Consider the following 72,089-nt stretch of genomic DNA (forward strand, 5'->3'; position numbering starts at 1 on the left):
TTCAGCCATTTCTGTGTTAGACAAAACATAGAGTCAGCGAAATTCAAGAAGGATGTGCCTGAATAATTCAATGATACCTATCACGGATGAATCCAGGCCCGAGAGACGAAGACGCTCCGGTTATAAAAGAGACTTTCAAGACCTGTCTTCTGGGCTCAACGTCCATAGGTCTTTGATCCGAGCTAAAGCGTTGGTTGCTAGCTTCGATTTTTTCTAGGAAATATCTGTAGAATACGGTCAGTCAGACTCAAGAGGATTTTATTAAGACAAAATGAAGGAAAAGGCATGCCGAGTCACCTGCTTTAGAGAACACCCGGGAACGAGAGATTCAAACAGCCCAGGCTCGGCAGTTTTTAAGCGACCGCATGCCCAGAACCACCTCTCTCTCTAGTGCTTGTTAGAGGTAGGAGGGTTGGTTATCAAAGAGCCACCTTTGTTTCGCCAAGTGCTTAAGAAATACCAGCCGGGCTGCGAAGTATTCGGCCGAGCTTGGTATAGATAGATGAACTCATCCACGGTCAGTGGGGGCTGCTCTGTCTCAGCTCACAACACTGCACATCTAAACAAGTTCCTCCACCCATTCGGGACTATCTGCTCAGGAGCAATTCTGAGCTGGGAAAGAAAATTCCGAACAATGGATTGTAAGGGCGGACGCAAGCCACATTGCATGACAACTTAAAAAATTGCGACCATCCCAGGGGGGATGGTCGGGCAATTTATTCGGAAGCGGGAGTTGAAGAATCACTGAGTCAGGGACATGATACCCTATTCGGATCCTCTTCAAATCCACCTCAGTCAAAACTGAGGGAGCCGGCCCCTTCTATTCTTCTCTGACCTCCTCACTCTTGGCAGCCTCTCCTTCTTCAGCTGCCGACTCAGCAAACTGAGCCGATCTCCATAAGGGAACCGACTCAGTGGTTCCCCCAAACTCGGTCCTCACCGTTCCCCTGAAAAGAGCCGACTCAGAGGTTCCTAATTCTTCTTCCTCTTTTTCTAGGTCATCCCCAGGGAAAAAAGGGGTAGGCCTGCCCAGGGCGTGTCTCAAGATAGAGGGACCCTCTGGAGCAGGGCACTTCGCTGGAGTCCCACTAGACATCCTAGCGGTGAGCTGGAAAGCCTCATTGGCGCTCATCGCCATCTTCGCAAGTAAGGAAGGCGATTCCAAAACATTCCAAAAATGCTCCGTTTCGCCCTCATCACCGGAAATCCCCTCCCGGGGACTTGAAGGATGATTGTCACTGAACGACGAAAAGAAAAGAGAGGAAGATAAGACTCACCAAAAAGATGAAAAGCACACAGTTGAGGAGGGAGGAAGAAAGTGAGGACGGAGAATGGCAGAACGTAAGTGCAGTAAAGAAGGAAGAAGAGAGAACGGAAGAAGGAGATTAACTGGGCAGACAAAAGTACGAAAGTCGATCCTGCTCCTCCTTTTATAGCCGAGGCACGTGGCAGTAGCATTTAAGGAGGAGTCAAATTGATGCCTATTTCGACTCTCCCGTTCGACGCGTGGCGCACGCCGACTGACGCAAGTAACGCCTTCGCCACGTGTCTGACGCTTATAAGCGGACGAAACGACTTGACGACTGTCCGCTCGTGCGACCTCGAGTAACGATCCATCGCATGTCAAGAACGACACAAGAAGCAATAAATGCCCCATCATAATCTCGGTCTGCAATGCGTTACTCCTTAGTGCCGATATAACTGACACAAGGAGTAGGGGGCTTACTGTTGGGGAAAAATATGACAAGTCCGGAGACCCGGTTATGGAATGGACCAACTCTACTGAAACCGTCCGAAGGATCCAAGCGAATAGTTCGGATCGAGCAAGATAAAGCCAAAGGAGAGACTTATTCGGATTTGTAGGAAATGATTCCCGACCGAAGTTGAGAGTCGAGAGCCTTAGGCAAGTATATGACACATCAAGTTGATTCGGTTAACGAGGCAGCAATGTCTAAAGAGACCTATTAAAGGTCCCAAATTAGAAAGCCACCTGACCGATTATGAAAACGACCTATGTACGGTTGGTTGTAGTATCGACAATCGGATAGAAGAAAAACATCGGTCCTGAACCGACTCAGTTTCGTCCGACAGTAAGCAAAAAGTCTCCTATGTAAGCCTGCCAAGATTACGAATCTATTGAGGCCGAGCCAAGCAAAGGAGAGACGGTGTAATCTTAAACACCGTCCCGAGAATCTTGTAAAAGGATTCCCGATCTCGAAAATCTCAGGATCGGGAAGTATCCGTAAACAAAATACCATTTAAATCAAATCTCCAAAATATCGGGAAAGAATCCCCATACGGCTGGATCCTCCTTCTCCTATAAATAGGAGAGACTCCAAGGATGAAAGGTCCGCAAAAATTCTCTCCCAAACACCCTCAATACTATAAGACCCAGATTCCTAGCCTGACTTTAGCATCAGAGGGTCCCCTGTTCTAGCCAGGGTCTCCTTTGTCTTCTTCCTGTGCAGGTACTCGAAGGTCTAAAGAGGGACGACCAGATTTTTGCATCAACAAAAGTAATATTAGAATATTAGGAACACCTTGAGTACATATCCCACAATGATTCTCTCAATTGAAGATTAAAGCTTTACTATTTTTGAAGTTTGAAAACTTTACATATTTTACAGCCTACAACTTTAGTGTGTGTGTTGAGTCAGCTTCGAATGGGCACTCTGATGTGGTTGTTGCTGCTGCTAGATGGCCTTTGATTGATAACATCTTTAGTAGTGATTGGATGTGGGAAAATGAGTAGAAGCTGAGGATAAGAAGCAGTCCATTGATGAGAATGCTCCTTTGCCGCGGGAGGGATCTGAGTGCCAGCCCGTCTGAATTCCAAGGCTAATGTCTGCCCATGGGGTTATTCCAAGTAGGATGTGCATGGTTAGGATAATTGTATTTGTATTTGTTATTGATGTGGGTAGACTAGTTCTGTATAGTCCCTGTTTATATGATAGGTGTGGCCTTCTGCTTTGCATCGGGACTGCCCAGACAATTTCTCCCGGAAAAAAATAAAATAAAACAAATGAAGAGGAAATGTTTCAGCAATTTTGAAAGCAGTTTCAGTGATCCCAGGTCCAAACTAACCAGCAATGTGTAGTTGTAGCAGCTCCAGCGATGGATGAGTTTTGTTGGCTTTCACCCCTGTAAGCAGGCTAAAGTTGTGACGTAGTCTACACTCTTCCTGCAGCAGCAACCTCCTTGTCGGGTCCTTACTCTTACTCCGGTGGTAGACTCTTGAGGAGTTTCAACTCTTGGTCAAGGGTTCGACTACCCATAGGTGGTGAAATTCCACTAGCGTGAGTGTGTTGGGTGTGTGTAAAAATAAATAAAATAAATAAAATAAAATAAGAAAAAAAAACCTCCTTGTCGCTTAGCTGATTTTTTCCCTATATTCTCTATTGGTGCTTGTTGTTTAGCACTTTTTCCTGGGGTCAGCCTGGGCTGTGATCTATTTGCAGCGTAGGTCTGGAAGGGAGTTGAAGTTCATCCCAAGTGTGGTGTGTTCAATCCAGAAGCATGTGTGTTCTAGCACCTTCAGCTAAGCGTTCATAGGGACACTACAAGAAATGTGGGAATTCCCGTCCCATTTTTACCGGCAGCCCGTGATGTGGGAAACCACAACCGGTGAAATAAACGCTCCTGCCCTCTCTCTCTCTCTCACGATAAAAAGTTGTTTTCCCCCTTTTTTAACTTCTTACATCAAAAGCCCTCCTTTTCCAAACCCTAGCCCTCTTCTTCTCCAAACCCCTGATCATTGCTATCTCCAAACTCTAACCCTCCTCTTCTCTAAACTTTCGCAGTCGCCTGCCGCACCACCATCACAAGCAGAGTACCATGTCTGTTCTACTTTCTACTCCAAACCCTAACCCATCAACCGATATGGATTCTTGATGTAAATCTCGCTATTCCGAGCTCTCTGGTTTGATTTCAGCTGAATCAAGCTCCAGTGGTTGAGCGAAAGCTCTGTCGTTCGATTACGAGAAGAGTTACAGGGGATTTTGGGAGAAATCTATAGATTTTGAGCTCCTTTTGCATTGGTTTTGGCCGAAATGGAGAATCCAGAGGTTTGAAATTGGGATTTGTGAGAGAAACTTAGAGATTCAAGGAGTTTCTGTGTAGCGAAGCTCTCTACGGCTTTAATGGCGGACCTGCAGCATCCTTATGCAGTTCTTTGAAGGAAATGCTTGCAGATTTCAGATCTCTCGTTGCTTCTTTTAAAGGTATGTTCCTCTGTTCTTCATTTGTCTTGTTACGGGTGTATTTTGTAGGAATGCTAGTGAAGATATCTAGATTTGGGGCATTTTTCTGTGTTATTTTGAGCTTTCAGAATCGGAATTCGAACTTCAGCTGTAGTAGCTACCGCTTGAAGTGTTCTGAAAACCGGTAGTTTTTGTGCATTTTCTGAGTGTTTTATGTTGTGATTAGAACTTCAGGTATTGAAGATTTTGCTTGAAATGCTTCAAAAACCGACAGACTACTCCTCTTTTTTCTTGTTTTTTGCTTTTCCATTGTCGGTGTCGAAACCATCGGATTTTATGCATTTTCGCGTGAAATGCTCTGGAAACCATCGGATTTTATACATTTTCTTTCAATGTTGGTATTTAAACTTCATATGTGGTACGTTTCACTTGAAATGCTCTGAAAACCCACAGATTTTATATTTTCTGTGAGTTTTCAATGTCGGTAGTTGAACTTCAGGTGTTCGAGATTTGACTCGACATGATCTGATAACCAACAGATTTCATTCGGTTTCCAAGCTTTCGACATTGGAATTACCCAAGAAACAAGCAGATTCAGTGCATTTTCTGAGTTTTCAATGTCAGAAGTAGAACTGCAGATGTGGAAGAGGCTGCTGGAAATGCTCTGAGAACCAGCAGGTTTGATGAATTTTCTCAGCCCTCCAATGTCGTAATTAGAACTTGGGATGTCTTAGATTTCACTTGAATTGCTCAAAAAATCCACCAGATTTGCTGCATTTTCTGAGCTCTCGAGATGTAAGTCTTTGTCTTGAAATGCTCTAGAAACTAGTAGATTTGATGTGTTTTCTGAACTTTTGATGCTAGAATTAGAATGTTGGATATAGAAGATTATTTAGAGATGCATTAATAAACAAGCAGATTTGATGTCTTATATATATTTCAAATTTTGTTTACTTGAGGGACATGGCCCTTAATATTTGCAAATGGAGGACTTTGCAAAGTGCGAAGAATGCCTTGGGACTTCCTTTTCGTTTTGGGTGGAATGAGGATCCATGTGTTCCCCAACAACATCCGTGGAGCGGAGTGGACTGCCAATTTAACAAAAACAGTGGCACCTGAGTCATTGATGGGCTGTAATCTTCCTACCCTTTCTATGAATTTAGTAGCTCAGAAAAAAACACTATATATATATATATATGTCATTATAGTTATAATTTTGCTATGGTAGTATCCTTTTGTGTATATTCGTATAATGATATGCCCTACTTTTTTTATCTAGCACATGATATTATGTGTTGAAAAATTTTGTTACCTCTTAATTGCTAAATTGGAATTTCCAAGTGAAATATTGATGATTTACATGACATAGATTGATCAAGTGGCCTAGTTTGATTTTTGACAATTATATTTGATATCTTAGTGAGTATTATTTACTTGATATCAATATCTCTTGGGCCTATATGAGCTCTGTTGGATTCTATTTTTTGGGTTGGCATGGGTCAGAGCTTGCAAAGGAAATGAAAGGCATATGGTGGGCATTTGGGAAGAAAGAAATGGGAAATGTTTCAAAAATTCGACTCACTCTTTGGGTGGGTGATGATGAGAGCAAGGGGCATAAATTTTTTTATTGGGCTTCATGCTCTTTTTTTTTTTGGTATAGTTTTTTGCGTATTGGTGCCTTCTATTTATAAAATTTTGCTATCGTCTCTCTATCTCTCTCAGAAAAAAACGAACAAAAAAAGAGAGAAAATACTTGATATCTTTGCCACCTGATAGGATTTTGTTGAGCTATATGTCATCCTGTCATGCGAACAGACATATTTTTAAGGATATTATGACATAAATGAAGTATGGAAGATTTTAGAGTACAATAAAATGTATTAATATGTGGGTCTTCAGATCATTGCCTGATCTTTCTGTCTGTGGAGGAAGACAACTGGGGCCCGAAACCTTTCAGGTTCAACTCTTCTTGGCTCCAGACTGATGGTCTCCGGCAAAAGATAATCGACTGGTGGTCAAGCTTCCAGGTGGAGGGTTTTGCAAGGCATAAGGTTCTTTGCAAACTCAGACTTCTCAAAATCAAACTAAAGGAATGACGTTAGCAGGAAGTTCAGAAGAGAGAGGCCGAAGTCGAAGCCCTTCTATCAGAACTCTAGTGTATTGAGTTGGAGTTTGAAGCTAATCCGATGTCATCTGACTCTCTTTCAAGGCGCATTAGCATTATCCAGGCCCTTTCAAACAAAGTTCTTGAAGAACAACCCTCTTGGAGGATCAAATCCAAAGTCAGATGGATTGCAGAGGGCGACAAAAATACTAAATTCTTCCATAATATGGCCAACAAGCATGCCCGATCCAAGGCCATTCTCATCATATTCGATAACGGAAACAGAATTGAGGACAAAAAGGCGATCGAAGACCTCGCATTAACCATTTCAAAGACCTTCTGTCATCTGAAAACTGGACCAGACTGCGCCTCGACAACATCTCCTTCAGCAAATTGGAGGTAGCTGATGCTGAGTTTCTGGATTCCCAATTCTCTGAAGATGAGGTCAAGGATGCAGTTGACGCTCTGGGAGGGGACAAGTACTAGTCCCTAGGGCCAGATGGATTTCCAATCAGCTTTTATCAGACCTTTTAGGAGTCTGTTCGTCAAGACGTCCTTCTCTTCGTCCAGGAATTTCACAGTAGAGGTAGATTATCGAAAGGGCTCGGAGCTTCATTCATTTCCCTTATTTCAAAGGTGGTCGGGGCCAGCTCTTTCTCTGAATTCAGACCTATAAGCCTGATAGGGAGCCCCTACAAAATCCTCGCTAAAATTTTATCCTCTCGGCTATCGAAAGTTATAGGGAATCTCATCTCACCTAATCAGAATGCCTTCATCAATGGAAGACAGATCACAAACGGAGCTCTTATCGCAAATGAAGTCCTCCATTCTTGCCACAGGTTTAAGTCGAAAGGTATTTTTTGCAAGTTGGATGTGGCCAAGGCATATGATCACGTTGATTGAGATTTTCTTCTCTATATGCTTACTCGTATGGGTTTTGGGGCCAAGTGGAGAAGGTGGATTGCTACTTGCGTTGGTCGGCTCACTTCTCCATTATTCTCAATAGATCTCCTAGAGGCTTTTTTAAAAGCTCGAGAGGGCTGCGGCAGGGGGATCCCCTGTCACCTCTTCTCTTTCTTATCGTCGGCGATGCATTTTCTAAAATGCTAATCGAAGGGTAGGATCAAGGATCCCTTCATAGTATTGCGATGCTTGGGCTGTCTGATCCCCTAACTCATATCCAGTTCGCTGACGACACCCTTATCTTCTCTGACTCCTCAGCAGAATGCATCGAGAATCTCCACACTACCCTGTGCTATTTTGAAGCGGTCTCTGGCCTCAGGATTAATATGAGTAAATCGAAGATGCTTGGAATTAATGTTCCTTCTCAGACTCTCCAGTCTTTTGCATCCATGCTTGGATGCCATATAGATATGTTTCCAACTTCTTTTGTTGGTCTCCCCCTCTCTGTGGGACCCCCACTGAAATCTATGTGGGATAAGGTCATCAGCAAGTTCCAAAAGTATCTGGCCACGTGGAAATGCTGATACTTATCTATGGGAGGTCGCCTTACTCTTATTAAAGCAGCCTTCCCTTGTACTTCATGTCGCTGTTCAGATGCCCAGGCCCGGTTTTAAAGTCCATCGACAAAGTTAGAAGAGATTTCCTATGGTTCGGTAAGGAAAACCAGAGGAAAATTCATCTGCGAAGGTGGTGCCAATGTTAAAAATTTGAAAGTCATGAACATGGCGCTGCTAGGTAAATGGTCTTGGAGACTAGGTTCTGAAAAGGAGGCCCTCTGGGCCTTGATTATCAAAGGCAAGTATGGCTCTTCCCAAGGTGGATGGTGTCCTAAAGATTCTTCGTACTATAAGGCCTCTAATATCTGGAAAGGTATTCTTATAGCTAAGAATCCAGTGATCGAGAATAGCAGCTATGTTTTGGGCAACGACTCTTCTATTCGGTTCTGGGAAGACCTATGGGTAGGGGAAGAACCTCTTAAATTTCAATTTCCTCAATTCTATTGCCTTTCTCCCGATAAAGATATCCTCATCAATAGATGCTTCTCTCTCATGCCTGCTCAAATTGTTTGGGATATCAGATGTTCCAGAAATCTCAATGACAGCGAATTCAGGGAGTTCACGGCTCTTCACGACTGCATATCTAAGACAATGCCTCATAGCAGCCAGCCCAACAGCCTCATTTGGAAGTTAGAGAAATCAGGATCCTTTTCCATCAAATCTCTTTACTCCTATATCTATCCTGCGTCGTCCTCTTCGCATGACGTTACCCCGTTCATCTGGAAGTACCCAGTTCCTCCTAAGTTCATTTGTTTCGGCTGGCTGGCGGGTCACAATAGAATCCTTACTATTGACAACCTGTCTAAGAGAGGCATGCAGATTGTTAACATGTGTCTCTGTAGCATGTGCGAGGCAGAGTTCGTGAATCACTTGCTGGTCCATTGTTCTTTCATTTCTCAAATCTGGGCAGATTTTTGTCAGAGTTTTTCAGTCAGTTGGTTCGTTCCAAATTTGGCTGCCAATCTTCTGTCTTCTTGGAATGGTCTCAAGCTTGGGAAAGACAAATCTATCATCTGGTGCATGGCTATTCTAGCTATCTGGTGGGCCGTTTGGGAAGAAAGAAATGAAAGATGTTTCAATGATAATTCTTCTTCTGTTAAGGCAGTGGGATCCAGGGCTAAAAAGATGGTGATCGAATGGGCTACAAATGTCAAGGATTTGTATAATTTTAATTTTAGTTTTTTAGGCTGGTAGGGGCTTTCTGCTATTTCAGTAGATTTGCTTCTCTCTTTTCTCTCCTGTTTCCTTTTTTCTTTTTTTCCTTTTCTTTGTATCCCTTTTCCTTTTAGTTTATTGAATTTCAGTTTGTTGCCTTTAAAAAAAAGAACAGGTTTTTTTTTTTTTTTTTTTTTTTTGTAGGTTGAGTCACTCTATATATGGGAATATTTAGTAGTTGTCTTCTCCAAAGTCATAACACGTTTTGTATGGTATTAGAGTATGTAGAATTCTATATATGGTATTATAGTATGCAGAAATCTAGGTAATACTGATTGACATGCCCATGCAGTATCCATATCATTCCTTGGTAACAGTGCCCTAGAATGCGGACGTCTCACCATTGTTAACACTACTTTTGATGTTTTATTAAGGATTGACATAGTATCAAACCTTCCACCCATTTCCCCGATAGATAACAGATTCTTTCCCTACCTCCTCTTACAAAATTTCTCTATCTATGACAAGAAGTAAATACTGATTGACTTTTCATGTAAGCAAGTAATGTGACAAGCTTTTGTCAGACTCTCCACTGTTCTGTATTTCTCTTTCTAAATTGTGACTAAGATTTTATTAGAACCAAAAATCAGAAAAATAACAGTCACATGAAGGGCTGGAGAAGAGTGACAATCTCATCACTACACCATGTACAAGGGAATAAGCAGCACATAGAACATATCGGAGAAGCAACACAAAATACAACCAAACGACTACTAGGAAGTTCTCCAGTGTTCTCTACTCATTTGTTGTTACAATTCAGATAATTTTCTGGTTTCTAATGAACAGTTACTTCTTGAATGTTTTAACTGTGCCTTTATGATGGACCCTTGATGGAAAATCTGTAATAAATTCTGTTATTTACTATAATTTTTATTGTGCATGTGCAGAGGTCTAGACAATCAAGGTTTGAAGGGTTTCTCGCCAACTGACATATCCAGGCTACGTCATCTGCTGAGCATGTATATTCTTCAAAATTCACCCATTTCTTTTTATCTGGAGCCTTGAATAAGAATGTTTATCTTTATCTCTCTTAAGTTTTACAATATCCAAGTAATATAATCTTAATAAAATAGTTGCATAATCCTATGCATTCATCTGCTTACTCCTACCTCAATATATGATGGAATGCTCGGTGTTTTTTTGCCCATTGCATTAAAAAAAAAAAAAAAAAAAAATCTCTACCTGGTTACTAAATTTTTTGTCCCTTGCCTATTTGTATAGAAACTTGAGTGGAAACAGCATCCATGGACCTATTCCATCCTCAATTGGAACAATTGCTGGGTTGGAAACTTTGTAAGTCTGACATTCACATTTGCTATTCCGACTGTGAACCTGTTTATTGCTTATTTTTTCCCTCCCCCCCCCCCCCCCCCCTAATGTAAACTGATGGTTCCTCTCTCTCGGAACTAGTCTGCATGGTTTTTCTCGTTCATGTCCTCTGAAATAATATAGAAATATATTTGGCATCTTACACTTAATCACATTTGTTTGTGGGAAGTTGTTTGGTTGGAAATTTGATCACTAAGAATGAAAATATATCAGTGGTAGTTTAAATAATTCGCTACCTATCAGTAGGCTGCATTAAAAAATTTAGTTCTGAGCTTGAATTGGTAGTTGTGTCCTGCTGCAAACTGTGGTTCAATTGTGGTGCATTAATGGCTTTTGAACTTCCATCCGCCAAGTTCTCCTGCCAATGTTTTTGGATGATACCGGAAAGTGGATTATTAGAGAGGAATCAAATCCCCAGTGATTTGCTCCACAACTTTTTCTTATGAATCCGTAAAATTGTGACAACAGCTCATATCCTGGTATCAAAAGCTACCCCAACCTGTAATTCTATATTGTTCTTCTTCCATTGTCTTTTTTTTTTTTATATCTTTCAGGCCTAATCTAGAAAAATATCCTTTTTAGATCAGAAGCAGAACCCCCTTATTTTTCAGAAGATCAATGCTTTGAGTGCTAAAACCAAGGTGAATTCTATCATAAGCATGGTTCTCAAGAATCATTTTCATTTAGACTATCCTAAGCATCCCACCCCTGGCTTGGAAGACAGGAAAGTATTAGAGAGGACATAATGTGGATGGATAGGATCATTCTACTTGTAAAATATTTGCATGCTGGCCTATGAGGTGTGGCTGGAACTAATGAATGGTCTACATCCATTGATTAGTTTGTCCATGCATCAACATGCATTTCTTAGAGCCATGAGAGCCACTGATCTTCTCTCATAATACATGTTCAATCTTTATTTTTTAATTACTTGAAGGCATTCCTCCAAAGCTTATTTGGTTTCTCAAGAGCCATTTTGCAAAGCAAAAGCCAACTGCATTTGGGAAGCAGTTAATATCTGGGCTCGTGAGTCACGAAGGCAAAAAACATTGTTACGCAGGCTTCTTGATGAAACTGATTCCGACATACAGTTGAAAGTTTTAAAAAACTGATTTTCTTCCTAGGGGATCTGGTTGGAGTTCTAAATTTTATATTTATATTTATTTTGAATTTTTTCTATGGTGGATCTTGTGGTTTCCTTGTAGGGATTGCCAGATCGATCGTTGGTTCTACAGTTGCACATGATGGATGAAGGACAGCCAGTGTATGCCGAGTTTCTACAGTAATACAAGTGTAACTTCAATGGTAACAAGTTGACAAGGAGGGCTTGCATCTTTAAATTGAAAAACAATCCTTCATTTTGACAACCAGAGTACTTTTTGCTGCACTGAATTGGTTTTCCGTTTGTGATGAGTGTTAAAGATGGTGCATCGTTTGTATATTTTAATTTATCCACTTATTCATCTATAGATAATGAGTTTATATATGAATTTATATATGAAGACAGGGTTTTTCAATATGCTTCATCTAGCTCGGTAGGTGCATTGGAAATACTTTTAACACCCTCTTCATGAATTTGATTCCTTTTTATTTTTATTTTTTCTTTTCTTTTGCTTTTTCATGTTTAGCCATCAATTCTAGACTTCCAACTCCTTGACTTCCTCAATTTCTTATGAATGTCATGTGACCATTTATAATGAGGCTCCATCATTTGAAATATCTAAATGCAGTACAGTTAATTCCATTAGTTGATACGTTCAGTTACATATTTTTTCAGACACACATGTTACCGTTGACATAGGAAATAGAAGATGGTGAGGCTTATTAGTTGTTTGTCGTAAGTTCCAGGCGAAGTTCTTGGTATTCTTGGTCATTGTACCATGGGCTTTAGATTTTATGGTTCATGACTACATTCTCATGCCATTTCTAGACAGGTAACCTTTTCCTATCATGCTGCCTGTATCTCATGATTTCTCGTGCTGTTCAGTGTCAGAATTCAAAATGCATGTTTTTCTTTTCGTTGTCAAACCTCTTCATTTCTAAGTACAGTTTAAAATGAGAAGATATTGCTTCTTTTTCAATTTTAGATAGTCATCATCATCTAAGCTTTACCCCACTAATTGGGGATCAGCTACGTGAATCCTGTTGCACCATTCTTTTCAAAATTTAGCTAGTTAATCTTGTAATTATTCCCAATAGCTTACAGATTCGTATGCAGATCCAAAGATTCTTTTATTATTATTTTTTTGGTTCTTTTGACAGCCTTGATATTAAATACAAAATATTCTCGACCCTTTCAATTGTCAATGCTACCCACTCAACAGCCATTGAACACTTCAAACAATTGAGAGTCAGGAAACAACTACAATATTTTTTATTTTTTATTTTTTATTTTTTTGAAGGGGAACAACTTTCCATCTAGAGCTTATTCAAACAATCTGCTTCATTTATTTCTTGCTTTTGCTCTATATGGGAATCGTGGTGTCTTTGGAGTTTATTAACTGGGATAATTGAACTACACTCTATTTTCAGGTTTACCCATCCTGTTTGGTGGACATTGAAACGGACTACTCGGCTTTAAGCAAGCGGTATCCAAAATTATCAATATCCCCGGAATTCACCAAGGTATGATGACTTTTCTTATTTCAGTTGCTTGCTTACTTGTCTTGAATCTAGGCTGAAGTGTGTACTCAGTATGTATTGTAATGGATCTTCTCAATTTTCCGTAGATTGTTCTGCACCGGCCTAAGGGAAACCTGAATCTGTCATTATACACTCCTATCAGGTATCTTCTCTTTTTAAGTTGCCCTGTTACAGTGCAATGTAGTTTGTCATCTGCCTTCTTTCTATTGGCTGCGTAGTTAGTTCTGCTTATGTGTTGGGGGAGAGTTCAGAAATGGGGCTTTTTTTTATGGGATTAAGATAAGATTTTTATGCTTCTGGATTTCTTTATGGCAGAAACTGTTCAGAATAAACAGTTTATTGTTTCTGCTTGTGTGGAATAGATTTAAGCATGACCTCATTGAAGTAGATGCTAGAGAGGAGCCAAAAGAGCCTTCTGCAGAGCCATTGGTTGAGGACCAGGAAATCCCAAATGCAAAAGCACTGTATGGAACTCAAAGGTGAATCTTTGAGAGACTTGTTGTGTGCTATAAATGTGCAGGGACCAAACATACTGCTAGTTGATACTCTTCCTAGTGAAGTCGACAAGAACTTGCTGGAATGTGCAGAGACCAAACATACTGCTAGATGATACTCTTCCTAGTGAAGTCGACAAGAATTTGCTGGAATGTGCAAGGACCAAATGTACCGCTAGATGATACTCCGGAGTAGTTGGAATGTGCCAGCAATGGTGTGGCGTAGCAATTCCCATGCAAGGAAGCTCCAGTGATTCGAAGAATCTTCTCTCAATCATTCAGTTCATGGAGCAGCTCTGGCATTGAGATGAGTCCCTGATGTAGAGCAGGTCACAGACACTTTCATGGCAAAGATGGACCAATGAAGGCCCGATCGGAGGTGGAAGTGATTAGGACCGTTGGAACCTTAAAAACAGTATTATCTCGCAAACTGGAATGAATTTTCAACATGTCATGTGATTTTGGGATAGGAGAAGCTACTTTAGCCAATCAACCCTGCCAGGTTGCCCACGCCGGATTTGCAAGATTCCATCAAATCAACAGTCAAAAGTCCATTTTATTTTTCGTTTTTACTATAAATAATAAGTATTAACTTTTGATCATTTGAGTTGTAAGAGTCGTGCCCAATATGAAAAGGGCTTAGAAAAATTAGGAGAATAATATGGTTAAGCCAAATTGGCACTTACTATTTTTCGCCGAAAACCATGAAGTCAAGTTTACTAAAACTAGGAATGGTGACCGTCTGTAAATAATAAGTTTATTATTTATTGTAAGTCACTTTTTTAGGGAGTTTGACTTTAAAACTTTGTCTTAGGATTGAGCTTTATTTAAAGGACTGTAATTTTGTTTTTATTCATCAATCAATTTATTTTGAATTTATTAGAAACTATTTCTATTTTTTATCCCTCGTGAATTTGAGGAATCTCTGTGAGGAGTCTAGAGAGCTCCGTGAATTTAGATTAACTATTCCACGATGAAGAGGGTGCAATGCTTATTAAACTAACTTAAGTGAAAACGTAACTTAATTATTTAACATTAGTTAAAAATAACTTATTAGGTGGTATCCAAATGTGCCATTACTGTTCAAATGTGTAAAACTAAAAGGCCAATTGAATGCAAGTAGGGCTGTACATGAGCAGAGTTAGCTCAGTTAGCTCGCTCAACTCGACTCTAAAAAGCTCCAATTCGACTTGGTTCAAAACTAAGTTCGAGCTGATTTTTTGAGCTCAAAAAAATTTCGAACCGAGTTCGAGCTTGCCTGAGCTCGACTCGATTCGGATCGAACCCAACTCGAATCGAACTCGGATCGAACCAGTTTGGTGACTCGGTTACTTTGATATTGTTGTTGCTCACCAAGTGTCTGAAGAAATGACTCAATGAAGTATGGCTGGTGGCAAGGAAGGTATGTATATGAAACAAATACCCTTTTTTTTCTTGAATTTTATGTTGCTTACAAGATGTTTGATGAAATACATTAGCGGTTTTACACACAGCGAGATTTTGAAGGTGCAGTCCATGTGTTTGTGAAAATGCTCCACAGGCGAACTTGGCTTGATCTTAGTTCAAACTTGGCTCAGACTCGCCCAGCTGCTGACTGAACCAAGCCGAGCTGGCCTGTCAGGCTCAAGGACCGAGCCTAGCCGAGTTCAAGTTGGGGTCAGCAAGTGGCCGAGCCGAGTCGAGTTATGCCAAGCTCGACTCGGTTCGACTCGTGTACACCTTTCTTTTTTTTCTTTTTTTTTTTTCCTGAAATCTCTCTTGTTTTTTCAAAAGAGGGGGTCATGCCCTTATATCATTGAATATGAACAGAAGATGAAGACCAGACTCTCAGGTGGGCTCCACAAAAAACATCAGGCCTCACCTATCATAATGCCTAAAAAGGGAATGCCAAAAGGAAAATAAGGCTATAGACACCCTGAAGAAAAGAATCAACCAGACTCGTGTACACCTCTAAATGCAAGTATCGTGTACTGTCTAACACATGTTCCACTACTCACACAAACTGTTGTAGTATGTCATTCCTTTTTTGTCAAACATATAAAACAAAATAGTGGAATATGTGAGGAGTTTAATCTTATTGGTAATAGGTGAATCATTTGTGGCACATGTGCATGTAACAATATGACATGTGTTAGGCATTGTCTTCGTATGGGGCACTCCAACATTCTAGTAGAATCTGACTTGCATCTTGTTGTGAACTTCCTCTTGGGTTACTCTGTTCCAGGTTGGAAATGGAAGTGTTGGATCAACAGAATCAAGAACATCATCATGGCCAGAAATGTAAAGTTTGTTCATATCTCTAGAGAATGAAACAGGTCGGTGGATGCCTTGGCCAAATTGGGGAGTGAAAGTCAAAGGGCGCTCTGTTTTTAGACCACGCCGACCTCCCGCTGATAGCCAGGGGCCTCCTTTTCCTTGACAGGTTGACTTGGCATAGTTAGGAGGGGGACCTAGATTCTGGGGTCTCTCTGTGCTAGTTCTCTTTTTCTTTTCTTTTCCTTGCAATAGACTTTCCTCTCCTCTTTGTCTGGGAGAGCCTGAATCCAGGATGCTGCGAGTTATCTTTTCCTTACGATAGACTTTCCTCTCCTTTTTGTCTGGGAGAGCCCGAATCCAGGATGCTGCGAGTTATCTTTTCCTTACGATAGACTTTCCTCTCCTTTTTGTCTGGGAGAGCCCGAATCCAGGATGCTGCGAGTTATCTTTGTAAATCCTTTTGTTATTTGGAATGAAAACATCCTTTAATATATATAGCATGACCCATCAAAGTTTTAGATCAAAGTAAAACTTGGTCTTGGGGGGTTTTACGAGGTGCTGCTTCACATGAACGGTTCAGATTTTGAATTCACATCACGTATGATGGGTTCTCAAAAAAGTCAGGTGAGCGTTTCCGTGTGTGTGTGTGTGTGTGTGTGTGTATTAATGATCACACAAGCAAAATATTTGTCACATGTGATTTATGTGTGCAGAATATTTTGTTGACAAGTAAGCCTGTGGTTTGGTGATCTGTACAATTTAATAGTGGTAATAATTTGATTTTGGACCACTTATAATTTTACTTCTAGCCATTCATTTGGAAGCCATCAATTGGATGGTTGAGATTGCTCGGTGTGAAATGAGATGGTTGGTATAGCTTTAGTAAACTACCCCCAAATTCTGACGTGCAAAATAGTAACTAACGAGGCAGATTGCATTGAAATTGGAATATTGCATAATGAGTTACACATTAGGCTTTAATCATACCGTGAATATATGTGGTTTATTCATGCTGATGACGTCCATCCATTTTTCCAGATTAATTTAGGCGTTGAGCCAAAATTAAAGCATATCCAAATTAAGCTCAAGTGAACCACACAAGAAGTTGTGAGAATAATTAGTTGTACTGTTAAAACCTTTTTACGGCCCACGGTGATATTGATTTGTCATCAAAGGGAAAACACAAATATCAGCTTGATCCAAAACTTCCGTGGCGCTTTGGATATACTTTATTTTTTAGCTTAAGTATTAAAATTATCTGTAAAATAGATGGATGGAATGATAAAATATATAAATCAATGTGGCCCCACAAAGCTTACTCATGGGTTAAGGATACTCAATTACCAAGTATGCAATCTGCTTTCGATTGCCTGTGGGAAGCCAGGTGCAGTCGATTGGTGATGTTAGTGAGAGATCCACTTTGTCCATTTCTTTTGTCAGATCATGTTAGAATACTCGTTCAAAAATAAGGGAAATCCAAAACTTAAGTAGCCACAGGTATGAAAAGGGAAATGTCGACCATTGAAACCTTCCTAGAGTCTACTTAATTCTATATTTATATGCCATCCAAACTGTTCAAGAGGTCATTCAAATAATAATAAAAAAAACATATACATTAGCCTCATCTGAAACTTCTGCGGCCCGGGAATGCTTCATGGGTGGATGTTCAATCATACTTTTTCATTTCGTTTGGCCTACTTGAGTTTTGGATCTGCAACATCAGGGTGGGGGCCACCTAGGTTTGGACAGGAATTGAATTGCAGGTAATCCGCATGGAATTGAGTCTAAATCTAGTGAAGCCGGATGTGGAGGACATTTCCCATGGACAAAATTTTCCATGTCAGGTAAGGTTGTCCCCACGGAGCCCCTCCTCCGTCAGGACATGGAGATCGTGCTCTGTAGGCCCCAAAATGATGAATGTGTTATAACCATGCTATCCATTTATCTTGGATAATTATTTTAGAGCATGAGCCCAAAAATGAGGTAGATCTATATCTTAGGTGGACCACACCATAGAAAAAAACAATAGTGATTGAACGCTCACCATTTAAAACTTCCAAAGGTCCGATGTATTATTTATTTGCCATCAAATCTGTTGATTAAGTAACAAAGTCTTAAATAAATGGAAAACACAAATATCAGCTTGATCCAAAACTTCTATGGGCTCCCAGAAGTCATATGGTGGGGCATTCAATCACCACTGTTTCCTATGTTGTTGTCCACCTAACATTTTGATCTACCTCATTTTTAGCCTTATGCCCTAAAATGAGCTGGCAAAATGGATGAACAGTGCAGATTAAATATATACATCATGGAGGGACCCACCGAGCACCTTCCAGCAAGAATCGCTATGTCAATAGGCAATCTGCCTATAGTCCGTCCCCCGTCCTAGCTGGGTCAGGAGACAATCTGTGTCCATTTTCCATGGAGGGAGATTATTCAAAGTCTCGTGGACCCCACAAAGTCCAATCAGTTCTGTCAGGGCACGAAGCTTTCATTTTCCATGGATGTAGATTATTCAAAGTTTCGTACAGTGGGCCCCACAAAGCCCACTCCGTCCTGGTAACCAGGATGCTACCCGTATCCATTTTCCATGGATGCAGATTATTCAAAGTCTCCTATGATGGGCCCACAAAGCCCACTTGGTCGGGCGGATCATGTGAGACCCCAGCCTCCTCAAAGATGGTGTGGCCCTTACCGTGGGCCCAACCTTGATGTATATATTCGGTATCCACACCGTCCATCCTTTTTTCCATATCATTTTAGTGTATAATCGCAAAAAAGAAGCAGAACCAATTATGAGGTGCACCATACCATAAGAAATAGTGGTGATCGACTATTAATGGGCCTCAAAAGTTTTGGATAAAGATGATATATTTTATTTTATTTTTTTAACCTTCATCAAGGCTTATTAGACCTTATCAGTGGATTGGATGGCAAATAAATACTACAGAAACATTAATGGCAGGTTGTTCGATCATCACTGTTTCCTAGAGCATGGTTCATGTGAGATTTGGATATTCTTCATTTTTGGGATCATGCCCTGAAATGATCTAGAAAAAAGGATGCACGGCATGGATACAGAATAGATACATCAAGGTGGTCCCCACGGTATGGATCGCACTTTCTTAGGCGAGGGCAGGTTCTCACCTAATGCGCTCCCCACTTGTTCCTGGCAGGGGCAGGAGGTTTTCCATGATGCAGATTATTCAAAGTCTTATAGCACCTGCCATGACAAGTCCGTCCTAGTAGGCGGTTCCATACACACCCGTTCAGAAATTTGCAACAACGACGCGCAGCGTTTTCCACGCCCGGCTTGCGCTTGGATACTCAAGGATACAATCGTACGCGCAGATTTCAAATGGCGATGTATGACAGAAAATGATCAAAATAACCGGTGACAAAATGACCAAAATGCAATTTTCACTGTAAGAAGGAACATGCACCATGGGGTGGAACGTGCGGGGAGCATAACTTCGTGATCTGGGATGTTCATCTGGTAGGGCTCACTGCAGATAGGAGGTTGACCTATAGGATGATCCTGATCACCGGATTGGGCGTAACTTTCCTTTTGTTAAATGTAGACCATTGGCTGTAAGTTGTAAGCCACCGATTGGGGAGGTGGATTAGCTGCTGACAGGTTGAGTGGCCGAACTGGCTACTGAAGTGACGTCTCCAAGTTATATGGTCCCACCATGATGTGTGTTTTGCATCCACACCGTACATTCATTTGGAGAGATCATTTTAGGGCATGAGCATGTAGACATCCCATTCCCACCCTAGGTTAATAAGTTGATTAAGTTTGAACCGGTGAATGAACGATTGAACCGTAATCTTAAATCCTAACCTTATAAGCCTAAACCCCAGTAACCTCAGCCCTAAACCCTAATCTTATAACCTTAAACCCTAGGAATCCTTATCCTAAAGCCTAACCTTAGAAGCTTAAATCCTAGGAACACCAATCCTAAACCTTAAACTTAGCCCATTCAACCTAGTCAACCTAGTCGACGTAACCCTAAACTCAAAAAACCTAAAACTCTGAACCGTAGAAACCTAAAACCTTGAAGCCTTAAATCGGTTCAGCGAATTAACTCACCCGGTCAGCCTACCCAACTCCATAACCTAGTCAATTCACCCATTTAAGACCGAACCTAAGCCAAAAAGCAAGCCCAATCAGAATAAAAGGCAAAACTTCAAAACAACAATATTCATTCTCTTCTCAACCCCCTTGCTCATAAACATCAACATCATAGTGCATTTCATTATTTTCTCGCATCCAACTAGCGGGCATATGCTCTGACACTTAATGATATAATCAGATCCTGCCCACCAGAAACATTAGTCAGTTAGTCATCGTTTTGACATATATATTGCATTCCATCATTTTCTTTTATTTGACTAGTGGGCATATGATATGAGGCCTGTCAATATAATCAGAGCAGTTCCACCAGAAACCTTATACCCGGTTGACTATCATTTTATTATAAGCATCCATACAACATCAAGCATCCCATACATACGTACTTTACACCCTGCATTTGATCTGTTTGAACGTATGATCTGCGGCTTGCCGATATAATCGGATCCTGCACATAAAATTTTTGGATCGATTAATCACTATTGTCATTACGTCACATTATATTTTCTACACATGAGAACTACCCTTATTCCTCATAAATTAGTCAGACCTTGTGAAGTGTAACGCCCTGAAATTCGGGGGTCAAGCATAACTCAGCTCCCGAGTTCCAAAACATCACTTATGCAACATATTTAATGATGGATGTATGTTGTCTGTATTAGTGCATAAAACATGGAATAGATTAAGCCAAAGCACAGATATAATTCAGGGATAAGTGAATAAAGTAAGCGGAAGACTTATAGAAATATATGTGTACAAGTGCAAATCCCTGAAGTACATACATAAACCAGGTCGTGATGAAAGTGTTATTATCAAAATTACAAGTATCAAGATTACATCATTTAATTTTCCAAAAGAATCCCAGCATCTCGCGCATCAGAACAAGGCTCACTAGAACCTATCTGAAAACTGCACATAAGAGAAAGCAGCCTCATCATCATCCATCTTCCGCTCTGCCTCAGAAGTCGCATCAACATCTGCAACATCAGAACCTAAGACAGAGTCTGGTGGGTGTTTAACACCGCCCCAGAACGTGGGAGTGAGTGATCAACTCAGTGGAACAATAAGGCACTGGTTAACATGTTATCAGTTCAATCAAGCAGTAATGATAAAGCAGAACAATTAAACAAGTCCTAAGTACTCTTATTAATGCAAGGATGTATGCAAAATGATGCGTGCCCTCACGCGTACACCCTCAGCGTCTTCATCTTACGTTACGCATGACACCACCTCAAAGTGCGCCACATCTACAAAGTACATGCAAATGCGGTGCATGAATATGATTACCAAGTTGTTATTAGTCATTTCATACAGCAGGATTGGGAAGCTAAAGTACCTTCCTCATATCACCATCCAAACAGTGATCCATTCTAGGGTCGTCAAGCCTAGACATCTCATACGATCATATGGTTGTAGGTCGTTGCAAAGGGCTCGTCACCAATCAATGCACGCCTATCATACCATTGTTACTACACTAAGGCTCGTCACCTCAATGCGGTATCCAGGTATGCTCAAGGTCACTACAAAGGGCTCGTCACCAATCAATGTAGGCCGACAGCACGAATATAGTGTCCCATACCACCATAATCGGCTCACGAGTTTGGTTGCTCACTGGTCACTACGGGGAGGCTCGTCACCCCAGCGTAGGCCGACAGCTCGACCACGGTGTCCCAGACCACCATGTCCGGCTCATGAGTCTTAGCGGATCAAGGTACCAAGGTTAATAGGATTTCACTGGTAAGTTTGGTATCCTAGATTCAAGCAGTAGCGTCCATACATGGTGAACATACATCGGATAATCGGGTTACTTGACGAACTCGACTAGCACGAGCGCACGTTGAGTTGAGCGACATAGAGTGCGCAAACACTCCGCGTGGCCAAACCACTGCCGACAACTCTAATACGACTCGGGTTCGTCTAATCACGTCCTTTATGGCGAAAGCGATCTCAGCCACAACCTTAAAGCAGATTACCGAATTCCTGGACTATTCATAGTCCCAAACACATTACACTACAACAGATATTCGAATTAAATGTAGAACTGTAAAGGAACAACAACTTAAATTATGTGGTACTCAAGCATTTGAAGAATATCACTTAACATAAATGAAAGCATAAGTAAGACTTGAATTTAAATAACAAGGAATGTAATTTGCAAGAAGGAAATCATACACACTAGTGGGAGAGTCGAGAATCGCTTCTCAACGCCCATACTAGGTTGAAACATCACACTTTAGATCATTCAGACATTTCTACAAACACTTAGAATACACAATACAACATATATGACATATGTTGAAATACAAGCATTTGGACAATTCCTTTTACCAAGGAGTTGCCGCACATACAATTAGCATACATACATGACAAATAATCATGGCAAACACAGGTGTATATTTTATACGTATACGGTACTTTATACATACACATAGAATACACAAATCTCAATATAACACATGCATATCAGGAACGCAAAATAAACATAACATTTGGCATGTGAAATCTCATCCATAGCAAGAATAAATCATTAACTGGCATTGAAAGCCTTGAAAACCATAATCTATACACTTAAAGTCCGCACCTTAAGCCAGAAAAGAACACCGAACTGATTTCAGACGAGTTGTCTTCGTCAACGGCGATAGAATACCCTAAAGCAAGAATAGAAATGAGATACAACGACACCAAGACTATTCTAAGCTCTAACACAGATTAGGGTTAGGTTAACTTACCCAAGGATGAACTCAGAATCGTTAGAATAACGATTCAAAGTGAAGGTTCAAGGATGTAGAAAAACAGGAAAGAATCCAAGATGATTCACCAACTTCTCTCTCACTTTCTCTCTCTTTTCCACTCTCTCTCCAAGCTAGGGTTAGGAAATTCGTATGGAAAAGAGAGCTAGGGTTTAAGGACTATAAATAGGCCAAAAATTGATGAAAATAACCCCAGGGTCAAGGTATACTTAGGTTATAACCAAAGCAAGCCTCTCTCGATCCAACGAAGCACTTCTGGTGGGCCTATAACCACGAAAGGTCGGACTTAAGCTCACTGATCATGGATCTAGGTCAGGCTGAGTTTTCGTACCGACCGGCTCTTCAGATCAGCCGTGGCGGACCACACTCAATTCAACGGTCACGGAATCTCGATAAGGTCCACAAGCACAAGGACATACGTGGGCCACCTTCCTTGATCAGATGGTGAAATTGGGTAAGAATCCAACGGTCAGATTGCTTAAAATCATCGCGCAACCGACACGACTCAGATTTCATAAAATCTTAATAAATTTCCAACCGTTCTCACACTCTTCACTCCGAACTCAATCGAATCGACCCAGAACATCACATGGACTTGATTTTTGAGGTGATGGTCAAGCCCAACATGGTGACCGCAACAGCTTAAGATCATCGCAATCGGACTTTCGACACGCGGTCCAGGTCCGATCCAGAACTTCCAAAAATTCCCCAGAACAACTGGATTTAACGATGGATCCCAGATTTCAGAGTAACATAGCGCTAACTAATCTACAAGTTTTGAGTCATGCAGATCCAATTTAAAGTGATTGATGCGAATTTCATAAGTAATCGAGTATAGCGCTAATTACCCCAAAAACAACTACTTAGGGAAAGATTAGCACAAAATTTTTTAGGTCATTACATGAAGTAAAGACCGTACGTCTGTACGGGCAGAGTGGGTGACTAATACCTTCCTTTTCTCTAATCGTGGTCCCTAACTCGGAATCTCTAGAACATAAACTCACGAGCCATCTTAGGGTTAAGGATCTTTTGGTCTCTAATCTTAAGCGTTTCTACGGGGTCTAACCGGCTATAAAATCTTAATAATTGGTTAGTGGCAACTCTGATCAAATATTACACCCTCTTACCCCTTTAATGAAAGTACTCAAGCGAGGCAACTAGTGGAAGAAGCGAGAGTCGATCTCCTGTCCCATTAGGAAATCCGCCCTCCAATGTCCACAAAGCCAAAGAATGAGTTGGATCAAAAGCTCAACTGGACTCATAGAAAAAAGTGGGGTGAGTGACATCCACCATTAAAAACTTCTAACGATCGACCACAAAAGTTTTCAATCAAGCTAATATTTGTGTTTTCCCTTCTTTCATGTCTGCGTTAAATTATGAAGAGGTTGGATCTCAAATAAACATCATGGTGGACCTCACGAAGGTTTCTGTCACGCCCCAAACTCGGAAACCGGGCTCACAAAATTCTCGATCGCCGAATCCGGCACCGACAACCCCCGTAGAACCCCATTCTTGTCTCCCAGCGCCCATTCGCCAAGTTTTGATCCTAAGATGCTACGAGGAGGATTTTCAACATCAGTCTGATTCATAATAAGCATAACCAAAGGCATAACCCACAAACAACAACCAAAAACTCCATCACATTTTCATTATGATAAAAAACTTTACAAGTACAATCATCATAAAGGGAAATACAATGATAATGGACAAAAAGTTCCAAGATGATCTGTTATACGCTCCTGCCTCAGCGTTGCTGCGGTCCAACGTCACCTGCACGCAACGGTCGTGCATAAGCTCATAGAAAGCTTAGAGGGTGGTGAAAGTGTGTGCACAAGGTAGTAATACATTTATACAGTATCAGAGTAATGCAGAATATACTGATGAGTCCATGAATACCATAAGTCGTACCAAGGCTATGCGATGCAAGATGTGAATGATGTCGGCCATACCAAGGCCATGCGATGCGAGATGCAACTTAAGCATACAAATCCTCATCTAAATCCACATATCAATACAGCTCAACTCTGGAATATAACCGGGGTCTAGTACACTCTAAGCCAGATTGCCGCCCCATCGCGTGGAATAAGGTGAGTGGAAAAGACCTCACTATCCGCCTGCTAATATCGGACTCGGCTCGTCAATAGCGGACCCATTCCTCGAGCTAGTCAAACTCAGCCTAGCTTTACCCCCTCCTCTCGGGTGGATAAGGCCACACCCCCTTCCAACCGACCACGACATAGTGGAAAGCGAGGCCTTCTGGTAATCGGCACTCGGAGCTCATGCACCCACTCGGTCTAGACGTTGGAGCAACCTCTTGGTACCATAAGGGTTTAGGGACTTTCACCCAGGGATATCTATAACACCCCATGTAGAACAAGATTTTCGGTATCCAATCCTGCCAACCATGATACTCCTATGGAGGCTACGACCCTGATGTCACTAGGGCGTACATTAACCATGTCACACAATGCAAAATGCATGAATCACACTATCCAATCATGCAGTAATCCTGTGCGTATCATGCGCTCACGTAGGGCATTACCGCTTATCCGGTAGCCCATAAACAAACTGCCTGAAGGTATATGCTATGATCAGTCACTCCTCATATCAAGTATACATATGATGCGTATGATCATGAATCATGGAACTATTCTAAACATATTATATATGGTGATGGACTCTGTTCACAACGAAGATGGGCCTAGACGGCCTATACACTACAAGTATGGGCCTAACAATGGGCCCTCGGGAGAGTTACAATACGGACATTTAACCATCATTGCTCTTACAATGTGGACGTCAAACCATCATTGCTCCCAAGGCGTGATCGCAAAAAAAAACATCATCACACACATCATGGTAGAATCTCATGTCGCACTGGGCCTCATATACATTGTACTCGGCTCACATAAAGACCTCACATACGTCTCATTGGGCCTCATATACATCAAATGGGCCGATCAAATGGGTCGAATCAATTGGGCCAAGTCAAATGGGCCGAGTCAAATGGGCCTCATGTATATCAAATCGAGCCCACCCTCAGATATTTTTGGGATCCGATCTATTCACAAGTTAACATAGAGATAGATGAAATGAAAACAAATATCAACTAAATTGGAAACTACTATTGCCCTTAAAAGTTGAACGGTGGATGTCACTGCCCACTATTTCGATGGTGGGGCCCATTTGAATTTTAGTTTTGACTCATTCTTTACCTCATATTATAAATGATATCTCAAAATGGTTGGATGGTATGGATACAACACATGCATCATGCATGATGGGCCCCACTATCTAAATAGTGGATGGTGTAGATAAAACATATGCATCATGAGGGGCTATAGGACTTGCTGACTTCGAATCACCAGCCATGTAGCTGGTATGAGGTACCCCAGCCAACTCGTTCTCCTGCTAGTAGGTCTCACCGTCCCAACCTGATGGACGGTGGACACAACACATGTATCATGATGGTGTGGCCACGTCCCACACTGGACGTACACAACAGCCATATAGCTGTTGTACGTTGCAGCCATGGCTACTTTGGAATGCAGAGGTGGGTCCCACGTAGGGCCCACCCTCATGTAATATAATATAAAATATATCTATTTAATATATACCAAATGCCAGCTGTTGTACATGCAGCTTTTCTGCATTAAAAGGGAGAGGTGGTTACCACGTAGGGCCCACCCTTCAGTTAATATATATGATATTATATAATATTATAATATAATATATAATATATTATATCATATATTAATATAATATAATATAATATATTAATATTATATAAATATGCAACGTCCAGGCCTTGGACGGCCTGGACATGCAAATTCATCAAGGGAGGCCCCACATGTGGGGTGGGTCCCACTATCCAAAGACGGTGGACGGTTTGGGTAAAACACATAAATGATGGCTTGGCCCATCTGGTTGGATGGAGGACGGGGTGGGGCCCATGGACCCCACCGTCAATCACACTTCTCTGTTAGCCACCCTCACTAGGGAAACCAAGACCTCAACGTTGTAACAAGGTATCTCCACTCAGACTGTCAGTTGAGCTATTGGATCTGGGTGTGGAAAACGGGCCCCACACGGACGTGGGTCCCACCGCCTAGGGGTGGTGCACGGTCTGGATAAAACCCATATACCGTGGTGTTGCCCATAAAAAAGGGTGGATGGCGTGGATGGGTCCTATAGACCCATGTCAGTCCACACCCATGTCAGTATACATACTCCATGTTAGCCACCTCCACAGGGATCAATACCAAGACCTCCAGTGTTGAAACGAGGCATCTTTCACTCAGCCTACCATGTGAGCTATGGAGCTGGGTCCCACGTCTGATCACACTTCACTGGTAGCCACATCCCACTACTAGTCACATCCAGGTGGGCCCCTATGGACGGTTGGGATGGCATATAAACATCATGGTGTGTCCCACATGGATGGGGTCCACCAGTAGATGGCATGAATGATATACACACATTATAGGCGGGCCATAATCATAGAAAAAGAGAGAGAGAGAGAGAGAGAGAGAGAGAGAGAGAGAGAGAGAGAGACATCGGCGAAGATGGAGGGGCCCCGCTGTTGAGGGTCAAATATTGCATATCAGACCCAGTTATTGCATGAATTTATAAGCATGATACCGTTTAATGGCCCGATTTAATCGTGTTTGTGATGCAGAGTGTATTTACGAGCATGGACTGAAAAAGGGTGCTAGAAGTGTGGATTTAACACTCCGAAGTCACCAGAGCAAGGGAGACACTCTAGAGAACCAAGACTGAAGAATTTACATGCCAGGGATCCGAGGAAATCAAGCCATTAAGTCTTCTCCTTGATCGAATTTTCCTCATTATTCTCGGTTATTTTTCAACTGATTTTTATTTAGTTTACTCAATTACTATCGCAAATATTTGTTGGATTAGTTAAGAAGAGTCTTTAATTTTGAATTGTGACAATCAGTCCTCGTGGGAACGATCTCGTAATACGTATCATATCTACATCTGATTCGTATACTTGCGAGTTTAAAATCATTTAAATCAGGTTGGTTTAAATAAAACATCAAGTTTTTGGCGCCATTGCCGGGGATTCTCTCTTATCATAATTCATAATTAAATTATTGCCGGCAACGGCGCCAAAAACTTGATGTTTTATTTAAACCAACCTGATTTAAATGATTTTAAACTCGCAAGTATACAAATCAGATGTAGATATGGTACGTATTACGAGATCGTTCCCACGAGGACTGATTGTCACAATTCAAAATAAAAGACTCTTCTTAACTAATCCAATAAATATTTGCGATAGTAATTGAGTAAACTAAATAAAAATCAATGGAAAAATAACCGAGAATAATGAGGAAAATTCAATCAAGGAGAAGACTAGGACTTGCGAATCCACCCCTAATTATCATAAACCTTGTTCTACCTGTTGATTCACCCTAATTCAGATTGACGTCAAAATAAATAAAGCGCACTCTATGTCCTTGGTTGGGCACATAGAATGTATAATTCCTTAAAGCATATGGATCATATCTTTCCATCCATGGTCAGGCATGGAGAGATGTAGATTCCTGTTTCTTCCTCTATAGGAACCTGTTCATAATCAGACATAAGCACCTAGAATAATATTTCAAACAACATCCATAACTAGACTTTGGTTGAGCTCTTAGAATGGAGAAGCAAAAAACTTTCAATTAAGCATACTAGAGAAAGAAACAAATCAATTAAATCAAAATGAAATCAACACATAACCAGGGTTGTTCAAATTAGGGGCTTCATCTCAGCCCTAGCTAAGAACTTAGAAACTCATAGATTCAACTGGAAAGAAGAAAAAACAAGATTTATAAAAGACAACCTTCATTCTCTCCCTTCTTTCTTCTCTTTTTTCCAAACTCTCTGCTATTGAATCTCCCAGCCACTCTCTCTCTCTGTTCTCAGCTCCACGTCCAGCCAAAAACCAGCCTTTCTTCCCTCTTGCTTTCTCTCTTTTGCTTCTCCAAGCTCTCCCTGGATCTGCCTTTTTTTTTTTTTCTCTTTTCTTCTCTTTCTCTTCTCTTTCTCTTCTCTGGATCTCTCAGATCCACGTCCAGCCACACACTCCTATCTTCTCTCTTTCTTTCTTCTCTCCAAAACGAACTTCTTCCTTGTATTCCCCCCCCTCAAACGAGCCTTTTCTCTCTCTTTTATAGTTCTTAGATGCGGTGCAGAGCTGCGCTGGGATGCGTGCACAGAGTCAGTGGGAAGGTCTTTATGCACCAGCGTGCATAACTTCTTCACACAGCCAAGATCAGATGCAAAACAGCGCATCTTTCCTTGCTCGGTTTCTAAATAAATACCGTCCCTTAGGACCTTTCCAAGTTCTCTACATGATGGACGGATCAGATCTTTCATCTGATCAAGTATGGTGGGCCACAACTGCCCGAAAAAGTCGGACAGCGTCCGGGCGAGCGAAAATAGGGATTGCACTGATCGCGCTGCGACGTTTATGGGGCCCACTTAGTTGCTATATAGATAAATCCAAGCCGTCCATTGGATGCAGCACAAAATTTCGATCGAGAATGGACTATTTTCATTGTCTGCTGATGCGGCCCACGTGATTTCACTTCTTGCCATCCATTCTGCTTTTGAACGGTTGAAAACCGATCTCTACTGCCATCTGAAATAACGCCACCTAAGCGATGGTAATATGGGCCATTATGGTCTAATAGACGGTCCAAATTGGACCTACGAGTCGTGATGGTGGCCCACAACAGGGGACCGCAAGTCCCTGTTTCTGTTTTTGCGAAGCCGGAAACGGCAGTTTCTTTTTAAAAAAATTTTTGTCGGTCAGCACCTGCTGACCGACCTTGCGTGTATTGATGCACTGCTGGTGTGCGTCCGCACTGTGTGCATGCAGTGTACATGTGAGGTCCATCATGATGTATGCACCAAATCTCCTCCATCCATATGGTTCTCCATATAATTTAAAGCGTTGATACCAAAGATGAGCCATATCCAGGGACCAGGTGGACCCCACTTAATGAATTAAGGGGCTGATATGGCCGTTGGACAACTTCCTCAGTGATTCAATGGCTGAAATTTAATTTGTACGGTTAATTTATGATCCCCATCCCATGTATAGAGTTTCGACCCAATCGGATGGCGAGAACCATGTGATCTTGCATTTTACACCAATTTCGGGCCTCTTTAATGTGAATGGCTTAATTTTCTCGGATCCTTGACATGTAAATTCTTCAGTCTTAGTTCTCTGGAGCGCGTCCTTTACTTTGAGGACTTCGGAGTGTCAAATCTATGCTTGTAATACTCTTTTTCCATCAACGCTCCGGATTTCATCCTGCAACAAAAATATAATTAAAATACTCCGTTAAGCATTATCATGTACGTAAAATCATGTAATAATTAGGGTTTGATATGCAATATTCGACCCTTATCACAACCCTCAACCAGTATTTTGCTAGTCCCGAGCAAAACATGCGAAAAATAATTTTAGAAATAAAAGACAATTCCTGTGAGCCCGAGTGACTTGTGAACCAATAATTGAGATGAGATGCGAAAATTCTAGGATTCATGAATGGTGAGTAGTATTTTTTTTTTTTTGGAATCCAGCTCATGGTAAACTTCATAATCAAGTTCAAAATATTAATCCATTAATTAGAATATTCTAAACATTGAGTTCCATGAGTGTATAGTGTAATCTCGGCTTATTATCATTAAGAGATCCAATTGTCAATTTCATGATATCATTAGTAATTAACAACGGAATGCATGACAACTGAAACCAACACTTGCCTGATAGGTTAACTTTTCATTCTACTAGCCTTTGCTTTTCTTTATGAATAGTAACGCCAAGGAGGGGAATCAAGTCCTCACCTATAGGGAGCAAACCTATGGCGAAAACTTGTCGCCTAACTTTTTCAAATGACAACCATAGGGAATCGAATCTACACCTATAGGGAGCAAACCTATGGTGAAGATTATATGACTTACGCTTTCTCTCAATTCTTAGTTATGGACCGAAGCTAAAAATTTCAGGCTGGTTCCTTTCATGCTTAGTAATTACCAAGTTAATCATTCAATGTTGAAACGGAACCTTAATGTGCACCCGAGATGTGATATGTGAGATCATGACTCAATCAATGTTTAAAAGTTCTAATCATGGGTTAACAATTTAAACTTAACTGTGAAATCTGACGGATGGCTAAATCCAAGAGTTATAAATTACCGACATTCTGCACCTTGCAATGTTAAAATCACCCTTATCCTTCAGAATCACTTCAAATGCACAAGAAATTCCAGAAAAATTTAAAAATTTTCACAATTTGTGCTCAAGACCAAGAAAATACTGATGAGGTAACCTAATCTCCCACCCCCAACCTAAAATCTACATTGTCCTCAATGTAAAAGAAATAAGCATGCAATGCACATGGGACAACGAAAATAAAAGAGGAGGATGAAAAGATAGTACCTGGACGGAGAATCAAGAGGCTTTCCAAAGATATCAGCGTAAGAGCAGGTCAGCACAAGAGAGAAATCAACAAAAGCAAAATAACAAAAATAACATCACAAAAAGAAGATCCTACCTATACCACTTTTGCAGGTGCTCTCGATTGCATTTAGCGTATGCAACAAGCCTTTAAACCCCTAGGTTGCCCCTAGTGGACGACTTGTAGTCTCGTGAGGGTTTGCAGTAATGTTACCCCCAAACATTGAGCTAACTAACTAGGAAACTAAAATGGAATGAAAAGATGGGTTGCCTCCCAGGAGCGCTAAGTTTAACGTCTTCAGCCAGACAAGAATGGACCATGAACTAATCATTCTTGATAACCTAGGTCCGCCAAATAAATTTTCTCAACATCTTTGTTCACCAAATCATCTAAATACGGTTTCAGCCGTTGACCATTTACTTTGAAGATATTCCCGTCTATTAAATTTTGAATCTCAACTGCTCCATGAGGGAATACTTTTACTACTCGATAAGGGCCATACCATCGCGAACGTAGTTTTCCAGGAAAGAGGCGTAGCCTGGAATTATACAATAATACTTTCTGGTTCGGTTCAAATGTCTTGCGAAGAATTGCTTTGTCATGGAAGATTTTTGTCTGCTCTTTATAAATTTTTGCATTCTCATATGCCTCATTTTGAATTTCCTCTAACTCATTGAGTTGAAGTTTACGGTGTGATCCAGACTTGTTTAAATCAAAATTAAAAGTTTTGATGGCCCAATAAGCATGATGTTCTAATTCCACAGGTAAGTGACAGGCTTTCCCAAAGACAAGCTTGTACGGAGACATTCCAATCGGGGTTTTGAAAGCCGTACGATATGCCCAAAGAGCATCATTCAAATGTTGCGACCAATCCTTACGATCGGGGCGGACCGTTTTCTGTAAAATTTGTTTAATCTCCCGATTTGACACCTCAACTTGACCACTTGTTTGTGGATGATATGGCGTTACAACTTTATGAGTGATGGAATATTTCTTCATTAAAGATTCAAACGGTTTATTGCAAAAATGAGTACCCCCATCACTTATAATTGCTCGAGGAGTGCCAAAACGAGAAAAGATATTCTCTTTTAAGAAATGGACCACAACTTTGTGACCATTCGTTTTACATGGCACTGCTTCAATCTCCTTAGAGACATAGTCGACGGCCACAAGGATATACACATAACCGAATGATGGGGGAAATGGGCCCATGAAGTTAATACCCCAAACATCAAATATTTCAACAATGAGAATATTGGTAAGTGGCATCATGTTCTTGTGGGAAATAGTACCCGTACGTTGGCATCTATCACATGTTGAGCAAAAGGCATGGGTGTCTTGAAACAGTGTAGGCCAATAAAATCCACTTTGTAAGACTTTCGCAGCTATTTTCTTTGAACCAAAATGACCACCACATGCATGATCATGACAAAAGGAGATTATACTATGAAACTCACTCTCAGGCACACATCTCCTAATAATTTGATCAGGACAAATTTTGAATAAGTATGGGTCATCCCAAAAGAAATGTTTAACCTCAGCAAGAAATTTGGATTTATCTTGTTTAGTCCAATGAGAAGGAAGTTGACCTGTAACAAGATAGTTTACAATATCCGCATACCAAGGTAATTGAGAAATAGTTAGAAGTTGTTCATCAGGGAAAGACTCGTTCATTGGTAAAGGATCAACTGTGGACTCTAAGACAAGTCTAGACAAATAGTTGGCTACCACATTTTCGGAACCCTTTTTATCTCAAATTTCAATATCGAATTCTTGTAGCAAGAGAATCCACCGAATCAATCGAGGTTTAGCGTCTTTTTTAGAAAGAAGATATTTCAATGCTGCATGATCTGAGAACACTATAACCTTTGACCCTATGAGATACGACCTGAATTTGTCTAGAGCAAATACAACTGCCAACAATTCTTTTTCAGTGGTAGAGTAGTTGAGCTGTGCATCATTTAGAGTCCTACTAGCATAATAAATGACATGAGGCATTTTATTTAATCTTTGTCCTAGGACGGCTCCAACAGCATAATCAAAAGCATCACACATAAGCTCAAAAGGTAAACTCCAATCAGGTGGTTGGATGATTGGAGCAGAAGTCAGTAAATGCTTCAACTTATTAAAAGCTTGCCGACATTCATCATTAAGGACAAAAGCAACATCTTTAGCTAGTAAATTACATAAAGGTCGAGAAATTTTGTTAAAATCCTTAATGAATCTCCTGTAGAATCCCGCATGCCCTAAGAATGATCTAATCTCCTTAACCGTTCTGGGTGGAGGAAGACTAGAAATTAAATCAATCTTGGCTTTATCAACTTCAATGTCTTTACTTGAAATAACATGCCCAAGTACAATCCCTTTTTGAACCATAAAATGACACTTTTCCCAATTCAATACCAGGTTCATTTTTTCACATCTTTCCAAGACAAGAGATAGATGGTATAAACATTCATCAAATGAAGAGCTGAAAATTGAAAAATCATCCATGAAAATCTCAAGAAAACACTCAACCATGTCTGAAAAAATACTCATCATGCATCGTTGGAAGGTCGCAGGCGCATTACACAATCCAAATGGCATACGCCGATAGGCATATGTGCCGAAAGGACATGTAAATGTGGTTTTCTCTTGATCCTCGGGAGCAATGGGAATCTGATTATACCCGGAATAACCATCCAGGAAACAATAATAGCTATGCCCTGCCAATCTCTCCAGCATCTGATCTATGAAAGGAAGAGGAAAGTGATCCTTCCTTGTGACCAGATTCAGTTTACGGTAATCAATACAAACTCGCCAACCCGTAGTCATGCGCGTTGGTACTAACTCATTATCCTCATTTTTTTTCACCGTAATCCCAGACTTTTTAGGAACAACTTGAACTGGACTGACCCATGTGCTATCTGAAATGGGGTAAATGATACCAACATCTAACAATTTTAGCACCTCAGCCCGAACGACCTCTTTCATGTTAGGGTTAAGCCTCCTTTGCATTTCACGCGATGTTTTTACATTTTCTTCAAGATGAATACGATGCATACACACCGTGGGGCTTATTCCCTTTATGTCCACTATTGTCCACCCAATAGCTGCCTTATGTTCTCTAAGAACATTAAGCAACTTACCCTCCTGTTCTTTATCAAGGTTAGCAGCTATGATGACAGGCAGGGTTTCAGAAGGTCCTAAAAATGCATACTTGAGAGTTTCAGGTAATTGTTTAAGGTCGACTTTGGGTGGTTTCTCAATAGACGGGACCAGTTTAGACTCAAAAGGTGGAAGAGGTTCCACTCTAGCTTTTCATTTTGTTGTATTCATTTCTGGATTAGAGTCAAGCAATGCATTGACTTCTTGGATGGAACTTTCTATGTCAAAATCTCTGTCAAAATGTGCTAAACAAGTCTCAAGAGCGTCATCGGAAGATTCAAGGAAAGAGTCATGCACTAGACTCTCAATCATGTTCACTTCAAATATATCATCCGAGTCTGACATTTGTTGTCCAGCATTGAAAACAATGAGTTTAATCTTCATGTTACCAAAAGATAGCTTCATAACTCTGTTCCTGCAATTTATGATTGCATTGGATGTGGCCAAGAATGGACGTCCTAAGATAACCGGGATTTGACTTGTAGGATTCTGGACAGGCTGAAAATCTAGAACGATGAAATCCACTGGAAAATAAAACTTATTAACCTGGATTAGCACATCTTCAATAATACCACGGAGCACCTTGATAGATCTATCAGCTAGTTGTAATGTTATTTTAGTTGGTTTCAGCTCACCAAGTCCTAGCTACTCATAGACCGAATATGGTAACAAATTAACAGTGGCCCCTAAATCAAGCAACGCTTTCTAAACCTTATGCTCTCCTATGACACAAGAAATGGTAGGAGCTCCTGGATCCCTAAATTTAGGAGGGGTGTTGTGTTGAATCATGGAGCTGAGTTGCTCTGCAAGGAAGACCTTCTTATGAACATTCATCTTACGCTTTTGAGTGCATAAATCTTTAAGAAACTTAGCGTAAGCAGGAACTTGCTTGATAGCATCAAGCAACGGAATGTTGATTTGCACTTGCTTAAACATGTCCAATATCTCATTAAAGTTGTTTCCTTTCTTAACAGGTGTCAGACGTTGAGGAAAAGGTGCTTTAGGCACACAAGATGGCACATGAGTGGTTCCTGGAGAGTCAGAGTGCTTTTGGGCTTTCGATGCATTAGTATGTCTCTCTGCTTCATTTTGATCTTCTGATTTGGAATTTGATTCTTCCCTAGGCATCTCTACTTTGTTCTCGATCTGTGTATCGGACCTAAGGGTAATGATTGATTTGGCTTGCTCATGATATTGTTCTTGGTTTGAATTAGAGCCAATCTCATACTGTCCTTTTGGATTTACCACAGGTTGACTAGGGAACTTTCCTTTCTCTCTCTCACTCAATGTGACAGCAAGTTGACCCAACTGTACTTCTAGCTTAGCAATGGATTGCGCATTTGCATGTAAACTCTGCTGGTTAGCTATAAAGTATGTTGGGTGTCTTTTTGAAATTGAAGTGAACTCTGCATAAAAAGATTGAGTGTATCCTCGAGAGATGGTTTCCTGGATTGTGGAGGCACTTGTTAATACTGTGAGAACTGTTGAGGTTGTTGACTACCAACTTGGGAGTAAAGTTGCATAGGAGGATTTCCAGATGGTCCTCCTTGTTGTGGTCCTTTTGCCCAAGAGAAATTTGGATGTCTAGCCCACCCTGGGTTGTAGGTGTCTGAGTAAGGATCATTCCCAGGTCTCCGAAAGGTGTTCATAGCATGTACTTGTTCAGGGAGAAATTCTGAAAATGCTGAACTAGATGGACAAGACTGCGTAGGATGGGCGAGACTAGAACATATGGCACATGACTCGACTTGAGTTATTTGTGGAGGTCCATTGTTTAACATTAAAGCATCCACTTTCTTCGTCAGGCTATCAATTTTGGCATAAAGATCTGGCGTGACTCCTACCTCATATATACCTCCTTTCTTCAGTGGTTGAGGGCTTCTTTCACCTCTATTTGAATAGTCTCATCGCTGGGAGTTTTCACACAAGGTTTCAAAGAAATTCCAAGCTTCGACATCACTTTTGGTCATGAATGACCCTCCACTGGTGGCGTCAACCATGCGACGGTTTTGGGGTGTCAGACCATCATAGAAGTATTGAACCTGTTGCCACTTTTCAAAACCATGGTGTGGACATTTATGAAGTAAATCCTTCCATCTTTCCCAACATTCATGAAAGTGCTCACCCTCTTTTTGTGTGAAATTTGTAATTTCTCTACGGAGAGCATTAGTTTTGTGAACTGGGAAGAACTTATTTAAGATCTTCTTAGACAGTTGGTCCCATGTAGTGATAGACCCAACTCCTAGAGAATTCAACCATGCTTTCGTCTTATCCTTCAAAGAAAAAGAAAAAGGCGCAAACGGATCGAATCGTCTGAAAAATTTTGAAACTTAAAGGTGGAGCAAATGTCTAAGAATTCTTTCACATGATGATATGGATCCTCCTTATCTGAACCATAAAAGGAGGGCAACAACTGTATGACCCCAGGTTTAAGTTCAAAGTGTGCTGCCGTGGTGGCGGGCAACACTATACATGAAGGCGCATTGAATTGGACAGGAGCTGAATAATCTTTAAGAGCTTTAATTCCATTCTCTTCCGCCATTTCAAATAGGATGTTTCTAAATCTTCTATGAAAGGTTCTTTCTATTTCAGGATCGAAAGGTGCTAGTTCTATGTTCAGAGATCTACGTCCTAGCATAAACTATGTTATCAATATAAGAAAGAAAACTAAATTAAGATGCAACCTAAGATGAATAAAACTAAAAATAAAAGTTATGAATTCCTAAAAATAAGAGAAAGCTATGTAAACGAGAATTGGAAGGAAGAACCTGGGAAAAGGAGATGATGAATGTCTGAAGATTTGAGAGCTCCTCCTGAAGATAATCTTATTTAGCAGCTTCCTTCCTCAATTCCTGTAGACATAACAAAAATAAATTGAATTTCCTAAAATAATGCTAGAAAAATCCTAAGCAATGGTTAATTTCTAAAAAAGAAAGTTTCCAATCTTAGAAATAAAAATCTAAGTTAGTTTCTAAAAAGGGAAAAAATTTCTAAAACTAGAAAATAGAGAGTTACTTGAAAGAAGAATCAAAATCTAAAATTAGAAAATAGGAAATTTCTAAAAAAGAAAGCCTAGAAATAGAAAATTTCTAAAAAAAATAAAACCTTAATTCTAAAAATAGAAATTAAAAAAAAAAAAAGAAAATTTGGAAAGAGATTACCAAATTAGTAGTTTATGTCAGGTCCCTACAAAATAGAAAATAGGTTAGTTTCTAAAAAATAACAATAATAAAAATAAAAATTTAACCTCAAGTTAGTAAAAAAAAAACCTAAGACTATGAATTATGATAAGAGAGAATCCTAAATCCAATTGGATCGAAACAGTCTCCGGCAACGGCGCCAAAAAACTTGATTCTACAAGTGGATCCTCTGAATCCCTAGTTCCCTTTCTCTGAATTCTTTAAGTTTAGATTAATATTTCACCATTATTCCTCAAATCACAATTGGTTTAGATTTCATCTTAGCCTAGTTCTAGATCTGGTTATTTTCAGATAACGTACAGGTTTCAGTCCCTGTGGATTCGACCTCGGTCTTACCGAGTTTATTACTACATCACAACCCTGCACTTGGGGTGTAAACAAGTTTTTGCGATGGCGAACAACAGAGTTTCCGAACATCAAAATAAAAGGAAAGGAATTATTCAAGCCATCACAGATCTATTGTAATTTAAATCACAACAAACCATTAATGACTAAAAGAATTTCTTAAATCAAAACAGAGTCAATCAGTTTAGTTTAAATCAATCCTGTAGAAGCTCCCATCACGCCACAAGCTTCACCTCTTAGCCCTAGCTAAGAGATTTAGCCTAACATTCTTATTTTGTAGGATTCTGAGATAGGTTTCTAAATTGGTAATTTCTCTCTTTTCCTTACTATTTCTAGATTAGGATTCCTTTTTAGTAAGTTCCTAATTCTAACTCTTTTAGAATCTAATTTTGTTTCCTATTTTATTTTTAAAATTTTTCTATTTTTAAGACTTTCTGTTTGGAAACTAACTTTCCTGTTTTGTAGGCTTATTAGAAATTTCTAATTCGGTACGCTCTTTCTAAATTTCTACTTGCCACTATGGGCCCCTCTTTGATATAAAGCCTACATCAAGGTGGGTCCCACCATAAGTGGGCCCTTACATCACAAAGAAAATAAAGGAGTGGAGATCTAAGATCTCCCACCGTTCCTTCTTGCTCCCTAGGCCTCCTTTGCTCCTTAGCTTCGATCCTAATGGAGGAGATAGAGTTTGGATGGTTGAGATGGGAGATGAGAGGGTAGGTAGTGGGCCACACACAACGTTCTCATGCAGAAGAGAAAGAGCTTGGACGTGAGATTTTCTTGCTTCCTTGGAAAAGTGAGTTGAGAAATGAGAGAGAGGGTTGTAAAGAGAGAGAGAGAAAGATGGGTGATCGATTGATAGATGTGGTGAGTGATGGGTGTGTAAGAAACTTTTGACTTTGAGGTTGCTTGTTGTAAGAAAAATATGGGCTTGTGTAAGAACTTTTTGACTTTGGGTTTTCTTGGGGAAGGGTGAGAGGTGATGGTGTACTTGACATGATAGGATTGATTGATTGATTGATTGATGTGACAAGTCGTAGAGATTCTCTCAAAATTCACACGCGCGGTGTTTTCCTCACACCGAACGCGGACCCACATCTCCTGACCAGGGTATTAAATCAGCGCACGAGTCGTGACATCAGAACCGCGGCGTCGACACAGTCGCTAGGGTACAAGTCTCGCATTGAGTCGACTCGGGTTGACGGCAATTGAACCATGGTCGCGCGTAAATGCCGGTTAAGGGTCGAAGGTTACCGGAATTCGACCGAGAAGACCGCGGAAGTCTATAGAACGGTACAGTCTAGGATACAGCGCTTACAGTTTCAATGGTGAGCATCACTCTCCGCACTCTTTTTCTGTGCTGTCCACTTCATCTTTAGATCTACCTCATTCTTTGAGTCATGTCCTCAAATGATTTATCCAAATAGATGGATGATGTAGATACAGCACATACATCATGGTGAGGCCCACAAAACTTGATGATGTCATCTCAGTAGCGAGTCTCGCTAATCAACCTATCAATAGCTAATCCGCGTGCACCGATTGGATGAGGACATCTGATAGGGGAATCATGAAATGCATGCTCATAGGAAATCTTGAAAAATCTTCAGAATGATAAATATAGTATTCCTTTTCTTTTCTTTTCACGCTATTCAATATAGACTCTAAGTTATTCTAGGGGATTTTGACCGTAATAGTCCCGTGGTATTACTAAATGCCCAAAACATTTGTTGTCTTAAATATATTCTTTAGTTAGCTTTCCGATCACTTTTTGAAGAATTAGTGGATGAAAATACCTCTGCTTTGGAACTTAGTACCTTATGGACTTTTTTCTCTTTTTTGTTTATTATTTTTCTCGAGCTTCTTCTTCATTTCCAAACATGTCTTCTACAGAACCACCACAACACATTTCGACTATATTTTTCGGCGTACATTCACCGCCATCAACTTCAGAAATGATAGGAAAGCTAACAACTTCTAAAGGTAATCAGAGGTCTAGGATCCTATATACTAAAGGCACTTGAGAATCCAGGCTGCAAAGGCTTAAAAGAAGGGTCGTTAACTCTGGTTATGTGACTAATGGATAATATCCTTGTGTGGAATGCTCGAGGGATAGGTAATCATTGCACTATTAGAACAACAAAGAGGTTCATTAAGAAACACAATCCGTTGATCGTGGCCATTATAGAACCAATGCTCAGAGATGAAAAGAGAGTGAGGATTGGCCTATCACTTGACTTCCATTCCTCCTGCTCAAATGGAGTGGAGGGCGGGAAGATCTGGGTCTTTTTCAAAAACCTCATTTCCTTCACTATTATAACCATGTCTAACCAATCATTATCCATTGCAGCTTCTATTCAGAATTTCCATCACACGATCTCCCTAATAGTGGTTTATGTCAATTGTGTTAGAAGCCAAAGAAGAGCTCTTTGGAGCAACTTGACTTCTATCTCCTCAGCAGTGCAAGGTCCATGGGTGGTGTGTGGGGATTTCAATGTGACTACAGTAGTCCCTGAAAGAAGATGCCATAGAACCTCAGACAGGGCCAGCTCCTTGGAATTTTCTTAAGCAATCAATGATGCTGGGTTCATAGATGTAGGGTTCTCAAGAAATCATTTCACATGGAGCAACAATCAAGGAGGCACGGCTCGTGTGTGAGCCAGGTTGGATAGGGTATTAATCAATGCGGATTGGTCAAATCTGTTCCCTAGATTCCATGTAAAGCACCTTCCTCGCATGAACTCGGACCACGCGCCCCTCCTTCTGGAGTTCCCCTCCCAGTATTCAGGTGGGCCAAAACCTTTTCGTTTTCAGCGTATGTGGGTTCTCCATGATTCCTTCCATCAGGTGGTGAAGGAGGCTTGGCATAAAGAGTGCTCAACCCACCTTATATTCAATGTTCTATCTAAGCTCAAGAATGTCAAGCAGGCCTTAAAAGTGTGGAACAAGAAAGTGTTTGGGAACATATTTGAGTAGGTGGGTCAAGCAAAGCGTGCGCTAGCAGACATTGAGAGCATAATGCAAGCCCCTTCTTTAGTAACAGGGCTGGGTAGCGACCTTCAGAGCAAATTCATCGCCATTTCATTCAAGCTCTGTCAGTTAAAACTCATGGAAGAGGTGTTTTGGAGGCAAAAATTGAGGGTCAGCTGGCTGGAAGTTGGGGACAGAAACAAGAGGTTCTTCCATACTGTAGCTATGGAGAAACAGAGAAGGGCTGAGATAAGAAGTTGTTGAGGCATAAAAAAGAGATCAAGAGAGAAAAAGAAGAAATCTTTCATAAAAAAGGGTTGTGCGCCGCACCAGGCTGGTCCGCACAAAGGTGGTCCCCGCACAAAGGTGGTCTGCACAAAAGTGTGGTTTACACATAAGTGCGATCCACGCACAAAGGTGGTCCGCGCACAAAGGTGGTCAACGCACAAAGGGGTGATCGCACAACAAGGTTGGGCGCACAATGGACAGGTTGAGGTGTTCACACGTGCCAAAGGCTATATATACCCCATCACCCCTCTATAATTCAGTCATTTGAGTAAGATTCAAGCAGAGGAGAGGGATCTATACTTCAGAAGAACCCAGGTATCTTCCGCACCCATTGTGTGAAACATGGTCCATGGGGCACACAACAGATAAGGGCGCACAACACCTGTGGGCGCACAACCCTTCTGGTGAATAATGGTTGTGGGCGCACTACCCTCCTATTGGTGCACTATTCTCCCATGTGGGCACGCAATGGCTTCGTTCTTATCAGGAATTCATTGATGACTAATCAGAGATCAGAGAAAACCCTAATTCGGATCGAAATATCAGAATACTTTCTCAAGAGCATGGAATCAATCAGAATAAATGTTATTCTAGCACGTCAATACCACTACATTGAAGATCATGATATAATCAATATTGAACATTTAATATTTGTATTAGGTTTATGTAAATGTTCTACTTTGGAATCAAAGGAGATAAAGGATGTAAATGAATTTAGAATGAATGGATATTGTGATTGCTCTCTTTATTCTTCTTTCATTAACTTTTGAGCAAAATGAATTCCAACACGAAGTTCTTCTTGCTGCGCACGACCCCAACACCGCCTCACGCAGGCTATATAAAAGAGAGAGAAGGAGAGACATGAATGATCATCCATGGATGTGTGGGTCCAGGGAAGCCGTGGGAAAGAAAGAGAGAGGAAGAAAGAGAGAGAAAGGAGGACGTGCGGCTGGGTATTGGCTATAAGCTCTTCTTCCCATTTCTTCATTGGCTTTGTTTATGTCTTTCCTTTAAGAGATCTTAGTTGATCATGATCATGGTTGGCTAAACCTCTTAGCTAGGGTTAAGAGGTGAAGCTTGTAGCGTGATGGGGTGTTTTTATGGCTTTGATTCATGTTAATTTGAACTATCTTTGATTATGGTTTGATTATGAGGAATATTCATAGTTTTCAATGGTTTGTTGTGACTTAAATTACAATAGATTTGCAATAGTTTTGAGTATGTTCTTTGCATTAGTGAGATTGTGAAGATGGGAAGCCATGTTGTTCACCATCGTCTCCTGGACATGGTTGGATGATGGAAGCCTTCCTAACATTCATAATTCTCTTAGATTGGTTGTGGATTAGCTAAATTCTATTGTTTGTTTTGTCTCATGGGCATGGTTTTGTGATGGAATCCATTCTAATTCTCATACCTCTCATCTTTTAAAAACTAGATTAAAGGAAGTTCAGATTTGGTTTTTAATGATGTATCTTCCAATTGGATGAAGATGGGACTCTAAATCTAGTTGTGTTCTTGAATCAAGCGTAGATCTCCCTGATCTCTACAAGTGGATCCTTGGCACCCAAGTTTCCCACCTTTGAATTTTACAAGTTTTAGTTAAAGTAGTTCACCATTACTCTCTTAAATTTCCCTAATTTAGATTACTTCTTCGCCTAGTTCTAGTTCGAGTTACTTTCATATTACGTACAAGGTTTAGTCCATGTGGATTCAACCTCGATCTTATCGAGTTTATTACTACATCGCAACCCTATACTTGGGGTGGTGAACAGGGGTCAGCGCATAAAGGGGTGACCGCACAATAGGGTTGGGTGCACGATAGACATGTTGAGGTGTTCACATGTACAAAAGGCTATATATACCCCATCACCCCTTTATAATTCAATCATTAGAGCAAGATTCAAGTAGAGGAGAGAGACCCAGACCTCAGAAGAACCCGGTATCTTCCGCACCCGTTGTGCGGAACATGGTCCATAGGGCGCACAACTGTGTCGGTGCACAACGGATAAGGGTGCACAAGGCCTGTGGGCGCACGACCCTTTTGATGAATAATGGTTGTGGGCACATAACCCTCCTGTTGGTGCACTATTCTCCCCTATGGGCACGCAATGACTTCTATCTTATTAGGAATTCATTGATGACTAATCAGAGATCAGAGAAAACCCTAATTCGGATCGAAATATCAGAATACTTTCTCAAGAGCATGGAATCAATCAGAATAAATGTTATTCCAGCACATCAATACCGCCACATTGAAGATCATAATACAATCAATATTGAACATTTCATATTTGTATTTGGTTTACGTAAATGTTCTACTTTGGAATCAAAGGAGATAAAAGATGTAAATGAATTTAGATGAATGAATATTGTGATTGCTCTCTTTATTCTTCTATCGTTAACTATTGAGCAAAATGAATGCCCTTAAATTGAATGCATTTATTTCTTGCCAAAACTGAAGTATTACTTTGGATTCGGGGTAAACATTTGATGATCCTGCCCATATTAAAAGGGCAGCAGTGGAACACTTTGAAGAGCAGTTCAAAGCATCTCCTTGTGCGGCAGTGTTCACACCCCAAGTATAGGGTTGTGATGTAGTAATAATCTCGGTAAGACCGAGGTCGAATCCGCAAGGATTAAACCTTGTACGTAATCTGAAAGTAACTAGGACTTAGAACTAGAATAAGATGAAATCTAAATCAGGTGAATATGAAAGAATAATGGTGAAATATTAAACTAAAAACTTGCTAAATTCAAAGGTGGGAAACTAGGGTGCCAAGGATCCACTTGTAAAGATCAGGGGGATATCTATGCTTGATTCATGAACGCAACTGGATTTAGAGTCACATCTTTATCCAGTTGGAGGATATAACATTAAAATTCAAATCTGAACGTCCTTTGATCTAGTTTTCAAGAGATGAAAGGTATGAGAATTAGAATGGATTCCATCACAAAACCATGTCCATGAGACAAAACAAACAAAAAAATTAAACCAATCTACAACCAATCTGAAAGATGTATGAATGTTAGGAAGGATTCCATCATCCAACCATGCCCAGGAGACGATGATGAACAACAGGGTTCCCAAATTCACAAACCCTATAATGAAAGAACATACTCAAAGCTATCGCAGATCTATTGTAATTTAAGTCACAACAAACCATTAAAAACTATGAATATTTCTTATAATCAAACAATAATCAAAGAGAGTTCATAAAACATGAATTAAAGCCGTAGAAACCATCCCATCACGCTACAAGCTTCACCTCTTAGCCCTAGCTAAGGTTTAGCTTGTCATAAACATGTTAAAAACTCTTAAAAGCATTAAGGAAGAAAACTAAATGAGAAAAGGAAGAAAAACTCTTTGAAGATCGCCGCCTCCACACTATCTCTCTCCCTCTCCTCTTCTCTTTGCTCTTTCTTCCCACGTGCATGGCCTCCACGGTTGCCCTGGATTGACACGTCCTTGGATTGTTGTCCCCTCTCTCTCTCTTCTCTCCTTTTATAAGCAAGGGAAGTCAGCAGAAGTGGCTGGAGTCGGTGTGGTTTTTGCGTACAAGGAGTTACGCACTCCTCTTTCGCTGCAAAGAAGACGCCCGAAAATCTTCCTCTTTCCTTGCTCATTTTCCAAAGAAACACCGTCCCTTGGAACGGTTTTGGATGGACTACACGATGGACGGTTCAGATCGGCCATCCGATCGCCGGTGATGGGCCACAACTGATCGGAACGTCCTGAAATTCCGGACGTGCGTTAATCTTCCAACCGACTTACACTAACGTGTTCGGTGGGCCCCACAGAGGTGTTTTCAGGGAAATCCACCCTGTCCATTAGATTCCTGGTGAAATTTCAGTTAGAAATGAGTGGTTTTGGTTGAGTTTTGGTGCGGTCCACTGTATAATATCAATTATCATTCATCCCGCATTTTCTGGTGATCCACGTGTGTACGTGTGAAATGGACCAAAAGGCCACCTAGGCGAGGGTCACGTCCCCCTTTTAGAATGAATGGACGGCTCAGATCATCAGAATGCATGATGGGTGGGGCCTACAAGCCAACAACGGTCGATAGATGTCCGTCCGCTGGCCTGCTTGCGTAATTGACGGAGAGAGGTCGGGTCAACCTTGGGTTGACCAACTTGTTCGTCTGGTGAGCGTCCAGCGCATGTGTACCCCATGTACGTGCGATGTACATGTGGGGTCCACTGTGATGTTTGTGAGAAATCTGTTCAGACCATCCATCTTACCACCTCAATTAAGGGGTTGAGACAAAATTTGAAGCATATCCAGATATCAGGCGGGCCCCAAATCAGGATTTTAGGGGCTGATCTGTCCATTGGGCTACTTTCACAAGGATCCAATGGTTGAAATTTGAAATGTATGGTTAATTTATGGTCATCAGACCATATATAAAGTTTCGAGCCGAACGGATGGTGGGAACCTTGTGATCTTGCATTATGGACGATTTTCAGGCCCGTTTAATGTGAGTGGCGTGATTTTCTCGGATCTCTGGTGTGTAAATTCTTCGATATCGGTCCCCTGGGGTTTGTCCCTTGCCTTGGTGACTTCAGAGCGTTAAATCCATGCTTTTATTATCATTTTTCAGTCCAGGCTCCTAAATACACCTTGTATCACAAACATGATTAAAATGGGCCATTAAACAGTATTATGTTCGTAAATTCAGGTAATAACTGGGGTCTAATATGCAATATTTGACCTTCAACACAATCCCCAACCAGCATTTTGCTAGTCCCGAGCAAAGTATACGAAAAATAAGTTAAGAATTACAGGACAATTTTTATATACTCGAGTGATTTTTGAAAAACAATCCAGATACTAGAATTCTAAGATTCTTGAATGTTGGGCATTACTTTCTCTTGGACTCAAACGTATGGTAAACTTCATAATCAAGTTCAAAGTATCAATCCATCAATTAGAAAAAATTCTAAACATTGAGTTCCATGGGTGTATAGTGTAGTCTCGACTTATCATCATTAAGAAATCCAATCATCAATTTCATGATAACATTGATAATCAAAAAGGGTATTTAGGACAACCAAAACCTAAACCAAAACTTGCCTTACAGTTTTTCTTTTCATTCTTCCAACTTTTGATTTTTCCATCGATGACTTTCACGCTCTGTCAACCTTTTAAAGGTAAAGCCAAGGAGGGGAATTGAATCCTCACCTATAGGGAGCAAACCCATGATGAAGACCATTCACCCAACCCTTTCCAACGATAACTATTTTTTTAGCTAGGTATTTATCTATTTTTTTCAATTCTTCTTTTTCTTTTTCCCTTCTTTTTTTTCCTATTGATCATGATGGGCAAATTTTCCAGGCTGGTTCCTTTAATGCTCAGTGATTACTAAGTTAACCCTTCAATATTGAACTGAAACCTTAATGTGTAAGTAAGATGTGACATGTGAAATCATGACTCAATCAATGTTTACAACTTCTAATCATGGATTAACAATTCAAATTTAACTGTGAAATCTAACAAATAACTAAATCAAAGAGTCGTAAATCACCAACATTCTGTATCTTATACTCCTCAAATCACGACTATCCTTCAAAATCACTTTGAATTCATAAGAAAGTCCAAATTTTTTTTTAAAATTTTCACAATTTTTGCTCAAGACCAAAAAGAAAATACTGATTAGGTAACATAATCTCTCACCCCCAACCTAAAATCTACATTATTCTCAATGTAAAAAGAAATAAGCATGCAATGCACATGGGACAACGAAAGTAAAAGAGTAAGTGATGGAAAGATAATACCTGATGAAGGAGTAAAAAGGCTTCTTCCAAAGAGATCTCAGTGTGATGGTGGTTCAGCACAAGACTCAATCCAACAAAAACAAACAATCCTAAAACTACTGGGAAGCAAACTAACCTAGTGGCATAAAACTGACTATCCTAGAATGGCATAAAGCAAACTACCCTAGTCATATGAAAGTAGGGGAAAAGCTACTCAGTTATTCCCCACAGTTCTTCTTCCGGCCAATATCTAGATAAATTTCTCAGTAGGTTTCTGTAATATCTCGAAAAAATTCATACAAAGACCCGAGTACCACCTCAGGCAGAAATCACCCAGAACCAAATCCTTTAGAAATTATGTTAATATTAGCAAGTGCTAAGCTAGAGTGCTTATGAAATTAGTGCTAATTGCTTTAAATATGATCTGTAAGACCCAAAACGTGCAGAATTATTGATGCTATATTACCCTGAAATCTAGAATTCATCCTTAAACCCGCTTGCTCTCGGGAGCATCTTGAAACTCCGTATCGGACCTGGACCACACGTCGAAAATCTGATTATCCCGAAACTATACAGTTATGACCGCATTACTGGACTTGACAACCCCCTTGGGAATCAAGTCCTAATTGTGTCTAGAAATGCACAACTTAAGCCCGGAGCGAAGAGTGTGAGAAACGTGAAACTATTTAGAAATAAAATTTGAATTTAAGTAATCTGAGTCGTGTCGCTTGCGGGCCAAATATAAGGATTCAGACTGTTAGAATCCAACCCAAATACACCCTTGGATCAGGAGAAATGTCCCACACATGTCGATGTACTTGTGGCCCTGATCGAGTGACTGTGACTACTGAATTGAAACTGGTCCGCCACAGCTGATCTGTAAATCCGATCGGTACAAAAACTCAGCCTAAATTAGATCCATGGTCAGGGAGCTTAAGTCCAACCACACGTGGAAAAGGGGCCACCAGAAGTGCTCCGTTGGACCGGAACGACCCATATTTGGTTATAACCTAAGTATACCTTGGCCCTAGGGCCATTTCCATCAAGCTTGGGCCTATATAAGGACCTTAAACCCTCTCTCATTCACTCCATATGAATTTAAGAAAAACCTTAGGAGAGAGAAGAGAGTAAAGAGAGAGAAAGTGAGAAAGAACTTGGAGAAGATTCTTGGTATTCTACCCTGCCTCTTCCCGTGCTTATTCATCGCTACTGGATCGCTATTCCGGCGAATTCCATTCCGTTCTTAGGTAAGAAAACCTAACCCTAACCTGTTCTAGGGTTTCTGATAGTGTAGGATATCAAATAGCTAACCTAATTTATCCTATGGGTTGCCAAATCTGCCGTAGACAAAGACATTTGCTTTAAACTGAGTTCATTACAAGTCTACCGGCGAAAGGTGCGGACTTTAAACGTATAGGTTATGGTTTTCAAGCTTTTAATGTCGGTTAATGGTTTAGTACTGATGTGGGTGCAATTTCACATACAAAATGCAATGTTTGTATTGCGTTTCTGATATATATGAACTATATTAAGATTTGTGTATTCCATGTATATGTAGAAAGTATCGTATACGTATGAAATATGAACAAGTGTTTGCCATGATTTGTTGTCGTGTGTTTGTGCTAGTTGTATATGTAATAACTCCTTGGCGAAAGGATTAGTCCTAATATGTGTTATCGCCAACATACGTCATGTATGTTGGGATGTGGAGTCTAAGTGTTTGTAGAAATGTTTGAATGAATAAGTATGTAATATATTGTACTTTTTATAGGCGTTGAGAAGAGATTCTCAACTACCTTAACGATGTGTATGATTTCCTCCATGCAAATTAGATTCTTTGTCTGTTTTACTTAGATACTGCTTATGTGTGAATTCATGTTTAAGTTGAAATCCATCAATGCTTACATGCTTGTATGATTGGAATTGTTGATCCATTACTGTTCTGATTTGCTTGTATTATTATCTATTATCATTGAATGTGTTTGGGACTATGAAATGAATGTGTTTGGGACTATGAAATAGTCCAGGCAATCGGTAACAGGTTCTGATTTGTGGCTGAGGTTGTCTCGCCACATAGGACATGATCGATGAATCCGAGCCATACTTGGGATGTCAGAAGTGGTTAGGCCACACGGAGTGCTTACGCACTTCATGTCGATTAATTCAACGTGCGCTCGTACTAATCGAGCTCGTCAAGTAACCCGATTGACCCGATGTATGTTCACCATGTATGGACGCTACTGCTTGAATCTAAGATACCAAACTCACCAGTGAAACCCCGTTAACCTTGGTACCTCGATCTGCTAAGACTCATGAGCCGGGTATAGTGGTATGGGACACCGTGGTCGAGCTGTCTGCTTATGCTGGGGTGACGAGCCTCCCCGTAGTGACCAGTGCGCAACCCAGACTCGTGAGCCGAATACGGTGGTATGGGACACTATATTCGAGCTGTCGGCCTACACTGATAAGGTGACGAGCCCTTTGTAGTGACCTCAAGTGTACACTAAAACTGCGTAAAGGCGACGAGCCCTTACATAGCAACAAGAGTACACTAGGCCTGCACTGATAAGGTGACGAGCCCTTTGCAACGACCTAGAACCGTATCATCGTATGAGATTTACTAGGATTGACGACTCTAGAATGGATCATTGTTTGGGAATTGATACAAGGGAGGTACCTTAGCTTCTCAATCCTACTGTATGAAAAGGACTAATAAGAACTTGGTAATCATGCTCATGCACCGCATTACGCGTGCGTTTGGCGTAGCAGGTCAAGCACTGTGGCAGTGTTGCATGCGCGATTGTAAGATGAAGTCGCTGAGGGAGCGTAGGCGAGGGCATGCATCATTATTCATATCATTCTTGCATTAATCACAGTACTTAGGGATGTTTGCTTGTATTGTGTTATCATTACTGCTTGACTGAATTGATAACATGTTAACATTTGCTTTATTGTTCCACTGAGTTGATCACTCACTCCCACGTTCTGGGACAGTGTTCTGAACACCCACCAGACTCTGTCTTAGTTGCAGATAATGATGCGACTCAGGAGGCGGAGCCTGATTACTATGATGATCAGGGCGAGTTCTCGTATATGCAGTTCTCCGGGGGTTTCGCCTAGGCCATCCGGATCGACGGGGCTACAGGGTTTATTTTTATAGTTGAACTGTTTGAGCTATTATATGTATATGATGACTCAGCGATGTATTCATACTCTGGAGACCGATCGTGATCTTTTGGTTCATACACGTTTATATACATTTTTCAGTCTTCCGCTTGCGTTATATAAATTGATATGGAGTATGAATTATTGTTTTGGTATAATCCCACTCATGATTAATGCACTAACACAGACAACATTTAATCATCATTAAATATGTTACAGAAGTGATGCGTTGGAACTCGGGAGTTGGACATTTACTCGACCCTCGATTTTCAAGGCGTTACAGTTTCTCAATAGGATCATCCAAAAGCCCTTTTTGCAATAAGCTTGGATGCCCTGGAGCATGACTTTCTAGTAAAACTTATGTGCCTCATCAAAAAATTATCGTTGAATCGCTTAAGGTATCCAAAAGATATATGATTCACCTGTGACAGAAAACATGTCAATGTTAGTACTCCATGGTGAATCAGGGACTACAAGTAGATAAAATTCAGAAAAATTCTTAGAAAGTGATGTAGTCTCGACACGGTCCAAGGTTTCAGACTTCGGTTCAGTTTCCAGCTCCTCCTCCCTTAATGGTAAACAGTTAGGATCTGTGGAAGAAGGGGCTTCAGAATAAGGGTTCTCTCAGTCCGTGACAACTACCAAGGTACTGTCTTGCGAGGCATCCACTATTTCTTATATCATGGGGTCATCAGAATGCACAAAGTGTGTCAAGCATTCATTTAAAGAGTTGGGAAATTCAACTGAAAGTGATTCATTTTCCACCTCGAAGTTTGTGATGATCTGTCCAAGGGAACCTCGTCTCTAAAAGTGGATGGACGCATGCTCTCTTGCTCTTGCCCTGCACAAACAGATTGAAAATCAATAGGGGAAGTATTGATGTGAAGACTCTATTCACTAAAGGAGGCATTGAATCGTCTAAAGTGTACAGCTCAGATTGTGGCCTCAACTCGGTAGTTTCAAATTCTAGAGTCATATCAAGCAAATCGTCCATCTCCCGAATCATATCATCATTTAATTCAGGAGAGTGGTCCAAACTTGCATCACAAAGGTTGGAAGGGTTAGTTGAAAGTGGTTCATCCTCCACATTTAAATCAATCATGTGAGATAGGTGGAGTAAATCACTATGGACGACAGCTTCTTGAACCTCTTGATCATTAATATGGGCCAAACTTGAGATTGAATCCAATAAATCTTGGACTGTGCTCTCATGAATCTCATCCCAATGCTTATCATCATCTAGTTCAGTGCAGTATACTCTTGGAATGGGATCGCTTTCCTCTCATTCTCTTTCTAAATTGAGTTGAGGTTCGAATAAACTAACCTCTCCCTGATCATCATTGGAATCAAGTGTGTCATGTGAGTGAAGTATGTCATCATCATTATATTTGAAAGATACCCACGTCTCTTGATCATTCCTTTGGACAGTCATTGAGATCGACTTATCAGGAAATTGAACCATATGCTTATTACCACAATTCAACTCTTCATTCCAAATTCCAAAGTTTTCCAAAAGTGAGCTAGGGTCACTTTTCTCGCATTGTATTTCTGGATCGGGTTGAAACTTGTATGAAATAGCCTCTTCCTCCTCATTAAGATGTGGCTGATGCTCTTGAATGACGGTTTCAATCGCCTCTAATGATTTTGTCATATTTGTGATTGCTTGTGCGACATATTCATTGAATTGTTCTTGAGCACCTATGTATTTTTGAACTGACTCCTCTTGGATTAATTCCGGTTGAGTCTCATAAATAAGGAATTTAAGGGAGTAGTCATTAAAATCAATAGACAGTTCATCTCTCCAATGTTGATGTTTCCACTGGTTATTGTCATACGGGTCATAAGTTGGGAGTTGATACGCATCATCATTCCAATAATCACGTACTATTTTCTTAACTCGTGGAGTGCAATTATTCTCCTGCAGATAATCACCGAAGGACTTCTTAATCGGTGGAGCATCATATTTCGATTAGTTAAAGTAATTTTCAGAAAATATTTGAGGCATAGGATATTTCCTATCATAATCATCATACATCATTTCCCAAGATTTCTTAGTTATCTCAACATACACACATTCCCACTCTTGCATGGTGAAACCCTAACTCTGAATCTAATCCTAAGAAAAATAAAAGAAAAGATTCTACAAAGTATGGAAAGTAAGAGGAGGAGAAGTTAGAAGGAAGTTACCAAATTAGAAGTTCCTATGTTAAGATCCTGCAAAAGAAAACAAAAGAAATTAGTTTCTAAAATAGAAATTCTAAATTTAAAAAGCTCCTACAAACTAGAAATAGAAAGTAAGTTAGTTCTAAAATTAGAAACAAAAAAAAAATCCTAGAATTAGAAAAAAAGAGAAAATAAAACCTAATCCTAAAGTTAGAAAAGGAAGAAAAATTAGAAAGAGATTACCAATTTAGAAAGCCTAGATCAAAATCCTACAAAACAGGAAAGTTAGGTTAGTTTCTAAAAATCAAATAGAAAAACCTAAGCTTAGAATTGAAACTAGAAAAAAAATATCCTAATCTTAACCTAATTCTAAAACTAGTTAATCTCAGAATAACGTAACCGTTAGTCCCTGCCAACGGCGCCAAAAACTTGTTCACACCCCAAGTATAGGGTTGTGATGTAGTATTAATCTCAATAATACCGAGGTCGAATCCACAAGGACTGAACCTTGTACGTAATCTGAAAGTAACTCGGACTTAGAACTAGAATAAGATGAAATCTAAATCAGGTGAATATGAAAGAATAATGGTGAAATATTAAACTAAAAACTTGTTAAATTCAAATGTGAGAAACTAGGGTGCCAATGATCCACTTGAAGAGATCAGGGGGATATCTATGCTTGATTCATGAACACAACTAAATTTAGAGTCCCATCTTCATCCAGTTGGAGGATATAACATTAAAACTCAAATCTGAACGTCCGTTGATCTAGTTTTCAAGAGATAAAAGGTATGAAAATTAGAATGGATTCCATCACAAAACCATGCCCATGAGACAAAGAAAACAATATAATTAAACCAATCCACAATCAATCTGAGAGATGTATGAATGTTAGGAAGGATTTCATCATCCAACCATGCCTAGGAGACGATGGTGAACAACAGGGTTCCTAAATTCACAAACCCTATAATGAAAAGAACATACTCAAAGCTATCGAAAATCTATTATAATTTAAGTCACAATAAACCATTAAAAACTATGAATATTCTTTATAATCAAACTATAATCAAAGAGAGTTCATAAAATATGAATCAAAGCCGTAGAAACCGTCCCATCATGCTACAAACTTCACCTCTTAGACCTAGCTAAGAGGTTTAGCCTGTCATAGACATGCTAAAAACTCTTAAAATCATTAAGGAAGAAAACTAAATGAGAAAAGAAAGAAAAACTCTTTGAAGATCGCTGCCTCCATGCTACCTCTCTCCCTCTCCTCTTCTCTTTGCTCTTTCTTCCCACGTGCACAGCCTCCACGGCTGCCATGGATCCACACGTCCTTGAATGGTCGTTCCCTCTCTCTCTTCTCTCCTTTTATAAGCAAGGGAAGTCAGCAGAAGTGGATGGAGTCGGTGTGGTTTCTACGTACAAGGAGTTACGCACTCCTCTTTCGCAACAAAGAAGACGCCCAAAAATCTTCCTCTTTCCTCGCTCATTTTCCAAAGACGGTTTTGGATGGGCTACACGATGAATGGTTCAGATCGGCCATCCGATCGCCGGTGATGGGCCACAACTGATCGGAACGTCCTGAAATTTCGGACGTGTGTTAATCTTCCAACCGACTTACGTTGACGTGTTCAGTGGGCCCCACAGAGGTGTTTTCAGTGAAATCCACCCTGTCCATTGGATTCCTGGTGAAATTTTAGTCAGAATTGAGTGGTTTTGGTCGAGTTTTGGTGCGGTCCACTGTATAAAATCAACTGCTGTTTATCCTGCATTTTCTAGTGATCCACATGTGTACGTGTGCAAGGGACCAAAAGGCTACTAAGGCAAGGGTCACGCCCCCTTCTGGAACAAGTGGATGGCTCGAATCATCAGAATGCATGATGGGTGGGGCCCATAAGCAAAAAAGACTGACGAATGTCCGTCCGCTGGCCTGCATGCGTAACTAAGAAAGAGAGGTCAGGTCAACCTTGGGTTTACCAACTTCTTCGTCTGGTGCGCGTCCAGCGCACGTGTACCCCATATACGTGTGATGTACATGTGGGGTCCACTGTGATGTTTGTGAGAAATTTGTTCGGACCATCGGTCTTACCACCTCAATTAAGGGGTTGAGACAAAATTTGAAGCATATCCAAATATCAGGCGGGCCCCAAAGTAGGATTTTAGGGGATGATTTGTCTGTTGGGCCACTTCCATAAGGATTCAATGGTTGAAATTTGACATGTAAGGTTAATTTATGGTTCTTAGGACATATATAAAGTTTCGAGCCGAACGGGTGGTGGGAACCTTGTGATCTTGCATTCTGGACGATTTTCAGGCCCCTTTAACGTGAGTGACGTGATTTTCTTGGATCTCTGGCATGTAAATTCTTCGATCTTAGTCCCCTGGGGTCCGTCCCTTGCCTTGGTGACTTCAGAGCGTTAAATCCATACTTTTAGTACCCTTTTTCAGTCCAGGCTCCTAAATACACCTTGCATCACAAACACGATTAAAATGGGCCATTAAACAGTATTATTTTCGTAAATTCAGGTAATAACTGGGGTCTGATATGCAATATTTGACCCTCAACAGGTAGGATCTCGGATCCTTGATGTGATTCCTCCTCTTCTCTCCCAGCAGGACAACGTGGCTTTAATGGCCTCCCCAACGTTGTAGGAGGTCCAACAGGCAGTTATGTCCATTCCTATGGACGGGGCAACAAGACCAAACGGGTTCTCTGGTGCGTTCTTCACAAGTTACTAGAGCATCATCACCCAGGATATACATAAGGCAGCATTTTTCGTTTTCTAAGGTGGGACCATCCCTAGAGCTATCAATGCCTTTTTGATATTCCTGGTTCCTAAGTCAGCCTCCCCTACTAGCTTCTCGGACTTCTGGCCGATAAGTCTATGCAGCTGCCTCTATAAGATTATCTCAAAGCTTATAGCTTCCAGACTGAGTCATGTGTTGCCTTCCTTAATCTCTCCTGAGCAAGGAGCCTTCATCCAGGGTCGACCAATTTCTAAAAATATAGCTCTAACCCAGGAGTTATTCAAAGATATTAATGGGAAAATCTGGGGAGGCAACATAGTTCTAAAATTGGATATGGAGAGGCTTATAATAAAGTTGATTAGGGTTTTCTCAAGCAAGTTCTTCTAAGGTTTGGCTGCAGTCCCTCTTAGGTGGGAATGGTGGAGAATTGTTAGGCAAACAGTTGGTTCTCGATGTTGATTAATGGGGAAGCGGTGGGTTTCTTCAAATCTTCTAGGGGTATTCGCCAGGTGGACCTATTATCCTCGAGTCTGTTCATCCTTGGGGTGGAAGTGCTGAGTCACAGGCTAAAAGCTTTGGCAGCGTAGGGCATGAGTCTCCCGTTCAAGCTGAGAAGAGGGTGTCCTTTGATCTCTCACATTCTCTATGCGGATGATACTCTTCTTTTCCTCAATAGCGGCCTAGCATTGATTCGGGCCACGAAGACTTTTCTAGACTCATATCAAGAGGCATCTGGGCAATCAATTAACCTCTACAAAAGCTCGTTTATCTACTCGAATAGTCTCTCTCTAGCTAGAGTCAGGGCAAATGCTTTCCAACCTCTTATGGACAGAGTGGAGGCCCGCATTAAAGGGTGGCAGGCGAGATTCCTCTCCCAGGCGGGGAGAGCTGTTCTGATTCAACATGTTCTGGGGAGTATACCTGTCCATGCCTTGGCTACTGCCCATGCTCCTGTGCAGGTTATAACATCCTTAGAAAGGCAGTTCGCAAAGTTCTTTTGGGGATGGTCAGAGGGTAAATGCAAATTGCACTGGCGGAGCTGGAAATCGATCACCCATCCTAAAGAGGAAGGTGGCCTTGGGATCAGAAAATTACTAGAGATTATGAAAGCATTCCGTCTCAAGATGGCCTGGGATATAAAATTCAAGGAGGATAGAAGCCTGTGGTACAGTTTTATGTTGGCCAAATATGGGTAGGATCTTTCTCCTTCGCGTCTCCTCAGTCCACCTTCATATGCCTCTCTAATATGGAAGAGAATTTTGGCTCTTATTCCTCTCCTGGAAGCCTAAGCTCAGAGGCAAATTGGAGAAGGCAAGTGTAATATGTGGTTCTCGAATTGGATAGGTCTGGGGCCTCTTCATCAGATTGTGGTGAGCCAGATCCCAGAAGCGATGACGCCGATGAAGGTGAAGCAGTTCCTAGACAAAAACGGTATGTTGCCTTCGTCCGTGGTTTAATGATATCTCCCTCAAGAAATTATAAATTTCATATTCCAGGTAGGTTTCTGCTTAACTTCATATCCAGACCGACCTCTTTGGCTATTCACCCCTTTAGGAAAATTCTCGGTTAAATTTGCATGGGGGATAAGCAGATCTGGATTGGTCCGTAAAGGTTGGGCCAGATGGGTCTGGCATGTAAACCTTCCCCCAAAAAATTTCATTGTTTGTCTGGAAAGTCCTGATGAAGGTAGTGCTGGTGGATGGCGCAGTGCAATCGAGGGGTATCCAATTGGCATCCAAGTGTGTATGCTACGATGATAGTTCTTCCCAGGGTCTTTCGGGCCACGAAAGAGAGTCCATTGAGCATTGATTCCTAGAGGGCAGCCTTGCGAAAGCTACTTGGTCTTTCTTCGAGGGTATGTTCGGAATCAATGTCCTGGGAGCCTCTTCGGTTGAACAAAGGCTAGCCCAATGGTGGACCGTCCCAACCACTAGGATGAAATTTTCCACAGCCCAGAAACTTGTCCCCTGCCTCATTATCTGGGAGACTTGGAAGGCTAGAAATGCGGCGATCTTTGATGGGAAATCGACCTCGCTTTCTATGTTGATTGCCCACGTCCGATGGTGGCTTAACTTCATCAATGGCCAAGGAAAGGAAGCGTTTCAGAAGCCCCACCTCTTCAGCATGCATATTCCTGGAGTCGATCATCTCCAGCCACATCCGGAGGCTCTTTATCCGGCGCTGCTGATCCTACAGCCCCGAGTGCGTCTTCTAGATAGGCCCAACCTCAGTTTTCTGATGTGGTTGTGAAATGGCAGAAGCCATTCAGAGGCTGGGTAAAAATCAATGTGGACAGGTCGGCTAGGGGAAACCTAGGTTTATCCGGCGGAGGGGGTATTTGTAGAGGTGACGAAGGTGAGTTTCTCTTCATTTTTGCTGAAGGCTATGGAGTAGGATCCAATATCTATGCTGAGCTCCGGGCTATTCATGATAGGTTGCGTTGCTGTCTCTGTAGAGGTAAGGTGAAGGTGATTGTCGAATCGGACTCCCAACTAGTAGCAAATTTTTTGTCGGGATCAACTATCCCAAGTTGGAAGTGGAGATCTTGGTTGTCCAGGATAGAAAATCTAAAATCCAGAGGTCAAGGGGTGTTTTCTCACATTTTCAGGGAGGGGAATGCTTCGGCCAATGCCATGGCTCGTCTGGGAAGCGCCAGCCAAGAGTCTTCATTGGTAAGCTGTTTTGCAGACCTCCCATCCCAGGTCAGGGGGCTTCTCTTCCTCGACAAGGTGGGGTTGGGTGCGATTAGAGCAGTTTAACATGGTGCTATGTTTTTGCAGCCCCGTTTTGAGCTTCTTCGCAGTCATGGGTTATGTCTACGGCAGTTTTTCAACCTTCCTGGTTAGTTGTAGTCCCCATGAGTCTCCGAGCCTCCCCCTTTGTTCTTAGTTATGATAGGCTTTCCCCATGGCTTTTTCCTTACGGGAAGCCTGAATTGTAAAATTTGGTGACATATATGAAAAGATCTGCAGTTGCTTTAAAAAAAAAAGAACATCTAAATTAATGATTGATATTATTTCTATTCCTAATCCATAGAATCTATATTTGTGTTAGAAATGACAGTAAATATCATATTCGTGGGGTGGATTAGAAACATAAGTGTACTCTTATGAATGTGGAATACATCAAATCAGTTATAATTGAAATTGTCAATTCATCGGTAACTACTTATGGGCCATATCCTATTGTGAGAAAATAGCTAACAAAGAGATATGTCATCATGAGATGAAGAAGGATGGGAAATCGAGAGAAAAAATTGTGCCATATCATTTTCCCAGAAATAGCTAAGAAAGAGTTTTGTCATTACGAGACAAGATGGATAAGAAATAGAGAGAAAAAGGGGCTATATCACGTTCTAAGAAATAACTGAGAAAAAGAATTGTCATTATGAAACAAAAATGGGCAAGAAATAAAGACAAAAACCATCGCGAGTGGAGTTTAGGGTTTGGTAGGCGTTAGGACACGAATCATGTTAACACTTATTTTTTATTTTATTTTATTTTATTTTTAAACGTAGTGGGTAAAACAACTAATTTTATGTGCCCCACCACATTGCATATGTGAGATCAGTTCCATCCATCAGGTTTGATGCTCCACGGAATCCTTACTTTTGCTCGGGTGGTAGACTCTTAGGAGTTTCAACACCCGGTCATGGGTTCGAGTATCCATAGGTGGTGAAATTCCACTAGTGTGAGTGTGTGGGGTGTGTGTGCATGTGCGTGTGTAAATTAAAAAAAAAAAAAAGAAGGTTTGATGCTCCATGTTAAGCCTTGCAACTAAAAATAATCCAGATCCAAACTCAAGTGGGCCACATCATAGGAATAATGGAGATGGAATGCCAAATATAGGTTGTTTTTATTTTTGGGCCAATATAATGTGTATCCTTCATCAAACCATCTCATCAAATGCGTGCGTATTCATATTAGAACAGAATCTATTATGAGGAGTCCTCTCGGCCCCATCCAACCCATTTTCCATCGGAATCTGATTGCACGGCCACGATGGTGTAGTGACTTCACCAAGTTACTGTTGTCCACACCATGATGATGTATGTGTTCTAAATCCCATTGCATGATCTCGGTGGTGTATCAATGTCACCACAGACATTGACCCCACCATGGTGTATATGTGTTCTATCTACACTGTCTATCCATTCCGCGAGATCATTTTAAGGCATGAACTATATAATGTGGCAGATCCAAAGCTCAAGTGGGCCACACCAGAAGAAGCAGTGTACGCAATGACACAACGACACAACGTTGAAACATTCCTAGGGTATACTATAATGTTGATTCAACATCCAACCTATTCATGAGGTCACAGAGACTTGTATACGGAGGGAAAACACAAATATCGGCTTGATCCGAAACTTCTGTGGTCATAGTAAGTTTTCAATGGTGGATGTCATTGTCTCCACTGCTTTCTACGGTGTGGTCCACTTAAGCTTTGAATCTGACTGATTTTTTGTTTTGTGCCTAAAATTATCTCGAAAAATGGATGGACGGTGTGGATATAGCACATACATCATGGTGGGGCCCACAGTACTTGGTGACGTCAACACACCACTGAGGTCGGTGATGTGGCACACCACGCAATCAGCTTCCTTTGCCATTTAGACATGTCCATACGTGAAAACTCTCGGGAGACTTCACTGAATGATGTAAACGGTCCACGTACGTGGACAAGAAATTGAAGGATTCCTTACCCTTCAGCATTGGATCGCACCAGTTTTCATCGTTCTCTTGGAAAAACTTTCGTAGACTACTATACAAGTTTACAACCGTTTAAAAGGAAGTGGAGGATCACCGGACGCTCCAGTAGACAGCTATCCATACTGTTAAATTTATGTGTCCCACTGCAGGTGGCGCATATATCTAAACTTACAATGATGAAGCAATCCTAACAATAAAGACTAATAAATGAATGGTTAAAGTAAAACTTGGGTGGTCCAAATTCAAATGAAAGAATCAGAGGTTAATAACATCCTATCAATGCAATTTTTCTGTGATGCTCCATCCACAGTTTGGTCATTAATTAGGATGGCCTGGATTGCCATACAACCATGCCATGTGTACGGTAGAAGAGTGACCACCGATTTTCACATGGTGGAAAACCAACATATAAAGCCTAGAGCATAAGTCGACACAGTCTAAAGATTCTCCGCCTGGTCATTTTCCTTCGGGTCCAAATTTGTAGAGAGATTCCATGTACTTTAACATGCAACCACATTGCATAAGACTTTGTGGTCTATGGTTTGGCGATCCAGACCGCTGATCTGGTCATCTCCGTTGTGAAGGTTGCAGTAAAAGTCTTTTAGATATGAAGATGGTTGCCGTTCTATCAATGACTTATAAAGAGACGTATGTCCACACATTGACAGTAGAATAACTCAAGACTAAGGGTTGGAATATTCCAACCATGGAAATTTTCCATCCATTGTCCATTCACGTGAGACCGTCATTCGCGCTAGATTTAACGACCCGACAGGAACTGGACCTATGTACGAGTACATCGGGTATGCAGCAAAAACAGGGGACGCGGATTTCCTCACTAGCGTTATGCATGAATTTTATCCGCACCATTCATTCATTTTTCCATTTCACTTTAGAGTAATGAACCAAAACTAAGGTATATCCAATTCTCAAGTGGACCACACCACGGGAAGCAGCGGGTATAAAGATGCCCACCATTGAAACCTTTTTAAGGTCCACCATTTTGTTTATTTTCCATCCAACTTATTGATATGGTCATATAAATCTGGATGAAGTGAAGAATATACCGTCATATAAATTTGGATGAAGTGTAGAATATATATATATATATATAGAGTCATGCTCCCCTGCGCACCTATGCACGTGCGCACCTTTGCACACGTGTCATGGGTGTCTAATCTGAATGGTCCATGTGATGTGGAATCCCGTGAAACCCCTTGTGGCAAATTTTCACCCTGCTCTAAAATTCTGGTGGGCCATAGCAAAGAGAAATGCAAATCAAGGGAGGAAACTTTTTTCATTTTTTATGGCCCATAAAAGTTTTAGATCAAAGTAAAACTTTCTCCTGGGGGGTTTCACGAGGTGCTGCTTCACATGAACGGTTCAGATTTTGGATCCACATCACATGTGATGGGTTCTCAAAAAAGTTCGTATGTAGTAAGTACGAACCGGTTCGCAGGTGAGCGTTTCGTGTGTGTGTGTGTGTGTGTATATTATGTTGATCCAAAATTTCTATGGCCTTGAAAATTTTTCAACGGTAGGAATTTAATCCCTACTTTATGGTCAATTTGAGCCTTGGATCTTTGCTGTTGTTGGGATTATTATTTAAAATAATATGTAAAAATGGATTGACCGTATGGATAAAATTCATACATCACGTTGGCCCCTCAGTGGCCCTGGGGGCCTCCGCCTGTCCCGAGCTTCGAACATACGTGGTAGTCCCTAATCCGCGCCGGATTTCCTGTAGCCCACGAAACCGAAATGCCCGTGGGGCCCACTGCTACGATGTCTGTGCAACATCCATTGCATCTATCCAGTTGGAAGCGGATTGTGTCCTGCCCTCGTTTGGACGTAATCGGTCCACACAGGGGCTCTGTGGAGCCCACTGTCATGCATATGTTTTATCCACCCGATTCATTCACTTTTACATATTATTTTTTAGCATGAGCTAAAAAATGAGGCAAATCCAAGGCTTAAGTGGTTCATACAATGGAGATTAAATGCCCACCATTAAAATTTTCTTGGGGCCCACATAATTTTTGGATCAACTTGGAATTTGTGTTTTCCCTTCATCCAGGTTTCTGTGGCCTTATGAAAGGTTGGATGGAAAATAAGGTCACAAAGACTTGTACCATAATGTTGATTTCACATCCAACCCATTCATAAGGTCACAAAGACTTGTACGCTGGCTCGATCCGAAACTTGTGGTCCAGGAAGATTTTAAGGGTGGATATCATTGTCTCCACTGCTTTATGTAGTGTGGTCCACTTGACCCTTGGATCTAACTGATTTTTGGTCTTATGCCCTAATATTATCTCGAAAAATGGATGGACAGTGTGGATATAGCACATACATCATGGTGGGCCCACAGTTCTTGGTGACGTTAACACACCACTGAGGTAAGTGGTGTGGCACACCACGCAATCAGCTTCCTTTGCCATCTAGACGTGTCCATACGTGAAAACTCTCCGTAAGACTTCACTAAATGATGTAAACGGTCCACTTTTGTGGAAAAGAAAATGAAGGATTCCTTACCTTCGGATCGCACTAGTTTTCTTCGTTCACATAGAAAATCTTTCAGCAGTCTACTATGAAAGTTTACAACCGTTGAAGAGGAGGATCACTTGAGGCTTCAGTAGACAGCTACCTATACTGTTAAATTTATGTGTCTCATTGCAACTGGAGCATATATATCTAAAATTACAATGATGAAGCGATCCTAAAAATAATGACTAATAAATGAATGGTTAAAGTAAAACTTGGGTGGTCCAAATTCAAACGAAAGAATCAGAGGTTAATAATATCCTATCAATGCAATTTTTCTGTGATGCTCCGTCCATAGTTTGGTCATTAATTAGGATGGCCTGGATTGCCATACAACCATGCCATGTGTACGGCTGAAGAGTGACCACCGATTTTCACGTGGTGGAAAACCAACATATAAAGCCTAGAGCATAAGTGGACCCAGTCTAAAGATTCTCCGCCTAGTCATTTTCCTTCGGGTCCGAACATGTAGAGAGATTCCATGTACTTTTCCATGCAACCGCATTGCATAAGACTTTGTGGTCCATGGTTTGGCGATTCAGATCGTTGATCTGGTCATCTTCATTGTGGAGGTTGCAGTAAAAATCTTTTAGATACGAAGATGGTCAACCTTTCAATCAATGCCTTATAAATAGGCATAGGTCCACATTGACAGTAGAATAAGTCAAGACCAACCTTGGAATTTTTCATTGTCCATTCACGTGATGGACTGTCATTCAGGCTAGATTTTTTTAGGAAGCAATAGACAAATAGTATGAAAGCCCAGTTAAGTATTTCGTATGTCCCGCTTGGATGCTATACAACCCGACAGGAACTGGACCTATGTACGAGTACATCGGGTTTGCAGTGAAAACGGGGACGAGGATCTCCCGGCTAGCATTACGTATGAATTTTATCCACACCATATATCCATCCATTTTTCCATTTCACTTTAGAGCTTATTTGGATTCGCGTATAGTATTGTATTGTATTGTATTTGGGTACTGTTCATGTATACATTGGACGGTTTTCAGAATGCATCCAAATCAATCAGATACTAATCAATATTTGGATAGGAAGTATTGTTTGGCATAGTATACAATACGTTATATAGATCAATGTTTTGATGGGACGTATTATGTCTGTATATTGTACAATCTTAATTGAGTCGGGTGGCCTGTTTGATGTATGGAACTTTCTGATTTCTCGCCCAGATGATTTTCACATTGAAATGTACCAAATGAACGGTCCCGATCTTACACTGCATAGGTACCAGATATCTTGTAATCGTACAAATTTCAAACTTTCATCCGCTGCTGAATAAAACGCAATGAATACGAAGTATTGACGGCAACAGAACCCACTGACAATACTCTACCGTCAATTCCAAATTTTGGCTGGAGTTTGTATTCACACACATGGGATTCAACTCCTATTCACTCCAATCCAAACACGATAAACATCAAATCATAACTTCTAATACGATACAATACATCCCAAAACGCGTATCCAAACAGACCCTTAGGCTAATGAGCCAAAAATAAGGCATATCCAATTCTCAAGTGGACCACACCACAGGAAGCAGCGGATATAAAGATTCCCACCATTGAAACCCTTTTAAGGTCCACCATTTTGTTTATTTTCCATCCAACTTATTGATATGATTATATAAATCTGAATGAAGTGAAAATTTTATATATATATATATATATATTATCTTGATCCAAAAATTTTGTGGCCTTGAAAATTCTTCAACGGTAGGAATTTAATCCCCACTTTATGGTCAATTTGAGCATTGGATCTTTGCTGTTGTTGGGATCATCATTAAAAATAATATGTAAAACTGGATTGACAGTATGGATAAAATTCATACATCACGTTGGCCCCTCAGTGGCCCCAGGGGCTCCGTCTTTCCCGAGCTTCAAACATACGGGGTAGTCCCTAATCCGCGCCCGACTTCCTGTAGCCCACGAAACCAGAAAGCTCTATGGGAGCAATGGCACCCACCATTGAAACCTTCCTAGGGCTCATCATATTGTTTATTTGTCATCTAATGATGTTTATTTTCCATCCAAACTGTTAATAAGGTCACGTGGACATGGATGAACCACAAAAGCAAATATCAGCCTCATACAGAACTTCTGTGGCCTCAAGAAGTTTTCAATGGCAGGCATTCAATACCCACTGTTTTTGCCGGTTTGGTCCACCTGAGCTTTGGATTCAACTTATTTTTTGGATCATGACCTAAAATAATCTGAAAAAATGGATGTCCGGTGTGGATCTAACACATACACTATGGTGGAGTGTACAAAGCTTTGCTATGTTAACACGGTACCCACCTCCGGTGACGTGTTCTATACCAAGCAAATCGTTACGAAAACGGTGTGCCACACACCACCGTGTTGACGTCACCAAGTTTTGTGGACTCACCATAATGTATGTCTCTCATCTACACCATCTATCCATTTTACTAGATTATTTGATGGCGTGGCCTCAAAATTAAGGCAGATGTAAAGCTCAAGTGGACCACACCACAAAAGAAGTTAGGATTGAGCGTCTACCATTGAAAACTTTTTAGAAGCTGCAGAAGTCTTGGATCAATCTAATATTTGGTTTTTCCCTTCGTTGAGGTCTATGCAACCTTATTATAAGGTTGGATTATTATAGGCTCTAGGAAGGTTTCATCCGCTGTATAAATCAATGTACACATGGCTTTACGTAGTGTGGTACTAGTAGCACCGGAAGTTAAGAGGGGCCAATGTGACGTTTTTGAGAAACTCACCCTTTCCATCCACGTTCCATCCATTTTCCAAATCATGTTAGGAATACTTCAATAAAAATTAATAAAAAAATTTATAAAACATAAATTTTTAGATTCATACTAAATTTAATGGTTTACAAATAATTTACCAAAGAGTAAATTGATCATACACAATGGATCCGGTACTTAAATTTCTTTCAAAACTTTAAAAATAAAAAATAAAAAATTCAACTCTGATTTCCATAGTGACAGTCATTTCAGGCATCTGGGCCCACCGTAATCTTGATGTAACATTCAGGTCGTCCATTTTCTAAGACTCCCTTCAACACATCATATTCCACATATGAAGTAGATGGTGTGTATATGTGTGTGGGATGTGCTAACTAGTCTATAACTAATTTGCAAATAAGTAACTAGTCTAAAATATGATAGTGTATATGTATGTGTGGGATGTGCTAGCTATCAATACTAAACATTCATCTGATCATGTATGTATGATTTAACATTCAAACACATGAGCATAAGTAAACAAGTGGGAAAATAAAAATCATAAATACAATCATATATAATGTTTCGGCTAATTGCCTACTCAACTCCCGGCGGATGCATTCAACTCATGAGTGTATCAGATTTCACTATCGGATGTTTTAAATCAGGTTTACCTCTAACCTTTACAGCCATACATAAGGAATCTAAAATTTAGGCCCTACAAAAGAGTCAATGTCCTACACAAGAACTTAGTACGTACGCTCCCGTCAGAGCTCACAAAAGAGATTTTAATTGGTTTTCTGTAAGCTAACCAACAACCTCGGTCCTATACAAAGCCCTACATTTACTCCATCCAGAAGCTCCCACAAAGCTAGACATACGAATACTCATGCGGGGTAGCCTACACAAGGACTTGATTTAGACCATACACAAGAGCTAAGGTCATATACAAGAATCTGAGATTTAAGCCTTGCATAAGGGCTAATGTCATACACAAGAACTTAGGCCGAGTTTGGATTACAAACTCTCACCCGTAATCATATACAAAGAAGGAGAGTATATAAACTCCTACACTTGACAACTTGTCGAATTGAGCCACTTTTGTAGCCTTCGTGGGTTGTTTTATTATTGCTCTCTCATGCTTCAATTAGCTCCTCGATATTTCCTCGATCATAATATTATTACTTTGCTAAGGCCTCAGCTCTAAGATCAAACACTTTGCATATGATGCTCATTCGAGGTGACAAAGGTGATGAGAGGTTGGTTGAATCTCTTATAATTAATGAGAATTTGTATTTCCTAGGAGATTCATCTAGATGAGTCTTCTAAAGATTTAGTGTAACACCCCGTATTTTTCAGTACTCGGGTGTTACCATATAACCAAGCTTAGCATAAATACAAGTCAGGCCTAAGTAAACACTTATGTTCATCCTAGTTAATTTAAATCTGATCGTTGAAAAACAGCCTGCACCTATATATTTAATGTACATAAAATATTATGGAAATAATATTATATTAACTAAGCATGATGGATGGTAATTTTACAATGTATAATTAAATTATAAATATCAACTTAGTATTAAATATTTTGTACAAAAATTATGAGATATTTTATAAGATAATATATTATTTAACAAGGTGATTTTAAAAGAGATATTGTACAATTTTCAATCCATACATATGTGTAATCTGATATTGTATATTGAGGATTATATATTAATAAATATGTGATTAGTAGCATGTTAATATTAGAAATTATATTTATATCTATGTATGAGTTTTAATTATGTTAATTACATGTAAATCCATATTGATATTAGTATTAGTTAATAATGCAGGAGGAAAGCCTTAAATGGACCCTTGAACTCTTTTAACCGTTGACGTTCAATTTTGAAATGATCCGACCAGTAGATCAACGGAAGTCCACCATTAGGACTAGAAACTAGTTCGTATGGCCCACCTAAGCTTGCATTAACCTCAACTCCGGTCAGATGGCCCAAATGGGCCCACAGAGGACCATGGACGGAGTGGATCTCTCATAAGCATCGCGATGGACCCCACACTGAGGTGCATGTGCACCTCAGCCCGCGTGCAGGACGCACATTGAACCTTCAGCACGGTCAAACTGGGTGTTGACCGCGTTTTCCCGCAAATGGGAAAATCTCTCTCTCTCTCTCTCTTCGTTTGAGGCAGTTGACGGATAGCGTCCGTTTCCGTCCGACCGTGGCCCACTACGATCAGCCACCTGGGGGATTCGATCCGTCCATCAACTTCAGAGGGTGGAGCTGACCAAAACTCAACTGTTATGACAAATTTTTCGATGCATGTGGTCACACAATCCTCGACCCAAGGAGGCCCTACAAACACTAGTTTCCGAAAATGGAAACTGTTTTGGCAGGCCAGCAGGGCGATCTGCATGAGCTCTCCTCTCGAAATCTTAGCCGTCCATCCCGGTGCTAACACAGCCCTCCATCTGATGCAGGCGGTTTAGGTTTTCCTCCCTTAGCAAACCAAAAACCACGCCCAGTTTTGTTTACGCCAACAGTTTATGAATACCTCCATCCACAGAAACCCTAGCGTTTAGTCGATCTCGACCGTCCATTCATATCCCTTTCCTTCATAGATACACCCTAGAAACCGTGTTCAAGCAGCACCTCCACCTTTCTTGCAGCTGCGAGAGAAAACCCATCCGAAAGCTTCTTCCTTCCAACCCATCAATGAAACTCCATTGGAGCTTCAACTTGAAGCATCCCCTAGCTTTATCCCACCAAATCAGACCATCCAGTGCATTCGGATCTGAGAAAAATGCCCTGCATTGAGATCTGTCATTAATGGCTAGTCTTCTTCCTCAGCGAACCACGATTCCTATTTTGCTGCGGGCCGCTTTCTGATGCAGCTGGGGTGAAGGGAATGAAGAGGATAAGGAGGAAAGAGAAGAAAGAAACGGAAAGAAAGAAGAAGACAGTGGAAGATAGAGGAAGAATGGAGAGAGAGTGGTTGTTGTGCAGCCCGAACCGAACCAAACCAAGCTCGGTCTGGTTATAGGCCCTGCTGATTTGGGTGCTGCTGGAATTCCAGCACATGCACACACACAGAGAGTGAAGAAGGAGAAAAGGGAAAAAATGGATAGGGAGAGTGAGTGGTGCGATGGCACCATGAAACTACTCGACCCATTGAGTCGCTGTCTGGACTGGGACTCGGTCCGGTCATGGCTGGGTACCTCCAGCAGCAAGGAGGAGGAGAAGAAGAAAGAGAGAGAAAATAAGAGAGTGAGAAAGGAAGAGAAATGATAGGGAGTGAGTGCAGCCGTTGCACTCGCTGCTGAGTCGAGCGGTCCATGTTGGGCGTGAGTCTGGTCCAGTCCAGACGTTTCTGGATTTTCAGCAGATGGAAAATGAGGAAAGGAAGAAAGGAGAGAAGGAAGGAAGGAAAGAAGGAGAAGAGAGTGGAACTAGAGGTGGTGAGCCGAGTTGACTCAGCCAAGTCGACTCAGTTCGAGGGCAATCGGGGCTGGTGTCATTTGATGCAGCAGCACCTATGAGCCTCTGTTGGGGAGACCTTGATCCCATCTAGTATCAGAGAAACTTAACCTCATATCTCGTGGTATCGAGCTGCGTAGCCATGGTAAGAGAGCTAACTATGAGTTTTCCTTTCGTTTTCAATTAACATATGATTTAGGGGCTGATCTTGTCTAATCATAACAGTTGGAGGGTAGAGTGTGGATCACACCAAGTGCATCAGTTTGGCAATTGAATTGGGTGGAGTCGGACCAATTTAGAATGGGGCCGAAGTGGGTTGGACCAAATCACCCTTACAAGTAAGTTGCCATTAACATTATATGGGTTTAGATTTGTTGAGGTTAGAACCAGACTAGGTTGCTTTGGCTCGCCTTGGGTCGAGTTAAAGTCGAATTAGGAATCTACTTCTGCTTAAATCGAGCAAATTAAGGTAAAATAACATCTCAACCTGGATTAATTTAGACTTGTTAATTTCCCTCCCAGATTTGATTTATTTCGATTACAATTATCATTTTCACCACTATTAGCATTAATTAGGTTTATTAATACCCATTAGTAAATTACTTATATTAATATCGGTTATTATATACCGATTTCAATGATTAAATAAAGGTGTTTTATTCTTCATTCTTAAAGATCGCCCTTAATAGTAGAGCACACTATTTGTTTCCATTACCATGGTCACTGGTGTCATATTAACTAATATTGATTAAATCATTACCATGAAGTTATTAGTATTAGCATGGTATCCAGCACTTGAAAACATTATCATTAATAATAGATTATACTATTTTATTACCACTGTAATACATATTATTACCATGGTCGTAAATATTAATTGAATATCACTAACATTATGTTGTAACTAACTATATTATTACATTGTGTTGAAACCACAAACATCGTAGTACAACTCCTAGAACTAAACCCCAGGAAGAAACCCTAAACCTAGGTAATGCAACCCTAGGTTAAGACCCTAACCAGGAATAGCGTATAAGGCTTGAATCTAACCGCACAATTTCATAATTGGTGATAGGATTTGACTCCAAGGGCATGCACGCGTTTCCTAGCAACGTTAGTGGGTGATTCGATTCGTAAGGTGATGATTCTTCCCCTTGAGCTTTCCATCTTCTCATTAGCTTAAGTTATAGTTTTTATTAAAAATTATAATTGATATCTCTCTCTTATAATCACATGTGTTAGCTGGCGGAAATTGAATTGCTATATTGCCTGCTTAATGTTCATCCTGTCTATTTGTTCATGCTTGTAGATTATTTGTATATTGCTTATGGACTTTAAACTGGTACATTAGTGGGAAACCCCCACCTATAAATGTACACCCATACTTAGGATGCAACCCGACTGGTTGTGATTAAAATGGACCTTCGACTTAGTGGTTATTGAGTGGTGGTCTAAATGGATCATTAATGTGGGCCTACCATCCAGGGTTGTTGTGTCCAACAGTTTTCAAGGATGGTCTTTTATCGCATGGTTTTGATACTCGCCCTATGAGGCCTATTTTGATAATTGCCCTATGTGGCTTGTTTGATAGTTGCCCTATGTGGCTTGTTTGATATCGCCCTATGTGGCTTTGTTCTGGTATTTTTTCTATATGGGTTCGATGTTTTATACCGTGCAACCACGCGATGGTAAGCCCCATATACTATAATATGATTGGCCACTAGTCGATGGGTTTTCATTAAACATCCTAAGATGGTAGCCTCATGAGCCGGGAATGGTGGTAATGGGACACTATACCCGAGCTGTCGGCCTACGATGGGCCCTGCGCTCCCCGTAGTGACCGTGAGCTTATTCTAAAATGGATGATTGCAATTGAACTAATAATGGGCTGGCAAATCATGCACGCATAACATACTACGACGGCTTGGATCATTATGCTCATACGATTACGCTGCGAGTTGCGCTAATGACCAGCCGATCGATTTATGATGATGAATTGGATCACTCATGCCCATACGATTACGCTGCGTGTTGCCCTGATGACCAGTCACATCCTTGGGTGACGACCCCATTGCCTGTCTGGATGTTTTTCCTGGGGCACCGACCGTCCGGATGATTTATCCGGATCGATGATTGCATTTATGCATCCATGCACCTAATAAGACTGCATTTACTCTGTTTTGGTTGTCTGGATGTTTTATACTATTTCTTACCTAATGCGGCGGTGTGTAATCTTGAGGGGAATTCACACTGAGTTAGTAACTCATCCATCAAATATACAACCATACAGGTAGTACAGCTGGCTTTAGTGATATGTATGTTCAAACTTGATGAGGAGCAGGGTACGATCGCCAGGGATGCATGGCTGTATTTACCTGGAAGAGCTGCGTGGTCTTGCAGCTTATATTTATATGCTTTCCGCTATTCTTCATGTATTAAATTCTTGTAAATCTTGTACTTATTAAATTCAGAGACATTGGTTTGTATAAGTCATTATGGGCAGCTTCTTGTGAATTTGAATAATAATGAAATCTTCCTTTATGTCGATTTGTCCACACTATGCTCATTTGCTTACTCTGATGAAGAAAAAAAAATGTACACTTGAATTTGACCATCCTTTAAAGCTAACACTCGGGCTTTTGGGACACGGGTCATATACTCGGGTCCTGAAAATTCGGGGCGTTACATTTAGATAATGGTATGCCAAAATAACTTAAGTCTATTCTCTAGATCAAATAGAAGAGTTCAAGCACATCTTTAAGGTATAGGTTGAAATCCTCATAAGAGTGTTAATCTCAAGGAAAATTACTTATAACTCAATGGAATGGAAGCTTAGGATGAGGAATACAAACATGAATTTACCTAAACTTTTATTGCACCAAAAAATCATCCAAATGCCCAAGAACTGAATAACCTTTATAAAAAATTTGAATTTCTAACAGTCAAAAAATGGGTAGAAAACGCATTTGTTAATGCCATCGAAGGAGGCTTCAATGTCATCGAAGTGACGTTCGATGCCATCGGATGTTACCTCGATACAATTAATGGACCTTCAATGCCATCGAACTTTACCTTTGATGTCATTAAAGGTGGCATCAATGTCATCAAGAAATTCATAAAGAAATGTGATTTCTTAAATGACATTTCTGATTCTCGATCGATGTTATCGACAAACCTTCGATGTCATCGAACTTAACCTTCGATGCCATCAAAGGTGAACTCAATTGCATTGAGAAATTCAGAAATATATATGAATTCTTGATGGTCATTTTCGATTCTCGATCGATGTCATTGAGGGGGCTTTCGATCTCATAGATGACCCTTCGATAGCAGGTTAATGGGATCGAACAACCATCGAAAACTGCTATTTTGGGCGTGTTTGTTTTCACAGTAACTTCACACCTCATTTAGCCTTATTTATCATGTTCTATGTGAGTTCCTAAAGCTAATGGATGATCAAATAGGTTTTCTTATTTAGCCTAGATCATCTATAGGTCAAGGGTTATTTTGGGTCAAGGGTTAGGGTCACTAAGGCACATCTTTTACTTTTCTTTACTCTTTGATGTTTTATCTTCACTTGTTTTTTTGGTCTTCACTTTTTAAGAGCTCAACCAACTACGTGATATAATGACTCACTTGATTGACAAATAGAGTGCAAAAATCAATGCTCTAACAACACTCACCAATAAAAACTTCCCAAGGCATTATAATATTTATT

At 40.6% G+C, this 72,089-nt stretch overlaps 1 long non-coding RNA gene and 1 other non-coding gene across 7 annotated transcripts; both read left to right on the plus strand.

Moving 5' to 3' along the window:
* Positions 1-3,365: 3,365 nt before the first annotated feature.
* Positions 3,366-14,356, plus strand: LOC131253506 (uncharacterized). Of its 6 annotated transcripts, none has more exons than XR_009175218.1 (8): positions 3,366-4,220; positions 9,926-10,051; positions 10,260-10,331; positions 10,955-12,301; positions 12,900-12,992; positions 13,097-13,152; positions 13,373-13,489; positions 13,531-14,356. It is a non-coding gene; the product is annotated as an uncharacterized LOC131253506 (long non-coding RNA). The 6 variants fall into 6 exon arrangements; XR_009175219.1 differs by having other exon boundaries at positions 9,926-9,997; XR_009175221.1 differs by having other exon boundaries at positions 3,381-4,220; positions 9,926-9,997; positions 12,169-12,301.
* Positions 14,357-36,333: 21,977 nt separating this feature from the next.
* Positions 36,334-36,440, plus strand: LOC131254558 (small nucleolar RNA R71). Its single transcript, XR_009175676.1, has one exon. It is a non-coding gene; the product is annotated as a small nucleolar RNA R71 (small nucleolar RNA).
* Positions 36,441-72,089: the final 35,649 nt, after the last annotated feature.

This window comes from Magnolia sinica, chromosome 8, assembly GCF_029962835.1.
Source record: "Magnolia sinica isolate HGM2019 chromosome 8, MsV1, whole genome shotgun sequence".
NCBI lineage: Eukaryota > Viridiplantae > Streptophyta > Magnoliopsida > Magnoliales > Magnoliaceae > Magnolia > Magnolia sinica.